General features: G+C 36.9%; 4 protein-coding genes and 1 pseudogene across 4 annotated transcripts; 3 read left to right on the plus strand and 2 right to left on the minus strand.

Annotated features, from left to right (window-relative positions):
- Positions 1-37,154: 37,154 nt before the first annotated feature.
- On the plus strand, positions 37,155-41,090 carry LOC113296696 (protein YIPF1 homolog). Its single transcript, XM_026545012.1, has 6 exons — positions 37,155-37,349; positions 37,450-37,489; positions 37,580-37,660; positions 38,143-38,338; positions 40,212-40,479; positions 40,637-41,090. Exons 1-6 carry the CDS (start codon positions 37,281-37,283, stop codon positions 40,841-40,843), a joined length of 861 nt encoding a protein of 286 aa, XP_026400797.1. The 5' UTR covers positions 37,155-37,280; the 3' UTR covers positions 40,844-41,090.
- Positions 41,091-41,604: 514 nt separating this feature from the next.
- LOC113300591 (putative ER lumen protein-retaining receptor C28H8.4) lies at positions 41,605-45,198 on the plus strand. The gene is made up of 6 exons (XM_026549794.1): positions 41,605-41,947; positions 42,913-43,112; positions 43,617-43,757; positions 43,899-43,979; positions 44,719-44,843; positions 44,942-45,198. The coding sequence occupies exons 1-6, from the start codon at positions 41,722-41,724 to the stop codon at positions 44,985-44,987; spliced, it is 819 nt and encodes a 272-aa protein (XP_026405579.1). The 5' UTR covers positions 41,605-41,721; the 3' UTR covers positions 44,988-45,198.
- A 3,796-nt stretch (positions 45,199-48,994) lies between these two features.
- On the plus strand, positions 48,995-50,760 carry LOC113296698 (AFP homolog 2-like). The gene is made up of 2 exons (XM_026545013.1): positions 48,995-49,776; positions 49,870-50,760. The coding sequence occupies exons 1-2, from the start codon at positions 49,068-49,070 to the stop codon at positions 50,619-50,621; spliced, it is 1,461 nt and encodes a 486-aa protein (XP_026400798.1). The 5' UTR covers positions 48,995-49,067; the 3' UTR covers positions 50,622-50,760.
- Positions 50,761-51,164: 404 nt separating this feature from the next.
- On the minus strand, positions 51,165-54,853 carry LOC113294345 (annotated as a pseudogene).
- Positions 54,854-55,270: 417 nt separating this feature from the next.
- On the minus strand, positions 55,271-60,130 carry LOC113296699 (triacylglycerol lipase SDP1-like). Its single transcript, XM_026545014.1, has 3 exons — positions 58,141-60,130; positions 56,825-56,968; positions 55,271-56,570 (listed from the first exon to the last, which is right to left on the minus strand). The coding sequence occupies exons 1-3, from the start codon at positions 59,557-59,559 to the stop codon at positions 55,593-55,595; spliced, it is 2,541 nt and encodes an 846-aa protein (XP_026400799.1). The 5' UTR covers positions 59,560-60,130; the 3' UTR covers positions 55,271-55,592.
- Positions 60,131-72,089: the final 11,959 nt, after the last annotated feature.

Genomic DNA, 72,089 nt, shown 5'->3' on the forward strand with positions numbered 1-72,089 from the left:
ATTTGAAAACTATACAAAGGAGACATCTAGCAATTGGAAAAACTAATCCCCACACCTCCTGTGTGATACTAGTTGGTTTTACTAGAGTCGATTCTCCTTTAACCTTAGGTTTCTTCTCGAGACCCTGTAGGTTAACGACTGAAAGACTTCATTGGGATTGTGAAGCCAGACGAAACTACTTTCTTATAGTTGAGCGATCTGATCTTGCCATTTTCTATCATACGAGTTCAATTGAATAATTGACTTGAGATTATATCTCCGATAGGGCAAGATAAAAAGAAATCACAAACATCATCGTCTCATCGTTTTTGATTCCACAATATCTAGTTTCGCTACCACACAATTTAGATTATTGTGAGGTGATTGATGATACTAGGCTGTTTTTACGGAATATAAGTTCGGGTTATCAATTAGTTCCTGTTCACCTTGATTTATCAAAAGACAAAACAAAACTCATAGGTTTATCTATGGGAGACAGATTTATCTATCACCGTAGACTTTTCTGTGTGATACAGATTTTTTTATTGAAGTCTTCGACTTTGGGTCGTAGCAACTCTTAGTTGTGGGTAAGATCATCTAAGGGAATCAAGTGCATAGTATCCTGCTGGGATCCGAGACGTAAGGAGCGCAACTGTACCTTGAATCAGTGTGAGATTGATTAGGGTTCAACTACAGTCCAGACCAAAGTTAGTTTGTAGTAAGCTAGTGTCTGTAGCGGCTTAATACAGTGTGGTGTTCAATCTTGACTAGGTCCTGGGGTTTTCTGCATTTGCGGTTTCCTCGTTAACAAAACTTCTGGTGTCTGTGTTATTTCTATTCCGCATTATATTTTGTTATATAATTGAAATATCACAGGTTGTGCGTTAAGATCAATCAATTAGAATATCTAACCTTTGGTTGTTGATTTACATTGATTGACACTTGGATATTGGTCTTTGGTACCATCCAAGTTTATCTCTCTAGTATTTGATAAAGACTCGCAGATTTCCATTTGCTTGAGTAAATATCAAATCGAGAGATAGAGATATTAACTCCTTGATATACTTTTTATTAAGATTGAGTCTGACTGTCTAGTTGATTCTCTTAAAAGTATATTAGAGTTAGTCCATACAGGTTTCTAATCAAAATATTGGGTGAGGTTGTTGTACCCCCGCTTTTTCACAAAGATATTAAAGCAAAAACCTTCAAACAGAAACGAAGGTTACCTCATGAGAAGCAGCATGGTTTAAAACCCAAGGCTGATATCTATCATACTTATCAGGCAAAGAAAGAGCCGTACGAGGGACGTTGGGATCAGCGGTAGTAAAACCGTAGGCCCAAGGACCCACCACACGAAGAGGAGTACGAGCCCAGCGATTATCATGATCAAGACGGATGCGATTAGACTTCGACAAAGATAGCCTAGCAGAATAAGGAATGACAGTTAAACCAGTCTTATCGATCTCCTCCAACAGACGAAGGCTGTTACCTTCCCTGATTTGCTTAGCGGTGACATGGATACGACGAGGGCCAACACTCCAAGAAAGAAGATTACTTTTCTAAATAGCATCAACGTACATAACATTGAAGTTGGCAGGGGTATAATCCTCCTGCTTAGACCTTCCATCAACAAAGGGGTCATAAGACTTCAAAGTGGTCTTTCCCTTACTACGGTACCAGCTCTCACGAAGGGCACGCCAGTAGTTACTAGTATACTGCATAACTCCTCGGACCTGAGTCTTGTTCACTGGGTCATCCCTGGTAGACAAAACGTCATAGTAGAAGAGATCCTTTCTACTAAACAAAGGGAGGAGCATACCTGCGGCCAACTGACCAACACTAATCAAGAGGTTATTCTCATCATAAGAAAACTCCGGATCAGGGATTCGGTGAGCACATCGAGGCCATTGACAAAGGAGATATCGAACTTATGGAGGCGAAAAGACTTGGTGATCTCAGCCAAGGATAGATGAGCGTAGCTATCTTTATCACGAAGTGTCAGCCTTTAAAGTTCATAATGAGGAGGAGGAGGTGGAAGATCCTCAACAAAAACTTCTTCTACCTATGGATCCGCAGCAGCCTCATGGACAACAACCATCTCAGTACCAGCAGGTACCTCAGTATCCTCAGGGGGTGGAGACGGCTTAGTATCAGGATGATCCATCCGCGGAGGTGGATCAGTAGAAGAAGAGGTTCTTTGCCCCTTACGCGTAGGCTTCTTTGGAAGTCTCATAATTCCCAACACCAACAGGAAGAATGGCTCATCAACAATGGCGGACTGAAAATCACAGTCGACTGAAAAGCAAATTGGGGAAAAAACAAACATACTTTGGGCATGGGTTTTACTAAACCAACCAAAGGAAAACGGTTTAAAATCATCATAAGGAAAAATCGAAGGCCATTCACCACCATGAATAAAGTTGCAGACAAGGAACAACCATGGCAGAGTCATCATCAAAATACGAAATAGGAACAAACCCAAGTTCACATACAACATGAACAAGTAAAAGAGAATTAAGATTCTCACATGCAGGAACAACAGGAACTTCAAACAAATCGAAGAAGGGAAAACAAAATTAAGCACGGAGAAATACGAAAAGCAACAACAAAGAGCAAAGCACCGCTTACGTGTATATGATGATAGGGTATTGAACCAGAAGTCTTCGGAAAATCGAAGGAAAGATTGGAAGTCGATGGTGGAGGAAAATCTTTGTGAAAGAGACAGAGAGCGACAGTTCAAGAGGAAGAAAATGGGTTAATGAAAATTCCTCCTCTTTGTTCTCTTCTTATAGGCGGCTGATGAATCCAAAAATTTGGATGTCCCGGAATTCGAGGGAAAGTTATTGCATGAAAAGACATGTGGGGAATACCCAATCGGTACGTGCAAAAACGGCGGCGTTACGGGAGTTTTCTTCCAATCCTACCAAACAGTAGAATATGAAAGAAAAGGGGCAAACTGTGAATACCAATATTCTGCGGAGAACGTGTCACGATCTCAGTGGTCGCATACAAAATAACTATGTAGCCCTCGCTATACATAGGAATCCGAGTGACAGAGGATACCTTCGTAGATCTACTTTATCTCGTCCCAAGAAAGGATGCCTCGACGACTAAGATGAAAGAAGTAAAAGCCTAGTCTATGGGGAGGCAGATGGCGAAGGGACAAAGGTAGATGACATATCTAATCAGCATTAAATGCACAAATCTCTTATCTACACGCATAATCAAGGCACGTGGAGAGAGATGATATCGATGTGGCGGAACCCGATTGGCAAAGGCTGCCGGTGAACGAAGGTACAATCTGTACTAAGGCTGGGAAGTTCCCGAGGGAACGTGGGTCAGCTGAGGTGGCAGAGTTCGACTGGAGAAAGCACGCGGCGAACGAAGGTACCATATGTACTAAAGGTATATCAGGAAACAATGGACCCAGAGGCAGCGAAGATATACTTGGAGCAGAAGGGGCTATAAATACCAAGACTCACCAACAAACTAAATGCATTCAATACCTAGGAGAAAAGATCTAGTCTTAAGCTTATACCTCTTTAATGTTTAGAACTTAAGTATTTACTTCAACTTGAGTTCTATTACTGTGGGAAGCATTTAAGATCTTTGTAACCACCATGACTTAATACAAAACAATCACTCATTACCCCGTGGACGTAGACGAAAGTCGAACCACGTAATCTCTTGTGTCTCATCATAACTTAGCGGCATTTGCATTATCTTTGTATTCTTAGTTATTGTTGTGATCTTGAGCATCTTTTACTACTTAGCAATATCGGTTCAACAGAGGCATCAATACTACTTAATATCTGATTTTCTGAGATGTATACATTACGTAGACTACGGGAAAACGAGTAGTCACGCTTAATTTGGTTTCTTCTGAATTAATATATTTTGATCAGGTAATCAGTGTCCGGAAATTACCACAATAGAACTTCGATAAATTAATTACTTCGCTAAAATAATAAAATTTTCTGGTCCCAATTAGACTTGTATAAGCTAAATTTTAATTCGGTAAATAAATTAATAACTTCGCTAAAATAATAAATTTTTTTGCTCCCAACGTTATCAATTTATCAAAGTTTTACTGTACTGTACTTATAGGATACTCATTGGTTTTTCTCCTTAGTCAAGGCTACGCCACATATAGAACTCCTGACATAGCCCTGGCTATCCCTTTTCCTCCACAGGCCAAAGGTCCAAATCTAAAGTTTGTAACATCTTACTAAGGGATGTATTACGAAGCAAAAATCCAAGGGCTTTACACAAACGAAAGAAAATCCTTTGGGAGAAAGAGGGATCTATCCCGCGACCGTGTATACTGCACCTACTCAAAAACTCCAGGGGTAGCTCTCAACGAGAGGCCAACCTGCTCTAATTGCCGCTCCAAACTATTGGGTCCAAACTATTTTGGTCCCATCTCTGCATTATGGCTTTATGACGTCTTTTGGACTCCAACTTTATAGAGTTTGGACTTTGAAGTCCACAAAGCTTAGTGTTTAGTATGAACTTTGCAAAGGAAATTAAGAATACGCGGAGTGGCCGAGCACATTTATTTAGGGGAAATTAGGGGGAGATCCAAAAAAAAATAATATTCTCATTGTCAAGCCCACAATTAATTTTTAGTTCTATGACACCCATAATTATATGAAATTATTAAAAATGTCTACATGACGGATTATGCATCCGCATGACAGGTTATGCATCAGGGGTATAATTGACAACGCAACTTGGATATAACATATCTAAAAATCCGTGCCTTGGAATTTTACAAATGTTATATCGTTGGAAATCTTTTTAAGAGAGCTACGCAACGAGTACAAACACGAATATCAAACTTTTGTTTTTCACGAAAAAATCGGAGGTGATCATTATTTTAGTCAAAATTTTCGAAAACTTGATACATAACCATTATGCAGCCATCAAAAAAGATGCATAACACATTCTGCAGACGCATAACGAATTATGCAACCATTTTCTCCACTGCATAACACATTATGCATTTGGATAACAAAGTTATGCATCTATAACAAGTTATGTAACCATTGTTTTGGTTGATTTTAGTGCATTCATAAAAAAAATGATGCATAATGCAGTATGCATCCAAATTTACGGATGCATATCAGGTTATGCATCTATTTTCTCGATGCATAAAAGATTGTGCAACAATTTTCTCGATGCATAATGCATTATGCAGTCATATTTTCGGATATGCATCCATTTTCTCGACTGCATAACATGTTATGCAGATATTATTATAGGTGCATAACGTGTTATGCAGCTTTTTTTTGTTGGTTTCAATACTAACAAAAAGTAGCTGCATAACGTGTTATGTAACCATTCTCTGTACTGCATAACAAGTTATGCAAAAAAAAAAAAGGCTGCATAACTTGTCATCCACCTACAATAATAGCTGCATAACATGTTATGCAACCATTTTCGGGACTGCATAACAAATTATGCAACAATTTTTTTTAGATGCATAACACCCGCATCACAACCAACTTACACCAAGCTCAGCATCTCATATTCAAGCTTCAGAAATCCTTGGCAGTGACATCAGTTCCCTGTAGTGGGCGTCCTCGGGTGCCGATAGGGTGTTGGTAATCTCCAAAAGAAAATAACTGGGCCAGCTGTTGAGATGTGGATATTAACATGTAGATATAGATTGGCAAACAAATGGTGCGCCAGGTGTTGAGAGTATAAGTGGAACGTGTCCATCTTCCCACCAAGTCTTATTTCTCTTTGCTATACAAAAGAAAATTTCTTAATTTTCACTTCATCATTTTCGGGTGTTCATGTACAGGACACGGCTTCGGGTAACAAATTTGTGAGAAATATGGGCGATTGAAGAACACAGATGAAGACCTTCTCCAACAGCAACAAGAGATTGGAGATTTGGGTTTTCTAGTTGTTTCCATGGGTTTTGAGAGCCTTGTGAAAAATGGTGCTGGATCGATGGTTGTCGATGCAAAAAATTGGGTCATACGTCGCCGGAATTGTGTGCCGAAATATTAAACGAAGACCAGATTTTGATGTCGTTCAAACAAGTGATGTATGTAAATATTTAATTGAAGTCTTGGTGGTGATTTGTGTTGTGTATGGAAATAGTAGAGCTAACAATGGAGACTACGGATAAAAATTGGATGTGTTCTTTATGATGTCTTCTTATAGACTTCGGCAACTGATGTATAAGGTAGTAGTCTCTTCGGATGACGATGGGATTTGGTGGTGGGTTCAGATTAACTCGATGGTTGTTTGGAAACTCGATGGGGTTTTCAGAATTGATTAATTCTGTGGTGGTTGAAAACTCACTGGAAATCACCATCATCATGATCTTTCTCCACCAATTTTTAGATCTGTTATTTAGTTCGCCATGAGAGAAAACATCTTTTCTGATTTTCTTCTGATTAGTTTCTTATTCCTTCCTTGCTTTGGATCTCGAGAGACACAGAGAGATACAGAGAACAGGATATTGAACTGTTAAAAAAACGGAAACAAAATTCTAAAAATTCTGGGTTTAGGAATAAGTTTTACCGAAGAAATGGGTACGCGTCTGAACTTTTTTGTCGGTAGGTTTCACAGTGTCCAAAATCTAAAAAATGAGTGTGGCTGTAATTTTCACATTTATTTACTTGTAGGGTATCTTCAAGTCTCTCTGCGTGGATGGTACTCCACAACAACATTGTGTTCTTGATCATTATTGCATAATAATCCTTTAGAGTCTAAATGTCTCATCAGACTCTCAACCTCAATAGACAAACCTTTGTTCCTGCGACCAAAACTATCTTTCAGGCAATTTCCGAACACCTTCCTAATTGCAGTCCACTTTCAGGTCTTTTACATCCATCTTGTGAGAATTCATTTACAATCCCTGCTTTTTATGTGTCAAACAAGTGATATAAAAACATTCAGCTAGGTCGTATTTAAAAATATTTTACAAAACCGAGTGAAAAAATAAAATAAATCAAATCAGTTGTTTTTCTATGCACAAGAATCACCGTCTGCAACTATGGTTTCCATTGTTCATCATGGTTTCAACTTCAGTCTAATGTTTCTTCAACTTAAAGTCAGCTGCCAAGAAAAGCTTCTTCAACTTAAAGCCAAACTATTTTACAATAAGGATGCACCTAAAACAATTATTATAAGCGATGCATGCAGCGAGACTCGACGGAATACACTGTTTGGCAGGGTATACGATTCTGAGCGTGAGATAAAGAAAGTAGATCTAGATGTCGATAATGAAGCAGGGCTGGTGACTTTTTTTTCGTTCGCCTATGGACCATTTTACCGTTCACGAGAGCAACATTGCTGGAAAGAATTAAAGCGACATGCATGGGAGCATGTGCAATGGCATAGTAACGAATTTATTGGAACTGAAATCAAGATAGAGGCAGACGCAGCTGTAACTCGTCTGTACATTGAAGCGGTGAAGAAAGCAGCTGGGGATGGTGGTAGAAGTTTCTAGAAGCAGGAAATCCATGCCCACACGGACTCATTAGATGAGATATCTACAGATGAATTTATATGGATGATGGTTATTGATGGCTGTTTCCTCCTGCAAATAGCCTTGATATTGCTTGGTAGCTCTGATGGTGGTAGATCCCATCGATTGGAATCCAGCGATGGCTCTTTTTTTGGCCAACCTGCCGTGAACAGAGTATCGATTCTGAAAGCTGCCGCGTCTTCCATGTTTGTGGTAGGGAACCAGATTCCACTTGTGGTACTTAAGGCTCTAATGGGACAAAAATTCTTTAACAAGGCGATCCACAGTGAGATATGGGAACAGCCATTGGACTTGGAAAGATTAGCCTTATTTGAACTTATATTGGTTCCGGCGGCTATGAATTTGAATGCTAGTGATGTGAAGTTACCATCTAATGAGGAAAGACAATATCGACTTCCTATAAGAATTCCAACTGCCTTGTTTCTTGATAACCAGCACGTGGTCTGCGAAATAACGGATCGTCCATCAGTATCTGCCGAACAGGTTGCAAGCAAGCAGTTCACGAACAACCAGTTCGCAAGCAAGCAGTTCAAAAGGAAGTATAAGAGAAATTTGGGTAATTGTGAAAGCACTTTGTGTAACCGCAATTTCAACTTGCATCAAAGATACAAATCCTCCCATAGTGGTGAACGACCTCCTTAATGGTCTTCGATTTTTATTGGTAGGGCACATGAGACCAGATATTCGTTGGAGACATATAAGATCCGAAGGTAACATTCAGAATAAAAGTTCAGTACTTCTCCCAGCTATACCAAGTGCGACCCAGCTTAAAGAAATGGGTATAGTTTTTCAGTATAGTGAAAGCACAAGGGTCGATGAGATAAGTCTGAAGAAGGTTATGTTCAATGCATCCCTTCATCTACCGAGGATCGTGATAGATTTTGATAACAACATCGAAACACTGCTGAAAAACTTGATCCGGTACGAGGTCATGCACTTAGATGAAAGCGCATGGACCGTGTGTGAGTATCTGACATTTATGCGTGAACTCATCAGATCACCTGAAGATGTTGCAGTTCTCACCAGCAGTGGAGTCATTGTTGCGGACCCTTATCAAGAGAGTCGAGTGCCAATTCTCTTCAGAGATTTAGGCATCCCTAGAATGAAGCACTATCGCCTAAGAAAAGTTAGAGATAAGTTGATCAACTATACTCGTCCTAGTCCATATAAGAAGGTACGAGATGTGCTTACCATTGTTTTGTTGCTCGGACTCATCCAGACTGTCTTCTCAGTTCTTGCTTACTTCCAGCAGAAGGCATAGATAATGACACACATGTACGTAGTGGTGCAGGATAAGGAATGTTGCAGTGCAGGTTAAGTTCTTTTGAACTGTTATTTCCCTCTCACGTGTGCTAGCTGTCTCACGTGTATTTGTCGGTCAGGTGTACGCTAGTCTGTAATAAATACTCGCACTTAATGTGTTGTGTCTGTAATGTGTGTTTTATCTTTTCTGTAAGAAACAAAGAATTGTTCCTGTGATTGATACAATGTTGTTATGGTATCAGACATGATAGGTTAGGGTTTTCTCCTCTCCTTTTTTCGATCTTGCTTCTCAACATTCTTGATATGTTCTTCAAACTTGTTACAGATCCTTTTACAGTATCAATCCGAGAAGATTTGAAGTGTTATTAATCTTGTTCTTCAGTCAAGATTTTCAAGATCTTCTGTTTTTTTCTTTGTTTTCTTGTTTTACATTCATCATAATCTCAATACCTTTTATTTGAATTTGTGTTTTGTTTTCTTCATCATCTTCATTGGAAAATCCAACTTCAAACTCTTTTTCTTCGATTCCTCTCAATCAATTGAAATTTTTTGTTCATCTAAAATTGAAGGATGATAATTTCATCACCTGGCGCAACCTGATGAATCATGTTATTGTTAAGTATAAACTCATGAGATTTCTTGATGGATCTCATGAATGTCCACCTCAATTCACAAATCTGCGCAATCAGCAAAACGGTATTGAGAATCCTCTTTACACTGACTGGATGGATGAAGATTCCACAATCATTATGTGGATTAACTCAACAATTTTAGACTTTGTCATTGCCTACTTCTCAAGATCTACTTCCTCTCATCAACTATGGACGAGTATTAAAGCTCGATTTGCAAGAGCTTCATCAACTCACTCTATCCAGCTTCGCACCAAACTACTCTCCCTAACTCAAGGTGATCGATCTATTTCATCTCTCATAAATGAAATTAAGTCTTTATTAGATCAATTAGCAGCAAAATGAGAGATTATCTTAGACAAGAACTTGTTGTTATAACACTAAAATCACTTAATTCAGACTATATTCCATTTGCTACATCTATGAGACACAGGAATCCACCTATTACAAGCATTGAATTACATAATAATTTGCTAAGTGAAGAAGCCGTAGTTAGTGAAAGACTCAAAATTTCTAAAGAAACAACTGAAACAAAGGCTTTTGTGGCTAATAGAGGTTCTTATAGAGGAGGTTACTATCACAATAATAGAGGCAATTACAGAGGTAGAGGTTACTCTAGTACAAATGGTGGCAGATATCCTAATCCTGCTATATTCAGTAGCAATCATATAGGCAGAGGTTATAATACTGCAGCTAAACCACCTACATGTCAGATTTGTTTCTCTACTGAACATCTAGATCCTAACTTCAATCAAAGGCTTAACTTCTCATATCAACGCAGAAGTCCACCAGCAAATCTAAGTGCTATGCTAGCAGCTGCTGAGATTTTTGATACCTCAGAAGAATGGATTGCAGATAGTGGTTCCAATAATCACATTTCTTTTATCAAAGATAATTTCAGGAAGTTACACCTTATAATGGCTCTGAATTCATCCAAAATGCTAGTGGAGAAGGTATGTGCATTACTCACAAAGCTAACTCTAGTAGAATTGCTAATGATAATTCATTCCAACTTAATGATGTTCTTATTGTCCCTCAATCATCGCTCAATCTTTTGTCCATACATAAATTCACTACAAACAATAATTGCTCATTAATTCTTTATTTCAATGGATTTTGTGTGAAGGATCTCAACTCTGGGAAGCTTCTTTTCCAAGGTCCACATAAAAATGGCCTTTATCCTATTTCATTCAGCTCAACTCATCATGCACTCACCTCCACCCTCCATGATCCAGCTTTACTTCACAGAAGATTTGGACATCCGTTATTTCAGACTCTACAAAAATTATGTAATAAACTGAAATTGTCCAATATCTCTAATAAACCCTTCTTTTGTACTAAATGCAAATTATGCAGATGTCAGAAGTTACCATTTCAACTTTCTAGTTCTGTAGCTAGTAAACCTTTAGAGCTATTACATATAGACCTTTGGGGTCCTTGTCATGTAGCTTCTACTTCAGGTACTTTGTATTATGCCAATGTAGTGGATGAATTTACAAAATATTGTTGGCTTTTACATCTTCTCACCAAAGAAGATTTTAAACATGCTTTAACTTCTTTTGTCACTAGAATAACAAAGTTATTATCTCATTTTGTTGTAACAATAAGAATTGACAATGGTGGTGAGTTCCTTAATATATAAGTTTCTTCTCACTTTTTGTGAATCTCAAGGCATCAGCCATCAACTTTGTTGTCCTCACACACCAGAACAAAATGGTGTTGCTGAAGTCAAACATAAACACCGTCTAGGAATCACAAGAACTCTACTTTATCAAGCTGGTCTACCAAATTATTTTTGGGTAGAAGCACTTCAGACTGCAAACTATCTCATCAACAGACTTCCTACTAGAGCTATTTCTTTTCAATCACCTTTTGAAATCTTATTTCATAAACAACCTGATTACAATTTTCTAAAATCTTTTGGCTGTGCTTGTTTTCCCTGGCTCAAACCATACACCACAAACAAACTTGAACATAGAAGTAAACATTGCATATTTCTTGGTTATAGTCTAAATCAAAAAGGATACGGGTGTTTTAATCCCATCCCAGGTAACATTTGTATCTCCAGACATGTTTCTTTCAATGAATATTCATTTCCCTATAAAAATCTTTCCTCTGAGAGTCCAATATGTCTCATGCTTCACTACCAGCTATTAAGACTATTGTGTTTTCTTCAGTGCCTCTTGCTCCATTCAGTAATGTTCAGCCTGTTGTATCTTCCTCTTCTAGTTCACCTCCAGCTCATAATCTTACTATGAATGATCACAACATGACTATTAGGGGTAAAAGAGGGATTTACAAGCCAAAATCTTATTTTGCTACTAAGCACCCGTTGCTTGTTGTTTTTTTTATCTTCAATTCCTACTTGTATCACTGATGCTAACAAAGTGGAAATTTGGAGAGTGGCATCTGTAAATGAGTACATTGCTCTCAGAAATGCTGGTACTTGGTCATTGGTACCACCAGAAGCTAATCAAAATATCATTGGCTGCAAGTGGGTTTTTAGAATTAAATATAATCCTGACGGAAGCATTGACAGACATAAAGCAAGGCTAGTTGCAAAAGGCTATCATCAGCAGCAAGGTCTTGATTTTGAAGACACATTCAGTCCAGTAGCTAAACCTACAACTATCAGTATTATTTTATCTATGGAGTGCAATACAATTGGCCGATTCATCAACTGGACGTAAGCAATGCTTTTCTCCATGGTGATTTGAAGGAGACAATTTATATGGACCAACCACCTGGTTTTGTGGATCCTGACAAGCCCAATCATGTGTGTCTATTGCATAAAGCCATTTATGGCCTCAAGAAGACACCTAGAGCATGGTTTGAAAAACTCAGCAATGCTCTGCTCTCTTTGAAGTTTGTCAATTCAGTTGTGAAGGATGGCTCTCAGATTACCGTTGCACTTGTTTATGTTGATGACATCATGCTCACTGGTTCATCTTCAGCTTTTCTACTTTAAGTCATTGCTCAGTTGCAACTGAAGTTTCCCATCAAGGATTTGGGTCCTCTGCATTATTTTTTAGGTCTTGAAGTTCATAGGAATTCAGATTCTTTGTTCTTATCTCAAACTAAGTATGCAGTGGATCTTCTTACTAAATTTAATATGTATGGCTCTAAGTTTTGTAAGAATCTTATTGCTGCTTCAGAGAAGTTATCTAAAGATGATGGTATTCTTCTAGAAAATCCAACAGAATTATTCTTCTTGAAAATCCAACAGAATTTAGATCTTTGGTAGGGGCTCTTCATTATCTTACTTGGAGCAGGCCTGAAATTTCTTTTGCAGTTAACTTGGTCTGCCAGCATATGCAACACCCTAGAACTTCACATTTGGTGGCTTCTAAGAGGATATTAAGATATATTAAAGGCACTCTTGGCTATGGCATTCATTTTACTAGAGGCAGTTCTTTTCAGTTGGGCTTTTCTGATGCTGACTGGGCGGGCTGTGTTGATGACAGGAGATCAACAGGAGGGTACTGTGTTTTTCTGGTTCCTAACATCATTTCCTGGTCCTCAAAGAAGCAAACCACAGTGGCACGCTCCAGCACTGAAGCAGAATACAAAATTCTGGCTCATAGTGCTGCTGAAATTGTATGGATTTGCTTTGTTCTCAAAGAACTTCATTTACTGTTACCAGGTGTGCCTTAACTAGCTTGTGATCTCATCTCTCTCTCCTTAGCTTCAAATCCTGTGCTGCACTCCCACATGAAGCATGTCCATTTGGATTATCATTTCATTAGGGAACTGGTGCAATCCAAGGCCCTAGATGTGTTTTATGTCAGCATTATTGATCAGATTGCCGATATATTCACAAAAGGTCTTCATGCTCCACGAGTCACTATGCTCAGGGCCAAGATCAATGTCAGTCCACTTCCCTTGCACTTGAGGGGGGATAATGACACACATGTAGTGGTGCAGGATAAGGAATGTTGCAGTGTAGGTTAAGTTCTTTAGAATTGTTATTTCCCTCTCACGTGTGCTAGCTGTCTCACGTGTATTTGTCGGTCAGGTGTACGTTAGTCTATAATAAATATTCACACTTAATGTGTTGTGTCTGTAATGTGTGTTTTATCTTTTTTTTTTTTGTAAGAAACAAAGAATTGTTCATGTGATTGATACAATGTTGTTAATAGATAGTCATTATCGACATAACTTGATCGGTAGATATTTGAACTTTTTTTTTCCCGATAAATAAGGAACCTTTTCATTAATAGGATTTCAAGCTTACAATAATTTTAAAATCGAAAATAAGAGAATACAAAGTAACAAGAACATTCCGTAAGAGTACAATACCAAGAAATCCGACAAGATAAAGAGAAGGATTACCGGAGTAAGACATATACAATTATAAATAAGATCCGATTAAATCAAAAGAAGGATGGTTTTTCTCAGAATCAGATTCCAACCAATTAGTTTGTTTTTCTTCTTTAGAAAAAAGTGCTCCCATAATAGGAGTGATTCACTCCCAAAGTATGAGTGATTTTCTCGGAATCTCTTTATTTTTCTTTCTATTATAGCATGGGAAGCCAGTGTGATTTTCAGAATGCTTATTTGTATTATTAAGTACCGCAGTATTAAATTTTCATCTATGTTGCTTAATATGCATGCAAACCATAAACTCTACGCTACTTCTTTGAATAACTCCTTCAGTTCCTTCCATTAGAACCATCTGTGTTTAATTTCTAAAATAATTTGAAGGAGCATCAATGGAACCATGGTTGTAGTAGCAAATATTTGGAAGATGCAGGTGCACATCATCTCAAGCTATGATGTACCTGAAGATAGATAGAAGAGATGCACATGATCGGACCCATAGCCTCTGGCACGGTAAAAGAGATATCTACCACATCTGAGAAGAAGGTGGATACGTATAAAGCATGAACAAGATTGACGCCTTAGTTCAAATCGGGAGATAAGGCATTAAATTCCACTGACAGAGCGCGCGTAAGAGCAGAGAAGTCAAGCCATGGTGGGCCGAATGATATAAGCCTAATGGGATAGAAATTTCAGATCGGCCGAGCTATTGGTAACGAATGAGAATATATCGGGACACATAGTCCCCAGGTGGCCAGGAGGTTAAGCGATACACATCGGGAAGAATTATATGTAGCCACCCGAAAGGGTCATCAAAGTCGATAGCATAAGATTAACACTGTAGTCTTGTTGTATGTACACCTCTGCCTATAAATACCCATCAAAGTGTTGAGGCAAAGATGGGTTCTGTTAGGTAGAAAGTAAGAAAAGATATTGAGTGAAGCTTTCCTTGTGTATTTACTTATTATTACCATCGTTGTATCATTATAAGCAAGCAATAAGATCAATCTTTCACCCCCGTGGACGCAGGTAATCATGTCGAACCACGTATATTTTTGTGTTCTTGTGACTTTCTTAACTTCTTTACCTTGCAAGAATCTCATTGAATGTTAGATTTTCTACAACTACATTTTGACACCGACTAAAGAGACGAGTAACATCTTTTAGATACCTTGAGAGAACTTCCAAGAGTAAGAGATCTTAAGGCTCCTAACCATCTATGATGTTAGTTGATGCTAGAGAAGATCTCTCTTAGCTAGTGATGGAAGCATGTTAGTTATTTGCATTCTTATTGAGAATCATCATTTTACTTTGTGTTATCGGTTGGTTTATAGATTTACTTTGGAGTTTTGGTAAAAAGATTTGAAAATCATTAAAACAATGATGTTTTCATAGGAAAAGTAATGTTTCATGAATAAATAGTGTTTGAAAGAGACTGTGGAATTGTGGGAAAGAATTTCAAATCTCCTAAACATCCATGATGATTAGTAGAAGTTATAAGGAATTTCGGAAAAAAGAACCATGTCTTATTTAAGAGCTCAACGTTTCTTAATTTTGTTTTTCGGCTCCTCAAATGGTGGAAAAGAGTCTTAAAGCTCCTAGACACCTGTGGCGTCAGTTGAATCTAGAAAAGATCTCTCAGTATGCGCTGAGACCGTAAATCTAAGGCTTTTTATACAGGGGTATTGATTAAGTGAAACGACGAGGCTGAGCAGTCATTAGCATCGCATCGGCCATTCTGTTGAACTGATTTCTCAATAATTTGAGTTCATAGGAATGTGCTGTGAAGTTCAACGAAGATCCGTGAAGTTAAAACTCTATGATAATTTGAAAATATAGCGTAAACTCGTAGTTGAAACTCAGTAGATCAAGAATTCTCAAAGTAATATGATCTTTGAAAAACAATAATAGACGGTTATTAAAGGGCATAATCGTGTCAAGCCAATAATTTGATATGTGAACCTTCATGAGAATCTATCTCAAGGAAGGACAAAACGCGGCAATTTCAAAAAAGTTTTTTTTTTTTTTTTTTTTTTGTTAAAGTTGCTTTTTCGGTCACCTGTTCATGTATGGAAAAGCTGAGTCACCTGACAAAATGGAATGTCAGGACAAACGATGATTAATCTCGAGTGAAATTACATTACCTAATCATTTGTCTTTTATGAAAAAAGTTTTAGAAATCGTACAAACGAATTTGCTGATTTCAGCATGACAAAATAAGGAACATCGTACTTTAAAAAGAAGTAACGACAGAACCAGGGGCGGAGCCAGATTTTCAGAATTGGGTGTGCAAGTTATAAATTGGATAATTAATCAAAACTAGTGACAAACCCCTAGGTGAACAAACTAGTGATAAGAAAAAACCGGTCATTTTATTTTTAACAATAAAAAACCGTTTCAAACAAAACTGGGACAAAAACCCCAATTCAAATAAAAATTTTAAAATTCAGTTTTTATTTGATTTCTAAATTCCAAAATTAACCTTCCGCATATAAAAACACTTTCAAAGGAAAGTTTGGCGGAAACAAGAAAGAAAAAAATTTCCTCTCTGAACCGAACATATCAGATGAAAGTGTGATTCTTCTTTCCTAGTTTTCTTCGTTTTTTTCGTTTCAATTCAAAGATTCGTCATCATCTTCTCCCAATTTCAATTCAAAAATTGAGAGAGCAATTTTAGGTTTGTTTGATTGAAGAACCGGAGAGAAGCTACAAGTTTTGAGATCTGTTTATTCGAGATACGTAGAAGAATCCAATTCAGTTGTTCGAAGAAGAGAAGATAAACGTAGTTGTTCGAAGAAGAGAAGAATCCAATTCGTTATTCGAGATCTGGTTGCAATTCAGTTTAGCTGAAATCATATTTCCGCTTTTCAAGTTGAAATTGAATCTCGAATTGAAGAATCCAGCTGAACAATCAATCAACTTCGTGTTGATCATCTTCGTCTTCATATCTTCGTCTTCAAGAATCAATCAACTTTTCAGGTATTCAATTCTCTTTTTGTGTTGATTTTTGATTTTGTTTGTGTGAATTTGCTAGTCACTCTTGTCGAATAAACTGAATTGATGTTAGCATATGTTTTTTATGTTTGTGTTGATGTTCTTATGAAGGATTCCATCTCTTTGGAACTGTTTTTCAAAAAAAAAAATTGTTGTTGATATTCACATCTGGTGAAACTGTTTTTGGTTTCATCATTTTGTTCTGTAGATTATGGATTCTGTTCTCGCACTTGTATGTCACAAAGAAGATTGTTTAACTCTTCGTATTGGCCTCCAAGAGTCTTTTGCTAATTTGAAGACTAGTATATGCTCAAGTTGGTGTGAATTCTCTCCTCCTTCTATGGAAATTTTTCACATGGTTGATGATCAGCAAAAGGTCATTCATTCTGATTTTGATCTTCAATGTTTGGCTCTATTTAGTATGTATAATAAAGAAGGGATTATGGAGTTACTCGTAGTCATAAAACTGAGATTTCTGGTTCAATAAGTTCAGGAATTATAGCTTTTGATGACCAGCCACAAAGTTCTGGAATTATACCTTTTGAGAAGCCACGGATTGATTATGATGTTCCAGATAAAATTAAGGAACCGTTGAAGTCTGCTCACTGGTTACATCTCTTTCAAGGAGTTGAACAGTTGTTTCCGGGAGGTGTTGAACAAGTTCGTTGTGATTTACAGAAGTATCACGCAGCAGCTGGTTATGAATACATGGTATATAGGAATGAGAAGTTGAGGATTGGTGCACGTTGTGCTAATAAGAACAAAGAGGAGAAATGTGACTGGCATTTATATGCTGTGTCTGTTGATGGTGTTGTAGGAAGTCCTTTTATTATCAAGGAACTAAATAATCAGCATACTTGTGTTGGTGGATTTGTTAACATGCCACGGATATCGAAGAAACTAGTTAGTAGCTTGATTATTGATGAAATTAAACAGGATCCTAATAAGAAAACTAAGCATATTATGGAATCTTTTACGAGAGACTTCGGCTTTGACATTAGTCGTTATTATGCATACGCAGGTAAGAAGCATGCACTGAATACTTCATGGGGAGAGAACGAGAAATCTTTTATGTTCTTGAACTGGTATAAAAACAAGTTGATTGAAACCAATCCTGGTTCTCACGTGGTTTTGGAAGTTGAAGAAGGGACCCATAAATTTCAGAGGATGTTTATCTGTTTTGAAGCTTGTAGTCGTGGATTCAATTTCTGTCGTCCTGTATTATTCGTTGATGCGGCTCACTTGAAAAGCAAGTACCTTGGTCATATGATGGCAGCAACAGGTCTAACCGGAAATGATGGTAAGGTTTTTATCATTTTTTTATGTTGGTTTCATCATTTTTTTATGTTGGTTTCATCATTTTTTATGTTTGGTTTTCATCCCATCTTATGCTTGTGTTATGCTTTCTGTTCATGTTACAGAAATCTTCCCTCTTGCTTATGGTGTGGTTTCATCGGAGAATGAAGCGAACTGGAAATGGTTTTTGGATAATTTGAAGAAAGTCCTTTCTCCTTTGCGACCAAAGCTTACTTTTGTGAGTGATCGAGGTATTGGATTGGTAACACAAATTCCTATTGTTTTTCCTGAGGCTTTTCATGGTTGGTGCTACTGGCATATGGAATGCAATATCAATACATGCTTACCAAAGAGTTGCAAAGTTTATAACAAATATGTATTGGGACTGTTTAAGAAATGTGCGTATGCTTCTACTCATAAAGAATTTTCAGAGAATTGGGATAAGTTGAGGAAGGTTCAAAATCAGAAGTTACAAGACTATCTAAGTAGAGCTCCTCTTGATAAATGGGCAAGTTTTTTCTTCAAGGGTCGACGATATGGTAGGTTGTGTTCAAATATTGCTGAGAGTTTCAATGGTTCGGTCGTTGAAGAGAGAGAGAAGCCTATAGCCATCATGGTTGATGAGATCAGGGTGAAGCTAATGGACCAAATGTGTAAACGTCGTGAGGACTCTGCTAACTTAATGAAATGGCGTCAAACTCTATGTCCAGAATATGAAGCTCTACTCCACGACAACAAGATGCATGGATGTAACTACCAAGTCACCAAGTCGTCGGAATATGTGTTTGAAGTTCATGCTTCATTAACACAGACTGTCGATTTGAAAAGAAGAACATGTTCTTGCAACCGTTGGCGTATTGACGGTTTCCCGTGTGCCCATGCTGTCCGTTGCATCATGGTGAATGGAGAAGATCCTTACAATTATGTTGAGCACTTTTACAGTAAAGTTCTACCGAGAATCGTATAAACATGCAATCAATCCTGTTCCCACAGTCGAAAAGCCCGTGACAGTGTCGCCGAAATCGATGGTTTTTGGTCCGAATAATGGACCACAACCAGGACGTCCATCGAAGAAGAAGAGGATTCCTAATACAGGTTCAGTTGCCAATAAGAAGATGAGAACCTGTGGTTCCTGCAAGGTTTTGACCACCCATAATAAACGGACATGCCCTTCTCGTCAGATTTCATGAGAACTTGGGGTCATTTCGACTAGACTACAATATGTGGTTCCTGCAAGTCATCGAATTTTACTCTTAGTTTCGTTTGCTAGACTACAATATGTGTTTCATTTACTATTTCATATTTTTGTTTTAGAAGTTAATATGCTGCAGGTGTTTTCATTTTATATTTTGACTAAGAATAATAATTTTGATTAAGTTTAAGTTTTTCAGAATTTTTACAGGCCTTTATAGTTTGGTGTAACCGAATCAGGTTTCATCATTTTTTGATGAAACCACAAAGGGTTTCATCATTTTTTTGATGAAACCAGAAAGGGTTTTATCTTATTTTGGTGGAACCATTGTTTTACTGTCACTTTTTCTTCTATTTTTTGACAACACAGTAGATGATGTTTTGTCTACTGTTTATTGGTGCCGCAAATATATGACACATCATTTATGGATAGTTTTTATAAAAATGAGACATCATATTTTTGTAGACATAAGCTTTTAAGGAAATACAACTGAAATAGCACGAAATCGTTTTTTATATAAACTGTAACCATTTCACAAGTACATTAAACTTCAACTAAAACTTGAATCTGCAAGGAGAACTGTATGTCAAGGAGTATCATCATTACAATAACCATTTCAAAAGTAATTTAAAATTCAACTAAAACTGAATGTTCAATAGGACTGGCACGACATGCGAGTATTATTCTATATTGTCAAGGAGTATCTTCAACGCCAACTTTGGTCTCATATTATGCACCTTTTCTCGTATATCATCTGTAGACATGTTTCCTTTCAAGAGGCTCTTCATGTAATAGCAAACATGCAGGCCACAATCGTTCCTGAAAAACCAAAACAATGTCTCAATTGTTACAAAGTGACTAGCTGAGAGTGTTCTGATATTAGTATCTATATGTAAAGCATTCGGTTACAAGTGATGTAATGATTTCAAGCATATGCATATGTGAAATATAAACTTCCAAACATAACTTACCCTATTTGTTCACAACATGTAGGGTTGTGCAAAGAGTATGTTGTTGGCTGACTTGCCTGCTGATCACAGGGGAGCTTTGCGTCGTGCTGTGCAAATGCTGATACTATACGTTGTTTCATGCTTTCAGCACTTTTTCTGCATTCCTCTCCCGTGGAAGCCAAGGAGTTGTAGTGATAAAATTCCCCGGTTTCAAAATCAAAAGTAAGCAATGTCCAATGGTTTACATCTCCAAGTGATGTCAGCAACGGAACGAACAAAAACCGCACGCTATAATCCATTTTGTCGATGAAGCCTTCTATTACAGCACCACATTTCTTTCCTAATGAGTGACATGTCTGAAACAAAATACCAGATAAAAGCTCCTTAATTAGTTACAGACATGCAAGTTTGATGAAACCAAACTTTGTTCCATCAAAATTAACCATATAAACAACATCATTTTTTGTTTTCCACAACTATTTTTTATGCCAAAAAATTTACATTAAACAATTTCGGAGTAAACTTACATAGGCAAATGTGCTTATAAACACAGCTCTCTGGTACTTTGGAGAACCATCTTGTTTCAACTTATTTTTTTTGATGTTGTTTTGCAGCTTCAAAATGTAGAACTCTATAATGTCTCCTGCGACGTCACCCTCTCTCATCAAATTATCCATCATCTTCCCCGATATATGTAATTGAAGATTTAAATGCTCCCACGCCGTTGACCTGTTAATTTTATTTTTTAAAAAGCTAGTCAATGATGGATAAAAAAAGGAGAAACAATGCATAACTTGGAACAAAATTTTGATGAAACCAGTCTTGGTTACATCAGTTATTTCCCAATTACCTTTCATTATTCTTTCTGAAAAAAGTGGTCACGAGGGGTTTCTCATTTCTGTTGAGTACTTTCAAGATCTTCAAGTTATCAACTGGTTTCAACTTCACCCCCTGTACTTCCTGCACCTTCTTGTTCTCCTTGCACTTACGAGCTGTAACCTTTCTTCTTTTTTCACACTGGTGTTGTAATCCTGCATTCTGATAGGTGGAACCAAATTCCTTCTGTCTTCCCTCATTCTTGTAACCATGTTACTCATCCTTTGCGCAGCACTGAGTTCTCCATGTCCTTTCTCTTGACTGTCACACTGCGACAGTCCTAAATCAAATCCAGGTTGTTCATTCTCTAACTCAAGTAAATCATTCGCCATCTTTACAGCTGAGTAGTAGTATACGCTTCCAACATTTGGCTTTGACGACGAACAACCTTTCTTATTGTATTCATATTCCATTTTCCTGATAACATCTTCATCAATTACAAATTGAGTTTCGTTTTCTTCTTGTTCAATAATTTGCTTCATTTCAGATTCTACCCGCTCTGCCACCTTGATATCCTCAACGGTATTTGGAGTCAACTCAGTACCCTCTCCTTCTTGTTCATCATTGGTGACTGGCATCGACGAAGCTTTGCTCATTTCAGATTCCACCCGCTCTGCCACCTTGATATCCTCAATGGTATTTGGAGTCAACTCAGTACCCTCTCCTTCTTGTTCATCATTGGTGACTGGCATCGATGAAGTAGCTTTCTCCATTTCAGATTCAACCCGCTCTGCCACCTTGATATCCTCAACGGTATTTGGAGTCAACTCAGTACCCTCTCCTTCTTGTTCATCATTGGTGACTGGCATCGATGAAGTAGCTTTCTCCATTTCAGATTCAACCCGCTCTGCCACCTTGATATCCTCGATATTATTTGGAGTCAACTCAGTACCATCTCCTTCTTGTTCATCATCGGTGACTGTCTTCGACGAAGAAGATATGACCTGCTCTTGTTCAGATTCTTGTTGATTTATCATGTTAACATCCCTTGTTATCACCTGCAATATTAAGATACCTAAGTTATTTTAATTTTCATCTTCCTGTGTCAAAACTTAATGCTGTAAAAATCAAAAACTTCTGAAAGAATAAAAAGAACTGACCAATTCATCAAACAAACATTAACTTGAAATGATGAAACCAAATCTGGTTTCATCAAAAGAATGATGGAACCAAATATGGTTTCATCAAAAAAATGATGAAATGTATAAGAAAATTGTAATATATGCGAGTAATTCAATTGTTACTAAGAAAAATCAAATCTATCTTTGTACCAGTTGTTGTTCCCTGTCCTCGGCATCATATTTTTCTAGCAGTGATTCTTCTTCTTCAGAAAGAACATATGTAGCATTGGTCCTAAGATTTTCAATCAATGATCGCGCAAATTGGTATTTGGCTTTGAAGGAGTTAGCTTCACTGCTAGCACCAACATTTTCTTCATCTTGCACTTTGACCGGCACTTCATTTTCTTCATCTGGCACAACAATTTCCACTTCATCTACGGGATCAGCCAAGCGCATTTCTGATTCGTCATACTGAAGCAAGAATGATCCCTTTCGGTGACCAATATTCTCCTGCAGTACACAAGAAAAATTGGTTTCAGCTAAAAAATTTGATGAATCCAAAACTGGTTTCATCAAAAAAGTAAATCTGAACAAGAAAATATTTACCAAAATTCGTTTAAAATAAAACAGACGACATACCAAGCATAGCATTTTTAATGGTAACAAGTAATGGTAACAACTCATAGCAATAATCTAATAAAACCCTCGAAGATTTAGAATATTGTCTAACAAAAATATCAAATAAAACCCTCGAAGTTATCTAAGAAACAAAAATTCAGCTAGAATTTTTGATGAAACCAAAATTGGTTCCATCAGAAAAGTAAATCTTCTAAGTAAATATTTACCTTGGACCAAAGTTCTGTTTTTTCTTCAAGATTCTCAAAGTTAGACAATACTTGTTGACAGATGTTGCTAAGGTTCCATCTAGCAAACCTCGGATACTTGTCTAGCCCATGCTTTCTTTGTGCGATCTTTGTCATCTCTGCCAACCAATACTGCAAAAAAAAACAAACAACCAATATTCAAATTAATCATCAAAAACAAGTCGCTTAATATTCAACAACCATTATTGAAAAAAAATACTGAACTTATGAAAAAAAAGAACAAATCTTAACTTACCAGAGGGTATATTACACAACCAACAACATTTTATACGTCTGTTCTGTTTGTCATTATCGAATCTAGTACATAGTCATGGAAGACTTCCGGCCAGCACACCTTGTTCATATCAAACACCATATACAAGTACTTTACTGCGAGAGTCTGCCCACATTTGTTAGGGACAAATACTGAAACCAACAGAAACATTACGAAAAACTTGACAAAGTCATCCGCTCTGGTTTCATCATTTCGTTTAAAATAAAACAGACGACATACCAAGCATAGCATTTTTAATGGTAACAAGTAATGGTAACAACTCATAGCAATAATATAATAAAACCCTCGAAGATTTCGAATATTGTCTAACAAAAATATCAAATAAAACCCTCGAAGTTATCTAAGAAACAAAAATTCAGCTAGAATTTTTGATGAAACCAAAATTGGTTCCATCAGAAAAGTAAATCTTCTAAGTAAGTATTTACCTTGGACCAAAGTTCTGTTTTTTCTTCAAGATTCTCAAAGTTAGACAATACTTGTTGACAGATGTTGCTAAGGTTCCATCTAGCAAACCTCGGATACTTGTCTAGCCCATGCTTTCTTTGTGCGATCTTTGTCATCTCTGCCAACCAATACTGCAAAAAAAAAACAACCAATATTCAAATTAATCATCAAAAACAAGTCGCTTAATATTCAACAACCATTATTGAAAAAAAATACTGAACTTATGAAAAAAAAGAACAAATCTTAACTTACCAGAGGGTATATTACACAACCAACAACATTTTCTACGTCTGTTCTATTTGTCATTATCGAATCTAGTACATAGTCATGGAAGACTTCCGTCCAGCACACCTTGTTCATATCAAACACCATATACAAGTACTTTGCTGCGAGAGTCTGCCCACATTTGTTAGGGACAAATACTGAAACCAACAGAAACATTACGAAAAACTTGACAAAGTCATCCGCTCTGGTTTCATCATTTGCGGCTTCCAGCATACGCTTTTCAATATCGGTTTTTTTGTCTTTTTATTTCCAGCAAAATAATTAGCCACAAAGACGTTAACCTTTTTAACCATATCTTCATCAATGTCGTCTGCTTCTACATAATTCACCATTTGGAAACCAAAAGTCACAGCAAAATGTTCTGGAATTGTCCGCAAAATCATTTTCCTTGATCTTGCTAATTTGAAACAATACGGGAGCTTACCATCAAGTCTGTTTTCAATTGTACTTAAAAACATTATTACTGCTTTTGTCTTTTTGATGAGCTCATCTTTGCTCATTACGCCATCATAGAACGGCTCAAAGAAACGCCAGAAAGGACATGATTTAAGAGCTTTCAAATGCAGTTGCTTATTTTTTATCAACTCCTTAATTTTCACTGCTAGCTCGCACAAATGATGCAACGAGCACCTGTATGGTTCCTTATCTCCTTTTTTACCTATTGTGAAACCAAAATTAAACCATAAGAGAATAATAAATAATAATGATGAAACCATAAGACATAAACTTGTAATGATGAAACCATAAGCACGAACAAAGTGATGAAACCATAAGCATAATTGAAACTTGTATGAAACCATAAGATTACGTAACATAGCGCCAATCTCCACAGTTTGAATTCAAATCAACAGCCAATAACAACTCTAGAAGTAAACCAATAACTAAAAATGATGAAACCAATTTTGGGTTTCATTAAGAAACAGAAAATGATATCTGGTTTCATCGCAAATCTGTTACATCATTCTTGCAGACCTAAACCTAACAAATGAAAAGTGATGAAACCCAGAATTGTTTCATAAAAAAAAAACAGATTATACTTTGGTTTCATCAAATAAACAACAAATGAAATATGGTTTCATCAAATAGAAAAAAAAATATCTGGTTGCATCAAATATACAAACAATTGAAATCTGTTTTCATTTGGTTACATCAAACAAACTGAAACCTAAACCTAAACCAAAGAAACGATGTAACCAAATGAAAACAGAACCTAACCTAAGAAATGAAACCTAAAAGCAAACAGAAAACCAACCCATAAATCAAATGAAACCTAATAATCTTTTGAATTCAAACTCGAAATCAACTTGAAAGCAAGTTCGATTTCTTACCTTTAGGAGATGGTTTCGCTATTTTCTTTAGCTTTTCATCTTTCTTTTTCGCCTGTTGATTTTGTTTCTTCACCATTTGTGGTTGAAAAATTAGGTCAGATTTTGTAGCAGTGGTTGAAATACGCAACCTTAGAATAAGAGAAGAAGGTAAAATCGAGAAGATGATGACGAATACAGATTGATTTTGAACGATTTTGGCTTAGGGATGAGCAGATTGATTTTGAATGAATACAGGAGCGGATTGATTTTTAAAGAACATAATGATTTTGAACGAACAGGAGCGGAGATTTTAAGAAACTTTTTCCGTTAGTGGGTCGTTTTCTTTCTCAGTTTCTTTTGGGTTGAATTAGGGGAGGGTAGTTTAGACAGTTTATGATATTTGGGGTTTTTGTATCACTTTTATTTGGATGGGTTTTTTGTAGATGACTCGGTCTACAATATTTGACTTTATGTTAAGATTGGGTGGATTTCATAATAAGATTTCGCTATGGATTTTTTTTTGGAAAATACACGAAGAAAAGATATACCTGTTTTCCTTTTTTTTTCTTGTTGTGCGTTCTTCTTCAGAAGTTTGTCGTTCCATTTTGGGTTCTTAATAGATTAGCACCAAATGTATAGACGTATTTGTGTGATACTATGTATGGGACAGTAGCACTGCCAACCTTCTCTCATCTTTCTTTCTCCGTTGAGAACATTACTTCCCTCGTCCTCCTCTCTCTGATGTTCTATCATATATTAGTGTTGTCATTTAAATTCTACAAAACTACAAAACTTGACTACTGTCGATAAACTAATATATAGGGTTCTATTCACATCAAACTACTCCATGGATTGGATACGTTCATGATAATGTCGACTATGTACACACACTTACCTGATCACCATTATGCAGTCTCGACTATGTACACTACAAAAAACTTGAGCATTGGCAACCAAGCTAGTTTGGTTGCCGAATATGAGTTTTTAGTTGCCAAACACATTGGCAACTAATGGTAGTTGCGGAGCCTAAGTTACCGTATGGGGTGTTTCCAAATGTAAAGGCAATTACTAAAAATACATAGTTGTCATGGTTTCATTTGGCAACTTATGTTACAGGAGCCAAATACGTTACTTAGTTAAATGCAATTAATTAAAACCATAAAATTTTGCAGTTGTTCTAGAGTTGCCAAACATATTAACAACATAATCAGGGTCGAGATCGTCTGTGCCACTGCTTGTGTGTGCCCTATGTGCCATACCAATAGAAACACGCCACATCATTCCTCTCATTAACCATGACTAACTAAATAGATTTTCTATTTATACAACACTAATCGATTAGGAAAGATAATTAATTAGTTAAAGAAGATATTACAAATCCAAGAGAAAATACCGTGTTTCTATTGGTGTGGCACATAGGGCACACCCAAGCAGTGGCACAGACGATCTGGACCCACATAATCATCGTAGTTGTCAGTAACTTTCCACATAATATGGCAACTAAATTAAAATCCTGTTGTGGATTTATTTAGCAATTAATTTGGTGGTAGCAAAATACTATGATTTCATAATTTCAATAGGTATAGACAATTAAGTTGAAGTTGATTGATAGTTATCGAATCGTTAAACAATTAAATTTACTAGTTGGCATATGGTTCCCAAATCATTCCGCAACTGTGATATTGTAATTATCATTCCGCAACTGTGATATTGTAATTATTTTGGTTGTATGCATGGATGATATTGTAATTAATATTGTAATTAATATCACAATTAATTATTATATTTATATGGTAATTAATATCTTCATTTATCTTGTAATTAATATCGTAATTAAACTCAAATAATTATCATAATTAATATGGTAATGAAAATATCGTAATTAACCTCATAATTAGTTAATTACTATTTTTGATCATATCCTAATTAATAATTTTTTTGTATAATGTATGCATTGACAAAACAAATTAATAAAATATGTATTTCATTTCCAGAACCAAGAGTAAAAAGTCATAACACCTTGGATGCTTCAAAAAGCCATACTACACGTTATCATCCTCCCTACCCTAATATCCTAATACCAGAAAAAAACAAGAAAGAAAAAGAACACAAAACAAAACAAAATAAAATAGAAATTCATTCATCACTGGATGGCCCACTCCGAATTGGAATCCTCCACGTCAGTCTTTCAAATAAAGAAAATCATTCATCATCCATGGCACCTTCCACATTTCGATCCTCCATATCAGGATAGTCACGGATGTAGTTTTCATCCTCTAGGTCATCATAGTCATCCTCATCATTTTGACCTTCCACATCAAGATCCTCATCTCGCCCACTGACCTCTGCATCATCCTCCATTTCATCATCTGATACATCTGGTACAACCATGGAAGGATAATGTTTAGAAAAAAAACTATTAATTAGATCAGTAAGCCGACGTGTTTCTCTTCTCTGTAGCATGTTTTCTGTCTGTAGAGACTCAATTCTTCCATTCAACAATTGTATTTCTTTTTCCCTTAAATCAGCCAAACTCTTGTGAGTGTGAGAAGCTTCGCGACCACGTTTGTTAAGACTCCCACGTTGTTCATTATAGACAGTTTCATATATGTCAGATGGAGTTTTACTAGATTCTCCTCGCAGTGTTGCTTCTTTCATGTCCTCCATTGTTTTCTACATAAATTATAGATAGCTATACATGATCATATACTGTTGCAGAGATATATTTAGACACAAAATTCTAAGTATATTTGTAGTATGTCTTACTTTCATCTCCTGACATTTCGGTGGCAATTTTTTAGAACCATGGGTTTCTGAAAACAAAATCACTGCATCACAAGGCTTGTTCTCCGCAATCTTTGAAGCAGCAAGCAGTTGAAAACAAACCAAGTAAGTTAACACTACACGGTATATAAAACACGGATTCGAACCAACATCAATAGACAAAGAATGAGATACAATTAATGCATACCAAATCATATTCTACGCTGGAAAAACTTCTGTTGCCCGCACTATGATTAATTTCCTTTGCTTTAGCAGCCGCAGTCCCTCTGTCTGATTTTTTCTGTCATTTAAAATCCACCATCTGTTAGGTTAAGCAACTCTGCAGTGTATTCATAACATATATAGCTTGATATTTTAAACATTCTACACATACTACATGAGGCTCTTTCATGGAAAGTCAAAACTTCATTTTATTTGCGACAGTCTAAAACTAGGTATGCTACGCATATTTGAAAATAGAAGAACAGATAGGAAGTTCAAATGCATACCCTTGCGGAAAAGAACACACTCCTAACTAGAAACAATAAGTTTTCAAAGAAGCAATGAAATTGTATAAGGGGTGTATCACTAGGTGACATAAAATTGCATATGCTATCTAATTTTATGGTTATAATGTATCCACAAGTAAATTCAGAATCTAACACATAAGCAATGATAGTTTGATGAAAAGATCACATGTAACTGAATGTATATACCTTGAAATCTGGCGTGTCGAAAGTCTTGCACATATATATCCAATCCTCTTTGTTAATCTCCAGTTCAGAGGGTGGTTCGGAGGCCAAAGCTACCTCGTGACTACTAAGGTTTTGAATCTTTAGGTATGCTTTATGAATTTTGTGCCTATGCCTGTTATATGCATTCCTCATTATTTTCTTGATTGCTTCCTCTTGGTCTTCTCCAGTGCTAGACTTGATTGTAAAGTAGTCCTGGTTGAGAAAAAACTGATTAGCTGGGAGTTATAATTGACATTAAAACATTCGAATTATTGCTTTCACAAAAAATATTATTAAATTTGGAATAACACAGTGACTTCTAATACATACATAGAGATTTTTGATCACCCGCTGAATTTTTTCAGGAGGAATATCATCAAATGCATCGTAATTTTTTCAGGAGGAATACACCTCTGATGATGAGGATGAGTATGAATTTGATGATAATAACAACCGCGATGATATGGAATTTTAATAGTGGTGAGCATTATTTATCGAGATAATTTTCCTTTATGCTAATCATATAATTAGGCAGGACAAGCGTGTAAGCTATTTAATCATGTTCAATCTAGTTAAACATATGTTAAAAAAAGAAAACTAGGTTCTTTGAGTGTATTAGTGCGTGACCATTGTTCATTATTTCCAATAAAGTATTTAAGAATCACGTCAAATTTACATAAATTTGTTACTTATGGTCACGTCAAAAATTACAAGTCTTCGGTAACTTTGTAAAATTGGCCAAGAATTGGAATTTCAGATCACTCAAGATGATCATTTGAGAATTCACACACAAGATATTAACCAGAATCCTTATTCGTCCAATAGAAATCATAGCCTATGTATCACATGGATCGCCATCTCTGTACGTTCATTCTCACACGGATTGCCATCTCGTCCGTTCAATATAATCTTGGCACTACAATTTCCTTTGGCGCCCAAAAGTTCGGGTGATTGGAATATGGCGGCAACTTTCGCGGGCGAATTCTATTTTCGCGCCTTAAATTTGTGTCCCGCCCAAACAATTTGGGGAACAAACAAATAACGATACCAATACCCAAAATTGAAACCTGAAGTCTCTGAACACCCTTTATTTTTTTGGTATAGTCTAGATCGCTCTCTCTGTACGAAACTTTTACTTCACTTATGCGAACGACTTCAAATCTCTCTTCCTGCAGGAGAAACTTAAGAAAATTACAGTTGATGATATGTTGAGAAAAAGATGTAGGATTTCCACTTGATGGGGGAAGAAACGAAACACGAGAAAGTTTGATGGGAAAGTTATCAGAGAATTTGCCTTCTCTACTGACAGTTGCGTTTGACCTCAAGTTAAGTTTCTTACATTTCAAATGCTACTTACATATGTTTATGTGCTGTTTGAAAAAATTACTCTAAGAATTTTCTCTCAGATTTGGTTAAGCTAATTTTTGATGAACTCGATCTGTGCTGCAGATGGAGGTTAGATTTTTAATGAGATTGTTTGAAATAGGGATAACTTCAGAAAACAAAAGGTTAGAAACGAGATTGATTGCTTTTTCTCATAATTTATAAATAACCATCTCAAAACTGAAATTATAACTGAGATCTAGCTGATTTGGGGGTTTTCAATTGATTGGGTGTTTTCAACTGATTTGAGATTTTTAATTGATTGGGTGTAGTTTGTCTAATTTATTTAGCATGGTTTGCTTTCCTGTTGAAACTTAACTGGTGATGAGAGGCAACAACTGGTGTTCTTTCTTTAAATCTATTTTCTGAGCATATTGAGTAATTATTTACACAATACCTCTGCTTAATATGGTTTATGTTCTATTAATAATTAGAAGTCGTTGATCGGAGATTTTGCTTTCCTGTTCAAAATGCTTATATCCTATTGCACCGAGTACATTGACTCTGTACAACAGATTTTGGAGAAGAGAAAGCTGAATCAAACGTTACTATCAAACCACAGTACATTGCTTGACTTGCTTAAAACCCCTCATCTTGTAGACACATAAGTGTTCTTTTTTTCTTTTCATTTTGATTGAAATTTGCGTCATTCAGTAACTAGTGGAGACTGTATTGGACCAATTTTCAAGGACTCAAAGCTTCTTCTTGCTGTAGATGTGTCAGGAATTGAAATTACGACGAGGCCTGGATTTGGAAAATGAAGATGGTGTCTGAAGATATACTACTGCAGACCTTGTCAAAGAAAGTCATAGGTAACCTAAAAGAAAGAAAATTTCCTGGGTAGAGTAATGTGAAAATTTTGGACCTACCAGCTTCAAATGCCGCTGGTGCTTCTGTTCATGGGTTCGAGGACCAAATCTCTGAGGTAATTCTATTAGTATTTGCAGTTTGCTTAATTTGAGCGTAAACCCATGATAACACAATATGCTTTGTTCTCTGGCTTGAACTCAGCTTTCTCACACACTGCACTGTTCTTATTGCTATGGTTGAAGGTGAGGAGGTCAGCCGTTAATTCCTTGGGGAAGCTTATAGCTTTCGCTGTCCAATTTGCTAATGTTGCCTTCAGTTTGTTAATGGACATGTTGAATGACCATTCTATGGTTGTTCGGCTGCAAGCATTGGAGACAATGTATCATATGGCGACCTGTGATCGTCTGAAGGTGCAAGAGGCACACATGCATATGGTATTCCTCCTGTCCTTATATCTGTATAATACATTAAACCAAGGAGTGGATTAAACATAATACATGTATTTTCATTTCTGGATCACATCGTTGGAGCCACACATGTAACAAGAGAAGTTTTTTATTTTCAATAAGTTAGACCTATCAATTATCTCATATCTTAGACTTCGCCTATTTCACAGTTTCTTGGTACCCTGGTGGATACAAGTACCTTGATTAGGCGTGCAGCCAGAAAAGTCCTCCGCTTACTGAAACTGCCATTCATGAAGATTGTTAAATCCTCCATGAATGGCCTTCTTATTAACTTGGAGACTTATTCTGAGGTGTGTACAAAATTTTCTTGTAGTTTTATTCTGGTTGACACTTCATGGGCTCAAACAAATTTTAGTTGAAATTTCTTAAATGACAATAACACACATCGGTGCATGCCTTGGAAATTTTCCTGACAGTAGCTAATGTTTCGTGCAGGTCTTGATGATCTTCGAGATTGAACGAACAATGTCCAACCCAGCATACTGGAAATTTTCTCTTGTTGTGTTAATTTTTAAGAGCATAAATCCTATCACAGCTCCCTTTAGAGCATAGACATTTGGTTCCCTGTAATTGATTACCTCTCCCATAGCTCTTGCCTTGGTTGTCGATTAGATATACCACCTGTTAGGACTTTGTCTCGCCGTGAAAGTTGAGCTAAGAAACTATTCTGAAATTGGATACACACTTGGCACTCGGGAAGATATGATGATTCATTTTTTTAATCTTTGTACCTTTAAGAGTCTTTCAGGGCGCTCATTCCATGAACGATAATTTAACCCGAGCGCTAGAACAATCTGAATTACATATTTCATTGTTAAAACTTTTATTTTACGTCAATACCTTGATAGTGACTGCCATCTTAATTTCCTTCTCTACTGTCTGGTTAAGGAATCTCGAAAGGGATGATGAGTAGTAGTCATAATTCCTCTACTTAAAATCAACATTTTCTTGTTTTTAGAAAGACTGATCGATGCTGATTGCAAATCAAAGTGTTAAATATCTTTATTCAAATTCTTATTCAATTGATGGAAACTCAATGAAATTTTCAGAGGATACTCTTACATAGGTGGTGTTATTTAATGCTCAAACCTTTGACAATCGCAGTTGCGGGCTTTAGTTTCCGAAAATTTAAGCAACTAGTAAACTGGTTAATTGTCGAAGCTTAATTGCTGAAAGAGCGGTTTAGACAACTTATATATCCTTAGTTGGTGTTTTAAGTTGCTTAGATGTCTGAGGCCACTAGTGTATTTTATGTAGTTGCCATTTGTTTGTTGCTGAAGTGTTTGGAAACTAGTCCAAACCATAGTTGCGATTAACCTGTTGCCGACGTATACAAAAACTAGCAGTTGCCTTTGCTTAGTTTCGGAAACATTAGGCTACTAAAGCATTTCATATTGTTGGCATATGTTAGTTTCCAAAATGTTCAGAAACTAACAAAACTAATAGTTGTCATTAAATTATTGGCAAAGCATATAGGAACTACTAGTTGTCATTGACTAGTTCCAAAAACATTTGGCAACTAGCAGTTGCGAGATTTTAGTGGCCTTTGCTAGGATTTTTTGTAGTGGTACTTGTTAATGAATTGCAAAATGGTCACCATTATGTACAATTCAATCTCCTAAAAGTTTCCAACAGTAGCCACTGTATAGATATAAGAAACATTGATATATATATTTGCTCTCGTATACGATAGCTTACTCCATTTTAGTACTTCACCTATGTAAGTATTTGGGTGTTAGCAAGGGTTTGTTAATTAAAAAATTAGGGTTAAACGGGATGCGCATTGGAATGGTGACATAGGAAATTCTATCAAAGTTTATTTTAAATCCACCCAATATTGACAGGCAGTCAAATAGCCAAGACTAAGGTCAGCTTTCCCTTTAGTAAAAGTGGCTTCCCGTAACAATTATCATAAATTAGTGTACATTTAAGGGGGTGCAAAATGAATAAAAATGGATAAATTGGGTTAAAATATGAAAAATTGGGTTTGGAAACTAGATGGGCTAGATGGGCAATTGCACAACCACCCTTCCACGTGGCTCCGCCCCTGGACATAACTTATATGACAGACGGTAAAACAACTTCTTTTTATTTGGACCATCTTCAAATATCCGAAAACAGATGAAAGTAAGGTGTTGTTCGTTTCTGGATGTAGGTAAATTCGTCGGGAGAAAAGCGTCAGCACGATCCGATGGTAAACACGTCGGATCAGGTCATGATTTTGCGTAATTGGACAATAGCAGGAACAAGTATGCAGGAAGGAGTGGCCACGTCGCGACAGGAGAACAGTATAACGACATGACCCGACACTATTAAAGTGCCAAGGGCGAACATGCTACCAGTCGAGGAGGAGATCATCTTGGGACAAGACCATGATGACGCAGTACTAGGACATGTCATGCCTAGTCAGAGGAGATCAGAGAACTTGGTGGAAGGATGATCAATGACAGACACAGATGAGAACGAGACACTACACCTAGCGCGAGAGGAAAGACGACAGGCAAGGGAAAATAATGATCACCAATCTGCAATAGACCGTGAGGAAGAAGGTTTCGCCAGATCAGACAGGGAAAACACAGCTTATACGTGAAGGCCATCCAAATGACCCGTCAAGTCACGAGTGTACCGACACAACATTGGCTATAATCCTGGTCAGTGGATAGGCTAGGATACGGTTAAAAAACTGGCGGGTAGGAGTAGGGTATGTGCACTTCTAGGTAGGGTGGGTAGGATATGGCCTATACCCGCCACCCTACCCGTTTACTGGCGGTTAAGAAAATCTTTACCAGCCACCCTACCCGCCAAATAGTGGATAGAATAGGATACGGTTAAAAAACTGGCGGGTAGGGTAGGGTTAACGGGTATGGGTAGGGTATGTGCACCCCTATTCCTGACCAATCAGAGAAGATACGGAGAAATATTGAGGGCACTACAATAGAGGAATCTAACATTGGAGTAAGAGAACACCCGACTTCAGTACGAAAGAAGAATGACGCAATTACTAATGAACCGAAGAGAAATTAATGATGACACTCTGTCCCGAGCCGGGTACACTCCCGACCCACCTCGGAGATAAAGGATCGCACCCGATCAAAGGCATAACCCGACAGTAAGATATAGCCGAACTGAAGACACGACATCAGAAGAAGACTCAGACCAGAGAGGAGTGCATCCCGACACCGCAACAGAACAAAAGCTCAGACAATTAGAGATGATAGGGAAACTGTCAGGAGATGAGGAGGACGATAAGCTAGCCCAAGTAATGACTGAAGCAGAGAAGACTCCTTTTACTGAAGAACTGAAACGCGCAGATTTCCCACCAAAATGTACGCTCCCTGCATTCCCTTCCAGATTCGATGGAACAGGCGATGCAGTCTAGCATGTGAATATGTATAGAATGACGCTTCTGCAGTGGGTAGCAAATGACGTCGTTATTTGCAAGTTTTTCCCTCCAAACTTAGAAGGGGAAGCTAAGAATTAGTTTTACAAACTCCCGGAACATTTAATAGGAAGTTATGCAGCGCTGATAGAAATTTTCCTCGATACCTACATGCATAATAGTATAGCAAGAACCCAAATCAACAAACTATTTAGTCTCGCGAGACGATTTGAGGAACCATTAAGATTTTTGACCGTGAGGTGGAGAAAATTGTGCCGAGATCGGGAAGGTCCCAGTAGATCAACAAATGTTTGTATTCGAAAACTCTCTCGAGAAAAATGACTCGATCTCGATAGCAATGTACACGGAAAAACCCAATAAACAGGGCATCCTTTCCATACCCAATGCATACAATCAAGACTACCTAACATTCCTGGGAATCCCCTTTCCTCATTCTCCCTCAATATTTGTCTAACATTTTTCTCGGTTGGTTTTCGTAAATATGTTGGACCAAAATGATTAATCATTACTTCACAAAACAATGAAAGGTAGGTGAATGAAATTGTTTTACCCATACGAATGTACTCATCATTCACATCTGTTGGTTTCCCATAACCTAGAATCATTAAAGTCGGAGTAACTTTTTGTTCAGGACTATGATTAAATTGAGATTCTACTCGACAAAGCTCTTCAATAATCTTTTTCACCAGATGTCGAGGCATGCAAAATCGGCCTTGAAAATTTTGATCAGAGTACATACAATTGGGAAGAAAATATTCGTGCATAAGCTTCTGGTGGTAACATTCCCTCCCTCGATACGTATATCTTCTTGAGAATAATTCTTTTGGCTCTGGAACTCTAGGTATTTGGCCCAATATACGAGCATCAAAGTGCCGATTAGTTTATTATCTTCAGCTTCCTCATCGTCAATTTCTTGCTACCTCCTCTGATGCGTTTGTTGCTGTAATCTAAACCGATTCATACTAACATTCCTCGCTTCATTGGATCTCGCCATTGATGATTATGAAATTTAAAATTGCGGATACAAATACAGAAATTGGTGTATAAGTAGGTGTGAGTGATTTGAAGAAGTGTGTGAGCGTATATATAGGGGAAAATGGGGGAAAATAACCGTTATAAAATAGTTGTTGTGCGATATAGTGTCAAACGAGCGATATAATGAATAACGAACGATGGAACTTATGACGCCATCGATATTCACATTATCGCCAGCGCTTTAATGAATTTCATTAGTTAGAAACTCTGTCGCTCAGTGATTTTCTCATAGTGGCGCAACTCGTTTGCTATGCCACCTAATATGTCAAACAAGTTTCTTAATCATGTGCATCGGAATAGGTCTTGGCCACTTCCAAATATAATGGACAAATACCTCGGTCCAAGGGGTAAGCAAAAAGTCCGGAACCGTGGATTTCACCCGTATCCGTCCGCAAAATTACGGATGAAACCCAATTCGCAAGATCTATGGCCGGACACGGGTGAGATTCTCAAATCCGCATTTTTAGCGGTTGGAATTTGAAATCCACGGATTCACCCGCACCGTACGGGAAAATAAAGTGATACATTTCACACAAGTGCAGGCTGGATGTTCGAGCAGTATAGAATTCCAAACAGTGGAGTAGTACTCTCTTGCTTAGGCTGTTTCCTTGCATCTGGAACCCCACGTGTGTTTGGATATGGAGTGAGCAAAATGACTTTCTTTGCTCAATTCAAGGGCGGGCCTTGTTCTCCTTCAGTTTCCAAGCAGAAAAGAATCTTGCTGAATGTGAACAGAACTGAATCTTTGGAAGTGCGGATAGGCCTATGAAAATGTTGCTGCTTGACATCGCGTCGATATGGTATTTTGTCATCTGTTATGCGGATTATTGCTTTTTGCAATGTATTCAAGTGGCTGAAATTACATTATCAGTTTTTCCTAACCCCTAATATTTTAGTTCTACAAAAGTTCATCTTCTCTTTGGTCTATCAGCAGGCTGTAATTGCATCTTCTCTGCAACATTCAGTAGCGGTTTCAACTCTTTTTTTTCTCTTTTTTTTTTCCGATTAAATCCGTGATTAATCCGTATCCGGTCCGTATCACCCGTTGATCCGCGAATGTGAAATCCCCGGGTGATTGGGCCGGACACGGTTTGATTTTACAAAGCGCAACTTTGACGGATTGGACACGAGTGACCCCTAAGCCTCATTGGTCCGACCGTTGCACACCCGTAGGTCCAAGCATTCCTTTTCCCACAAAGGCCCAAAAGGGCCAAAACTAAAAGTTAGTAAACGCTCATTTGCATAAGGGATGTATTACGAAGCTTCGTAAAAATCCAAGGGCTTAATTAAAAGTTACACAAACGAGAGAAAGAAAGAGGGATCCCATCCCATTCAGCAAAACAGCAGAACAACAACGCAGAGGAGAGAAATTAAGGAAGAAAGAAAAGCATTAGATTTCCCGCGAATTTCTGTTTAGGGGAAAGATGATGTCGAGTGGTTACACCAGTATTGATAACCAGAAAGTTTCTGGTGGTGGTGGTGGATCTGTTCCTGTAAATCTCCTTCTCTCTAATTCTCACAGACACAAGAGTTTCTTCTTGCTCTAATCTTTGAGATCTCACTGACTATTTTATTTTATTTTAATTTTTGTAGGCAGTTCCAGATCCAGGGCATGTAACTGTAAAATTTGCAGGTTCGGATTTACTTTATTTATTTTTGGATTTGATTATGAATTTATGAGTTCAATTTTGTTGAATATAATTCGGGATTTTTTTGTGTGTAGAGTCGAGTCTTCAGTCATTTCCACCATCTGAAACTCAAGGGAAAATTTCTGGTGGTTACCGTCCTCCTCGTGATGCTGATGGTATTACTTTATCTCCTTTGTTGAATTTGAGAAATGCTCTTAGGTTAATGGTACAATTATTATGAATTTAAACTGAATTAGGGTTTTGAGGCTACTACTATCTGAGATCTATAGTTTAATGTTAGCCATTAAGCAATTTGTAAGTGATTACAAGTTGATTTCTCATTGATTTTTGACACGGTTACCATACTCAAACGTTTAGATCTTGTTTTTGGAGCTACGAAGTCATGTCATGTTTCTGTCACTGTAGATTTTTAGATTTGGTTTACTAATCTTAATAGTACTGCAACAGCTAAACACTTCATCATGTTGAAGAAAACTCTAAACAATGACGTTTCATATTCATGGTCTTGAATGGTGCTTTCTGTATAGGAATCAACCTAACGTAGTTGCATTCATCTTTAGTCGCTGAAGTAGAGCTTTTCTTCTTCTTGTGGTTTACATTTCTGTTGATATTTCTAACATGATTTTAACCAATGCAGATTCATTTTCGAAACCAGCTTCTGGTAGTAATAGTTCTGAAGAACAACAGCCAAGTGGTTGGCTACGAACATTCACGGTTGCTGCATACAAGCCATACTTTGATGTGGACACGTCTGATGTTTTAGAGAGGATCAAGGATTCACTATTTCCATTTAAAGGAAGCTTTAACGAAAAGACCAGCAGCAACCCAGACTTGTGAGTTGTTTTCTGTTTCTATCTTGCCTGACTTGAAGTCTAGCATAGTTGCATGCGACACTGTAAGGATAACTCTAGTGCTAGGATCCAATTCCATTAAAAAAAAATTTTTAGTAGTGGTAGATGCCGAGTTTAGTGTTCGCTAAGATTCAGTGTTTCCTGTCATGGGGAACATACATTCAAATTCTCTTGAAATATAAACCAAACTTGTTTTCTTCTGCAAGTTGATATATCTCCGTATCTTCTAATTGAGAAGCTTTAGATCAACTTAGTGACAGCTTTCATTTTGGTAAAGAAAGGGTTGCAAGCGGTTTAACATTGTAACTAGGGGTCACAGTTGCAAAGCCGAAAACAATGTTGCTGTTAAAGCAAAGCAGAAAATAATGTTGTTGTTAAAGATGGTTTTGTTAATAACTTAGAGGTTAATTTTTTTCTTTTGTGTGTGATTAAATTCGGAACAAAGGGGTTTGACCCTGTACGTTGTGAATTAGTCAAAAGAGGTTACAATGATCAAAATGTAATGCTAGTATTAATTTTCAGGCTCTCTTCTAAGAGAACTATTCTCAGGTTACATTTTCTACCTAGCTAGTTTGAGACTTATTATTAAAAGACAGAATAAGATATGTTGTAGTAATTTTAAAAACCTTTTATCCATATATTTTTATAATGGCCCGCTAATTAATTAGCGGGTCATTTAACGGGTAAATTAGAAAGATTAATTGATGCCAAGTAATTAATCATGTGTAGATAAACCATTACAAAAATATGTGGATAAGGGGTTTTTTAAATTATTTAAGAATACCAAATTTTGTCTTTTAGTGATAGGCCTCAAACTAGTTGGGATAATTTAGAAGGTCCAAGTTCTCGCTATGGCTGATCCAGTTCTCGCTATAGCTGATCAAAATGTACTTTTGGGTTGTTTTGTTGTTATTCAACTAGCAATTAGCAAACCCGCTTCAATAAACAGTTAAGCAGTAATTACTTTTAACCCTTTTTATAACAGTATAACCTACGTTTTAGAATCTAGCACCTTTTATGTAAGCTTCTCTTTAGAACTCCATTTCATTTATCTCATTGACTGGACCTTGTCCTCATCTTCTTGTCGTTGGATTTAAACTGCTTTTTATCTTGGAAGTAAATATAAAACAGTATCTCCATCTTCTCCATCTTCTAAACCCGTTAGTAGTAGAAGCAAGTGAACCTCCTCTGGAAGTAGGTCTATTAGAAAGGATGTTAAACCCTCTGACTCGCTTGTATGCCTGAGACAGCACTTAGTGGAATAGGGTTCTTTGATAGAGTTTTTCAGAGTATTATGAACATTGGCTCTCGTAGTGTTTCACTTATCCAAATTTTTTGTAAAGAAAAATAAATAAATGAATAGTTGATGATGCTGCCATGGTGGTGTTGATATTAATGATGTTGGCTTGGGACAGTCGTGATAATAATGACACCATTTGTCGTTATAGAGTTAGTGGTGTAGCAAAGGTTACCAAGGGCCAAGGGGGGGTTACAAAAGAAAAAGATTGAATATATAAGGTTGACCAAAGGCTTAACCAAATTGGTTACTATCTATCGAAAAAAACTTTTTAACAGTTAAATTTGTAAGAATTTGACTGAGGCTAAACTAACTACGAAATATATGGGTACAGGTAAGCAATTGGCAAATCAAAAACATAAGTAAAAGTAAAATTTCGGATTTCTTTTTTTTCCTATGTTTTTGTTTTTGGCCGTCTTGTCTCATTGAGCAGTGATAGTTACTTGTCATAAATACTGTATGCTCCAAGTTGTTAAAATCATTCTCCTTTTTTTTTATTTCTTTGTAAGTATGCTTTTATACAATCATACCAAACTTATCACTTGAAACTCTGAGCAGGTACGGGCCTTTCTGGATATGCACCACTTTAATATTTGTGGCAGCAGCCATTGGGACATTCGTTACGTATGTGGCACACAAGGTCCAGAAGAAAGAGTGGGATTACGATATAAACATGGTTACATGGTCAGCTGGCTTGTTTTATGGGTACTCCATGGTTGTTCCTCTTGGATTGTACATCATCCTTAAATACTTCTCCGCACCATCTGGCCTGGTTCAGCTTTGGTGTTTATATGGATACTCCCTTTTTGTTTTCATTCCTGCCTCGGTAAGCCCCCTTTCATATCTTTAATTTATCCGTATAATTAGTTCAGGATTTGTCTTCCTTGTAAACAAATCCTGTAGTTTCAGAACTGATAATTTATTCCATCTCAATTTTGTCTCAACTCCACATACTAACTTACTCCATTCTTAATACATTTCAGTGTCTGTCAATCATTCCCTATGAAATAGTTAGATGGGCAGTTGTAGGTGTTGCAGGATTCATGTCAGCAACTTTCGTTGCACTTAATCTTCGTGCTCATATCACTTCAGCTGGTGAGAGGTGGTTCTTGATTGTCGCTGGAATCTTTCTATTGCAGCTAGGCCTGGCTGTGGTATTAAAGATGTACTTGTTCACCGTTACAGTATAACAGATAACAGATTCGGACTTGTTCCACCGTCAGTATAACAGACACAGTTTCCGATCCTTCGGAAAGCCACCAAAAGTAAAATGAGAGCTTTCTACGTTCTGTCTCATAATTGATTTTTGACTGTTCAAGGTATTATAATAGAAAATGTAATTTCAACCTCTTATATTCAATTTTTGATAAATATTATTAGCTTCCATGACTCTGTGATGAACCCATTGTGGAAATATAGTGTACTGTTGTCTTTGAAGCCTAACATCTGAAAAAGATTTCCAGATGGAGAGCTTGAGCATCCCCATTGATTTGTCAACCTTGAACCACTGCACAACCTGCACCACCGGTTCTAGGTGCTGCCATTGCCACTGCCACAGCATCAGATTTTCGATGATAACTGTAGCTCCTCCATTAACATGTACGTCCAAAACCACCAAACCTTGCTCCACTTTTTGTCAGGCAGCAGAGAAACAGTATACAACCGTCAATCTCTTTGGACCCACAGGAAAGTCTCACATCATCTACTCAAATTTGTTGACCTAACGAAAATAAGAAGTTGACCTAAAAAAGGAATTATCTCATTATCTTTTACCTTCCGGTAACGAAATCAATTTATGGTATTAATTCTAAAGTACGGTACCCCACTAAATCAATATACGCATACGTGTCGTATACTCATTGGCTAATACACTTGGGAAAACTTAAATAAATTTTTCATATTTCGCCTTAAATAAACAAAATTTCTTCATTTATTCAATTGCATGCCTTATTCGTGTCTGCAGTAGAAACAGAGTATCTCTACAGAAAGCTAAAATAGAGAAACGTTTCTCTCTGCAAAATCTTATTCTGGGTCTTCTTTCTTCGTTTTTTTGTTTTTTTTGGTGAGTATGGGGAGAAGAAGGAATTCACCAGTGAATGAATTGTTTGGATGGATAAGAAAACAATCAATGAAAGTGAAGATATTCTTAGGAGTGATTACTGCAATATTGTCATTAGTTGGTTTGAAATACTCGGTGAAAGATCATAACCATTTCTTTGTTGCTTCTGAAGCTGTTCATGCTGCTGGGATTTTTGTTTTGGTTTATAAACTCATCACTAAAAAGACTTGTTCAGGTATATTTCTCAATTTTGTTTAATTTTAATTCAGCTTATTTGGGTTTGATTTTTATTTATTTTTTTTTTGCTGAATTTATTATTAGATTAATTTTGATAGAGATTTCAGTTTCTGCTTATGCAATATTTTGGTGGTTTAAACTTCTCTTCTCAAGCATTTATTGTATGTGATTCAGTTTTTTTTTTTTTTTTTTTTTTCTCTTTTTTTTGTTGTTGTTGTTTCTTTGTTCTGACCGGTGGTGTACATAAATCCTGCATGTATGATTTTTGTTTTCAAAGATTTTACTCAACCTTGTCGTATGCATGATCCTTGTAGCAATTTTAAGATTGGATGGGTGTCCATAAAAGTAGCTAGGGTCACTATAAGTAGCTAATTAATCAAGTTTATAATGATCTTAGGTCACCCGAGTCATGTTCTGGACGGGATACTCACTAATTTAACATAGTGCTAGTTCATCTGTGGTGATACCCAACAGAGGATAATCCAAGCACCAGGGGGATTTCAGATATTAATCCCACATGAAGAAAAGAAATCTAGTCTATGGTGATCCTAGTCCACTTGATGGCTAATTGTCAATTAAGAGTTGGATGCTCACGATCACAGGCTTAACTTGTTGGGGTTGCATACTGTGTAGTCTCTGTGGGTCTAAACTTTTGGCATAAAGCGAATTTCGTGGCACTCTTGATCTTAAGACTTGAGCTTTGCTCAACTATGCACAACATTGTTGTGCATCCTTTGCGGTGCATGACTGGTCTGGTCTGTGTGATGTTTTCTTTACTGCTTTACACTACAGTTAATGTTCGTACTGACTTTTATTAGACACCACACATTTGAACCGCATTATACTTTGACTTCTTCTTGTTTTTTTTTTCTTCATGGTAGATTTTATTGGTATATTTAAATTATCAACTACTTTCAAGTGATGAGCTGTATTTTAAATTTCTAACTGTTTGATGTTTCTTAGGTCTGTCATTGAAGTCTCAAGAGCTCACGGCTCTGTTCCTTGCTGTAAGATTTTACTGCAGTTTTGTCATGGAGGGAGATATTCATACGGTGCTTGATTTCCTGACACTCGTTGCCACAGTTTGGGTCATATACATGATTAGATTCAAATTGAACTCTACCTACATCGAGGAACTTGACAACTTTCCAATGTACTATTTGGTAAAGAATTATCTACCATCAATCTTCCCTTAGTTTAGTTTTTGTGTCATCATACTTAAACTAAACACTCGAACAAAAAGAAAAAATGGGTTGATCTTACTCACCGTATTTCCAAACTCGAGACGGAGAGACGGGTCAATTGACTGATTTCAATCAATCTGAATGTGTGCTAGCGCACTCAATTCTGTTGTTGAATTACCTGATATGCAGTCAATTGGTTACTTACATTGTCGGATGGGTAATTTACCGCAGATTGGTTTAAGTTCCTGGATTGAGTATCAAATTAAAAAGAATGGAACTGATTTTTTAATATCCAAAATTTTATTGTTCTTAAATCTTAAATTGCTATGTGGATCAACAAATTTGGTTCCTTACCTCAATGGTGCCAATGAGGTCAAAATGAAAGACGTTCTAATGAACAATCTTTACACGAAAGATGCATGTAGCCTGCTGTAGTACACAGCTTTTGGTTTCTCTTTATATAAAAACTTTTTGTTTCTGCAGGTGATTCCCTGTGCTATCCTTTCCATATTCATTCATCCAAGTACTCATCATAATGCCATCAATAGAATGTGTTGGGCATTCAGCGTCTTCTTGGAATCTGTTTCTGTTCTGCCTCAGCTTCGTCTGATGCAAAATGCAAAGGTACAAATTTTATTCTATTACTTTTGCTATGTCATTAGCTTTGATCGCAATATTTCTGTTGGTGTGCTGTATTTCGTACATTATTCCTTCATAAAAAGGAGAAACAAATACAAATCTTGATTGCTTAACTGTGCTTTTCAGATGGTTGAGCCATTTACTGCACACTACGTTTTTGCTTTGGGTATTGCAAGGTTTTTGGGTTGTGCTCATTGGATCATCCAGGTGAGATATAAATACTTTACTTAGAGTGTGGTTAATTTGCATGATATACATTAGTTCTGTAGCTATTTTAATTGGGAATTTTGAGAAAAGGCTTCAGTTTCCTTTCCTATTCTTGCCACCCAAGTATTATAGTCGTTAGATAAGAAAAATGATGTTCATCCCCACCTGACAGCGCCCGTGAATAACACCATTGAGACAAACAAAACATCCTATCTACACACTTTTGAGGCCTACTGCAGCAGTGCTTGAAATTATTTCACCGTAAATGGCTGTGGGGCACTATGCTGGTCGAAACACTGGGTGAATAGCAGGGTTCTTTTATATGCTCATCGCTACTTAGTTTAAATTGGTTGGCTCACCAGTATTTGCAAACTTTGGTGAAACTGTGTTGACGAACTGAGATTGGTAAACCGAAGCTATCATTGTTCTTAGTTTTTCCTCAACTCCAAATGCAAGTTCACCTCAAACAGATGCTATATAACAAAAAATAAAGTGAATTCTTAGACAAAGTAGTTAGTTTGATACTTTCTATTTAAGAATATACGTCCAATCCATGTGGTTTACATCGCGTTAATGTTTCTATTGGTTACAACTTAGACATGTCAAAACGTCTAACCTCAAGTCATAACAAGACCTGTCATATTAGAGTAGCTTAATTATGTTTGAAAGATGCTTTTGAATTTACACCTAAAATTATTTATTTCTGTTTGGCTTATGTTGGATCACATTATATGCTCAGGTTATTGAGACTAGAGGGGCATACTTATTCGTCCGTACTGGAGTTCTTTGGATACCAGTAGTTCTGGTTTCAGAAATCGTTCAGACTTTTATCTTGGCCGACTTTTGTTACTACTATGTCAAGAGGTAGAGATACATTCCTTCCCAAATCTGTCATTCTGATTCACTTTCTGATTAACCCCAACTTCATTTTTATTCCGAACTTGTGTCTATCTTTTTTGCAGTGTTATGGAAGGTCAACTACTGGTCAGACTTCCTTGTCCTGTCTAGAGGAAGTTCAATCATGTCAAATGTAGACATATTGAGTAATTTTAGTTTTAACTAACACTAGCTTTGAAGCTTAATTTAATTGCTTAGTTCAATGAAACGCAACTTATAATCCCAGTTTTATAGTTCAAATTCTGAACATAATGTTGTGTTTTCTCTTTGCGGCTCTGCTTGTGTTCTATTTGAGAGATTTTTAAATGGTGATTATGTGTAACAATCTTGTTTTATGCACCCTTCAAATTCTAATATTGTGTCAGAGCCAAAGTCTATGTTCGCAATAGGTTGTTTTCTGTATGTTTTTACTTTGAACATATGAATCTAGATAAAATATGACAAATATGATTATTTTTTTTTGCACTGCACCATATTAGAATTAGCAATACAGCGTAATTTTATCTGTTTTCTAGTGTTTTTTGCATCCAACAAGATAATGAGTTTGCTTGCACGCTTTAAAATTTTGCACTAGTGTCTGTTTCTGTATTTTGAAAAGGATTCCAGAGTTGATTATGTATGCAAGGGTAACATCTGCTGTATTAGTCTTTTTTTTATCTTTGCGTAAATTTATATACTTCTTCTTTTACTGGACTTTAGTGCAAGATCGGTTAACTCCTTCGACCAATGAATCAATCTGTCTCCAGTAGCTAACCTCCCTATTTGGTGGTTATGCGTTCCCTTTTAGCAAAAGACATTTCCAGTTTTACTTTGTACCATAGTTCCCTTTTGGCCTTAACAAAACCTGTTAGGGAACTTGCAATAATATTAACAAACACTTGCAATGGCAAGCTATCCATGTAAACTATTTTGCTTCATAAAAGTTGACTTTTCTGCTTCTAAAAGTCGTTCTGTAATAATATTAACAAACTGCTATTAAAAACCGTTCTGAAACCGAACTGATTTCTGACTTTTCGGTTTCCGGAAATTGAAAAGTAACTTCTAAATTGAAATCCTAGTATACTAGATAGCGTGTTTGGATATCAGAAGTCACAAGCAAAACTATTTTGCTTCATATAAAATTAACTTTTAAAGAAAATCGTTTCGAAATTCTCCGTCCAAACAGACTTCTTGACTTTATACATCAAGAAGTAAAAAAAAAAACTACTTCAAAACGGCCATCCAAAGTCAAGGTTCCAACTTCCAAGCAACAAACAATTATAATTGGATCAACTAGTACTGAGCCCAGCCTTTTCAAATTTGATTGTTGTTCTTCTTCGAGCTCCTTTTCATTTTGCAATCGTGATACGCGCCATCCCACGCGCCCAGGTGTAAGCACTAAAATGAAGGTTATTATTGGGACGTCACATTCCATTAGAGGAACGTTACCTAATAGGACAAAAACGGGTTACCCATAAGTAATATCAAAAATTTCTTATCTCAAATAATTTTGTAATGACTAAACAACTCTTATTTAGTTAATTTTAATTTAATTTAATTAGATAAAAATTAAATTAACGAATTTTGTTGTATACTTGGTGAATTCTAGGACAAAGTTTTTGTGTGAAGAAAAACTGACCGTAAAATAAACTTCTACGGTTGGAAATAATTCAAACCTGGATGTAAAAACACTTCTACGGTTGGAAATAATCCAAACCTATACGTAAAATCAGATTCTACGGTTGGAATTAAAAGGAACCTGGACGTAAAATGAGCTTCTACGGTTGGAACTAATTCAAACCTGGACGTAAAACTACATGCAAATAAAATTCTACGGTTGGAATTAATCCAAACATGGACGTAAAATCACTTCTACCATTGGAACTTAAAGAAAACTGGACGTAAAATCGGATTCTACGGTTGGAATTAAAAGAAACCTGGACGTAAAATGAGCTTCTACGGTTGGAACTAATCCAAACCTGGACGTAAAATTACATGCAAATAAAATTCTACGGTTGGAATTAAAAGAAACCTGGACGTAAAATCACTCTTAGTTAAAAGTAGGGCTGCACAACGGGTAGGGTGGGTAGGATATGGCCTATACCCGCCACCCTACCCGTTTACTGGCGGTTAAGAAAATCTTTACCCGCAACCCTACCCGCCAAATAATGGATAGGGTAAGATACGGTTAAAAAACTGGCGGGTAGGGTAGGGTTGGCGGGTATGGGTAGGGTATGTGCACCCCTAGGTAGGGTGGGTAGGATATGGCCTATACCCGCCACCCTACCCGTTTACTGGCGGTTAAGAAAATCTTTACCCGCCACCCTACCCGCCAAATAGTGGATAGGGTAGGATACGGTTAAAAAACTGGCGGGTAGGGTAGGGTTGGCGGGTATGGATAGGGTATGTGCACCCCTAGTTAAAAGATAATCTAGACATTTTGTATATGTGTTAGGATATCCCATAATCACTTTTTTGGATACTAAGAATCCAAATGAAATCCCTTTATTGAAGTGTGACGCCCCAATAATAGCCTTCTTTTATAATGCAGATTGGGAAAAGAGTGAAGATTATGGTCGTGTTTGGCCCCTTGGAAATGCCTATCCTAGGTTGGGTTATTAAGAAAATACATTTAAATTATGTTTGTCTTGTTCTAATTCTAGTGTAGGATATGAACAACTAAATCTTCCTTGATTTTAGGAAGCTAAAAAAGCAAGGTTATGCTATTCTCCAAAATAGCCAGGATACCAATATCCTTGCCTGGGTTAGACGGTTATAGAGGTAGTTATTTTAATTAATCAAAATATTTTCAATTTTTTTAACTTTATTGTTATGTTTTTATTTTTTTCTCCGACAATTTTATCCATAATACATAATTATTTTATAAAAATACATATTTAAAATATGGAGAGACAAACATAATACATGATAAACCCGTGATGGATATAACGGAAAAACAAACATCATCTTTATTAATACATCTTGAGATAATCCTGCTCAAGTTAGAGAAAAAAATTCCCTAGCTAAGCTTTATGTAGTCAAAGATCCCAAACACGGCCTATATGAACAAGATTTCAGCACATCCACCGCAGCGAATAACCAGCGATTATATCCGGTGCTTGCCATCATTTTGGTAGGTACACCGTACAAGTATTATTGGTAGGCTGTTGTGGTTGGATTGAACGTTCATGTCGGAATTGGAGATAGGTGCGTGCGTACACATACAGTGCATCGCCAAAAGCAATTTGGTGCCATAGAATTAGAAGCAGATCTGGAACAACCAGTAAGCCACCAACACGTGCGTACCTTCTAATCAAACATCGGCTAAAGCAACCAACAGACAAACCTTTATGATTACCCTAACCACAAATTAGCTGCTAAATTAAATGTGAGAGTACTTTCTTCACTTTCCGCGTGTCCTATGAAATGTCGGTTTCACCGAATCTTGGACCTACCGTATCTGGTTTCAGTGTTCGCCACGTATGAAACACTGTTCTGTTTAATTCTGAGTCTAAGCTAGTGCATCAGATTTCGACACGTGGAGATGCGTTTCTGCTAGAAACAAGGAGATGTCAGTCGTACTCTCTCCTAACAGCCAGCAACGTGTCTTATTCTGCGCTTTCTTCTGACGACGTCGAGTCAAGCAGGTCAAGCCGAGATAAGAGAGCAGCTTGGATACACAATTGGTTCATCAAAACATCGCTAAACTGGCTACCAATTTTCCTAGACCAGATTGCTTCGCCACTTGTCACTACAGGAGGTACTAATATCGAATATTTGATAATCTATAACGGTATTCTTGTTTTGCTAAACGAATAAACAAAAGCACTCCCGCTTTATGAATTTGTACGTTGGAAATGAATGACATCTCGCAACACCTAGGAGTCGAGTTTTATGAAACAGCAAAAACTAGCCACGTCTTAAAAGGAACAGCTTTTTAAATCCACGTCGACACAGAATCGGTCGGAGGATAAGATTCCCCAACTCCAACCATCTCCGCTGAATCCGTCTTACTATTTACGTGTCGCTTAGTCATCTCCCGCAACCTCGTCTCTCGACACGTGTTAGGTTTCCCGCGTTTGAGATTGTTTATTATTTGAAGTTTCCTTTTAGCTAACAAAAAGATTTTGCAGTCTGAAAAACAAAAACACTCAATTATTATCCTTTTATTCGGTTTTTGAATTTTGATTATCAGATCTTGAAGGAGTTATAATGGAGATTATAGAGGGAAATGATGAAGAGATTGAGTTAAGTTTAGGGTTATCAATTGGTGGTGGGAGGAGTTTTAAGAAATTTGAGAAACCAAATCAAGAGAAAGCATCATTAGCGTTTGATATGAAATTTCTTGAAAATGATAATAATGGGTTAGATCTTGAGAAAAGGAAGAGGGAGATTCATAAAATGAGAAGGCAGGAAGCTAGGAAGAAGAGAGAAATTAAAAAGAATGGTGGTAGAGAGAAATTGATGAACAGAGCAGAACAAGATGAAGAAGATGATGATGAACAGACCAGCAGCTTCAAGAAATTGAAACCTGAAAATGAAGAAATTGACAAGGAAAAGTGTGATATTGGTGGTTTATATCCTGTGATGATGCCATCAATGATGCAATATGGTTATCATCATCATCAACCCCCTTTTAGTAATGGGTTTGGTGCTTTTCCTGCTGCTTATCAAATGATGCCATTTTGGGTTCCTCCTCCTCCACCACCACCTACTTCCACTTCTTCTTCTTCTCCTGAAACTGCTGTTGTTGTTGATGATAAAAATGTGGTTCAACCAATTGTTTGTAAACCTTTCATCAGAGCTTTTCAGTTTTCAGATTCTCCAATTGATAAAGTTTCTGATGATGGAGCTAAAACTAGAGATTCTGATTCTTGTGGATCTGCTGTTATTTCTGATCATCAAATATCATCTCAAATTGGTAAGCTTATCATGATTATCATCTTTTTAAGTTGCTTCAAATCTGTTTGGATTTGTATTGATGATTAATAATGGGTCATGATTTTATTTCCAGATAAAGATACAAGTTCGAAATCAGCACAATCTACTCCATTAAATCGACCTCATCTTCATGAATCAAACAATGTACAGCAGGTTCAATCTGAAAACATTACTACTACTTCTCATCCACCACAGATAGTAACCTTAGATATCAAGCAGAACACACCAAAGATCATAGCATCATCTAATAGTACTCAATCTAACCTTAGCTGCAGCAAATCAGGGGAAGAACCAATAGCAATACCTAACTCTGTTCCCATAATTATTAACACATCTAAGACAGAATTCCCACCTCAAATCTTACCACCTCTTCAACAATTGAAGTGTGCTAATGGGGATAATCACAAGCCACCGATACCGAGGGTTCCTCATCAAGCAAAGGGATCTAATGATGATTGTAACAAGAAGCCTCCATTGCCAGTCTCACCCAAGAAGGTGGTGGTCACTGATCATGTAGAAACTAACCAGTTGAAAAAGGTTACTACTACTAATGAAGAAGAAACTAACAAATCTCCTAAAGCAGCAGCACAAGTTCCGCAAATCAAATCGTTACCGAAAATGCCGTGCGTTTCGACTGTTGGAGATGGACCTAATGGGAAAACCATTACAGGGTTCTTGTACAGGTATACCAATGCAGAAGTTAGCATAGTGTGTGTTTGCCATGGAAGCTCATTTTCTCCAGCTGAATTTGTGAAACATGCCGGAAGAACTGATGTTTCTCAACCCTTGAAACACATTACTGTGCTTCCATCCCCATTCGGCTGATAAACATATATTACTGTAACTTGTTGTCTTCTTTTAGGTTTTTTGACATCTAATTTTGTTTCTCCCTTTTGTTATGGATTTGGGTCTCGTTCAAATGTATTTATCTTATGCATTATAAAAGGGAAGAATTAGTTTTTGCTCTGTTCTCCATTGTTACTGCATACTAGTAGATTTTGTTTTGGGGTGTGAAACCCTCAAAGATCTACTGTTGCTTGTTTTTTCTTTCAAACATCTACCCTACCATAGAGAAAACCTGGCTCTAAGTGCAATGACAGACTATAACAAGGGACAATAACCCAGAACTCTTCCATTTTGGCCTTGCTAATTCTCATCTCAAGTACAAATGGCAATGTGCTATGTAAAACTGTATCATCCTCAGCAAAAAAACAAACAAAAACTGAGCAAGTCTACTCCACCATTCATGTATACTGTAGAAAAACCATATTTTACAAACAGAATATGCGCAAATTTACTGACTTGCAAAGAAGAACTCCCATCTCCAGGCAAACCATGTATGTGCGTAATTGTTGCAAAATGAGATAAAAATGCATGTGCCTACAATTCTGAGAATAGGACTATGTCCAGTGAGACTTCTATTATATCATTAAGTAAATAAGAGAACTAGATTATTGGCAGGTTTTTTGCAAGACAAAACTTCAGAAACAATGTTATTTTAATTTACAGTGCCAACGCTTTTACATTTCCCCCGAAATAGCAGTGTCTCAACTTAACGGTGTCCAGATGTAAAACCACTGAAATTGACATACAAATTACAAAAATGTGAAACAAGATTTTTTTTTTTTCTCCAGCCTTAAAGCTAATTGTCGTTATATTTCTGCAAAAATGTCTTACCTGAATTTAATTGAGATCCGCTTCATTTCTGTGGCTGCTTTCAGGAATTACTATTTCATCTTTGGATTCAGATGTTGAACCTGCATCCATTGCTTTACATAGAGGCTCGAGCTGAACACACTCAGTGGCAGGACTGGAAGATGAACTGTGGTAAGTATCGAACTCATGCCCTGAGTGAGATATTGCTAAACCCTCCTCCTTAACAATAATTTCATTATTGATCCTTTCAGGTTGAAGAAGATCTCTTTCAGTAATCGTAATGCTAGAAGTACCAGATAAAGTTCTGATGCCATTGGTATCCCCTCGCTGTTCCCAGTCAACAATCTCAGAGTTTCGATCTGATATGGTTACTCTGAACTACTGTGATAATAAGAATCCATACTAACCATTTGAATTATGATATTTGGTGGCATCGTCACCCCTTTGACCTCATCCCCCATCTAAATGCTCTCTGAATCACTATCACTCCCATCATGGATGTTTCGGTGAACACGGAAACTCTTACCTGTGGACCCACCCCCCTCTCTATGCATCTGAGATACAACTTCAATGACATCTTCTTCGAGGGACCCAGTTGAGTTTTCACGAGCAATGCAGTTCCATGAGGGTAACCTTTTGGAGACCTTATACCTAACGGTGGCGGCTAATCCGTGTCCATGTGAAGCAGCGGCTCTCCCGGCACTCCTCTTGAGCCTCTGCATGTGGTAGAGGAGGTCACGTGGGCAACACATTCGTGCAATGCAAGCTCAATACTACAATTGCTTTTAATTGCAGAAAGCTTCTCCTATGTGCATCTCTTGCCTTGGTTGGCAGCTTTTTGAAGCTCGGCGTGAGATGGGTTCTGTATCATGTTCTAGTACAGAAAAGGCAAAAAACAGAAAAAGCAAGAGGGTTAATCCATCATGACAAAGGGTCAAACCAGGGGTTGCAGTTAACAAATATGGAACACTAGAACTTATTATGAAAGACGCATGGTTTTTTAAAAAACATCAGTACGGATAAGTCTGATACAATAAGGGTTCTCGAGAAATCCCAAAATCAGTACACTGAAACTTAATACTTCATTTAGAAGCTGTGTTAAATATTTGTCTTTACCTAAGCAAGTGTGGCAGGAATAACAACAGTGACATCACCCTCCCAATCTTTTGGGAAAGGTTTAGCCAAGCCACCCAAAGGAAATCCAAGTTCCAAATAGCTGATGACATCTATGCTTAACCTCCATCTCAGCTAGATGAGCAAGCTACAGCAATAAAGATGCAAATTGTCTTTAATGTTCATTTCAATAGATTACAGAAGTAAAAGATAATAAAATAGATTACAGAACTAAAAGATAATAAACAATGCAAATTGTCTTTAATGAACACGCACAGCAACAAGTCCACATACGGGCCAATGTGAAGATATAAGTATGCATGGGAAAAGATCTCGTAACAGGGAGACTTGCATGCACTCAGTGAGAGTATTGTTGATGACACCTTCATAATCTAATAGTTTGATTGAGAATAGCCAACAAATGTGAAAAGTGAAACTAATCTTCTGATCAGGACGGGTATTTGAGATGCTACCCTCCTTTTTCTAGGAAGGTATGGAAAAAATCCCAGATTTGAGCTGTTGGAAAAAGTGAACATAAGGAGTAATAAGAAGTGAAAAGGACAGAGAGACTTCCCAACTCTCATGTCATCTAACTTTAAGACGAGACTATAATCTTCTGATATAGTGAAAAATTTGAGACATTGGCACCTGTATTCAAATGTCTTCTACTTTCTAATATATTGAAACTCGTTGGAGGTTGCATACACTTTCACTATGGACATTAAGCCGTCCTCAAAATACATTGACATCTTTCCTTCATACCAAAGACCTTTCTAATATACAAGCTGGAGAGGAGTTTTAATACTAAAAAACTAAAATTCACAAGAAGAAAGAAATACAAAACACCATACTTTGGTAACAACCACAATCTGTACTGCCTAGTTTAGAGATTCAAATGAATTTACATCGTGTATGGCGTTCAAACAACAATTTTGCCTTCAGCACTATCACTTTATCTAAAAGGGATCAAAATCAAGTTATTGTAGCTCCGCATGAATCCTTTCATTCAAATAATGTACATATTAAATAGAGAAGAAAAAAAAAAGAATCGTATCCATTTCATATTCTGACCAAGTTATAAAGGAAAATGTGAAGTAATAATGGAAACATTGTATCAATATCAATAGTGATGAGTTTTTAAAACACAACTCTGAATATTTACCTTGGCAGCGAAATTTCCTCCATAAGCTCTCACAATCTCTATCAGCCTCAAAAATGGTGCAGTATGAGAGTTGGCCTGACTACGAAATGATTGACATCAAACAATTCCTTGAGCTGTATCATGGGTAAGCTCTCCAAACTACCATCCCTCCACCTTCTAACAGGAAGGCTCGAAGCCTCATCGTGTCCTAGGTGAAATGGAGGGTGGTAAGGAACAATATTCACCACTTCTATCTTTTGCCATCAATTCTTGAGCCTCGAACAAACCAGGAAATGCGCAAGAAGCAGTCACGGCATTCCATATAAAACATTGGGAGATGTTAAGTAGTTAAGACATCTGGAAGGCTCATGTTTCCTTGGAGAGCAAACTGTAACACCTAAGACTCTACCCGTCATATCATATGGTAAGCCTCTTGAAACATTAAATTACTGGTTAAACTCCTTACCTGCAACTTCCGGATACCATGAACAGCTCCCTGTGTCATTACCCTCTTAACAACAGTAAAATAACATTGGTTAGAATGCAAGCAAGGACTTGGATTGTTGTTACTGGTGGGCATCAGTTTGAGGACCATTTGATATCTCCAAGGTGATATACACCACCTGCACCAGAGCCACCACAACCTACACAAGACATACACCAGAATTTCGTCAAACTGCTGCTACTGAAATCTAACACTCTTCATCATCATCAAAAACTATGGTTAAGAAACTACGAAACCTTATTAGTAACATTTTAGGGCAATTCAATACAGTTTGGAGAAATGGAAAGAAAATTAAAGAAACCCTAGCAATTAGAGGAAATTAGGAAAATGGTAAGAAACCAGAATTCTAAATCAGACGAAAAAATTCCATAAAAAACAATAAATGCTAACTTGTTTTTCACCTTACATGTATTCCATTAGATTCTCCTTGTAAATCAACAACAGCTGAATACTAATCTTCCATTGAAGCTCTCGCTTCTCTTTTCCATCACTCTCGGAATACACATCATCACTCTTTGATGTAAACACAGAGTTGAGTCTGTAGTTGTTCAATCACAATACTATCAGTAGAGTTACGTAGAAAAGAAATCACCACTCCAATCAAACATTTCCGTTCTTCCAAATCTGAGTGAGAGAAATCATACAAAACCATTCCTAATTTAAAATTTTCACTTGTCTAAAGTTTCAAACTTCAGTGTGTTTTATTTAGTTTACAAATGTTTAGTCCCACATGGTGTGGATTTAGAAACTGTCTTTGTTTTATATGCGTACAGGATCTGTAGTTAGACCTCGTTGACGTTACCAGCCGTGCTGCAAGCTTGGCCGGCTTGCTTGCCCCTTGGGTTGGAGGTCGGGTGCCTCAACTTTTATGTTTTTCATTGCCTCTTTTCCTAAGCTAGTCCAAGTTTTTTTTGTCGATTTGCCAACGCTTGAAACCCTTTAAAGTGTACTCATTCTGCTTCTGAGGTGATGGTGAAGGAAAATTTGCCTTCTTACTTGAACATTTCAATTTGTGAGGTATAGAACATGATCATACCAGGTCTTTTTGCAAGACAAAACTTCAGAAACAATGTTATTTAGATTTACAGTGCTAACGCTTTTACATTTTCCAGCAGTTTTTGTTTGTCTGTATCATTTTACATCGGGGATATTGCCTGTATCCAACAACTACATTACATGTATATATATATCTAACAGGGGAGCCTGGTATCCTGCTTATTCTTTCCCCGAAATAGCAGCATCTTAATCTAACTGTGTGGAGATGTAAAACCACTTTAAATTGACATACAAAGTACAAAAAAATGAAACAAATGAAGAAGAAAAACTCCTTCAGCCGTAGAAATAATTGTCGGCGTATTTCTGCAAAGGTCTTTACCTGAATTTAATTGAGATCAGTTTCATCACTTTGGCCGTTTTCAGGTACCACTTTTTCATCTTCAGTTTCAGATGTTGAACCTGAATCCATATCTTTACCTAGAGGCTCGAGCTGAACACACTCAGCCGCAGGGCTGGGAGATGAACTGTGGTAAGTATCGGACTCATGACCTGAGTGAGATACTGCTAGATCTTCCTTCTTCACAACATTAAAGATAATTCCGTTATGGATCCTTTCAGGTTGAAGAAGATCTCCTTCAGTAATCGTAATGCTAGAAGTACCGGATGAAGTTCTGTTGACACTGCTATCCACACGCTGATCCCAGTCAACAATCTCAGGGTTTCGGTCTGGCGTGGTTACTCTGGAACTACTCTGATAATAAGAATCCCTACTAACCATTTGAATGATGATATTTGGTGGCACTGTCACTCCTTTGACCTCATCCTCCCCCCTAATCCAAGACGATTTGTTTAATTCTGGATCAGCATCTAAATTTTGGACATAGTCCACAAACTTGTTTGCAGATGCTGTCCTCATCAAGGGCCCACCAGATCTTGTCCATGAATTAAGGTCAATGCTCTCTGAATCACTATCACTCCCATCATGGATGTTCCGGTGAACACGGAAATTCCTACTTGTCGACCCACCACCTGCTCTTTGCATCTGAGATACAACTTCGGAAATGACGTCTTCTTCGAGGGACCCAGCTGAGTTTTCACGAGCGATGCAGTTCCATGAGGGTATCCTCTTGGAGGCATTAAACCTAACGGTGGAGGCTAGTCCGTGTCCATGTGAAGCAGCGGCTCTCTCGGCACTCCTCTTGAGCCTTCGCATGTGGTTGAGGAGGGCAACACATTCGTCCAATGCAAGCTCAATGCCACAATTGCTTTTAATTGCAGAAAGCTTCTCCCATGTGCACCTCCTGCCTTGGTTGGCAGCCTTTTGAAGCTCCACATGAGATGGGTTCTGTATAATTTTTGAGTACTGAAAAGACAAAGACATAAAGAATCAAAAAAAAAAGAAAAAAGGAAGAGGGTTAATTCATCGTGACAAAGATTTTAGGTCAAACCAAGGGTTGCAGTCAACAAATATAGAACACGAGAATTCAATATGAAAGGCAAGGAATTGCTCGGTTTTAGTCTGATACACATACGGGTTAATGACAAATCCCAATATTAATAATTAGTACACCAAAACTTAATAATTCACTTGAAAGCTGTGTTAAATATCTGCCTTACCTGAGCAAGTGTGGCAGGCATAACAACAGTGACATCACCCTCCCAATCTTGAGCGAAAAGTTTAGCCAATCCACCCAAAGGAAAGCCAAGTTCCAATAGCTGATGACATCTATGCTTTACCTCCATCTCAGCTAGATGAGCAAGCTACAGCAATAAAGATGCAAATTATCTTTAATGTTCACTTCAATAAACCAAAGAACTAAAAGATACTACCTCCGTCCCTAATTAGATGACCTAGTTAAAATTTACTGGTAAATTTAGAAATGATTTATCTCTCAAACTATACAACGGATTTTCGTAAACTTTGTATCATCCGAAAGCATTTTAAAACACCTATAATGAATATAAATATGGCTATCAAATTTTACATATTTCTTATAATAATACTAATCTATCACTCCACTTATTTATGGTATAGGTCATCTAATTAGGGACGGAGGGAGTAATAAACAACGCTATCATACTTGTGCTAGAACATGTACATCGATAAGTCCACATACTGGCTAATGTACAGATAAATTCATGCATGGGAAAAAATCTCGCAACAGGGACACATGCATGCACTCAATCAGAGTATTGTTAATGCCATCTGCATAATCTAACAGGTCAACTGAGAATTTCGAACATAGGTGAAAAATGGACTAGTCTTACGATCAGGACAGATATTTGAGATGCTACTCTCGTGTCATTTACTTTCCTATAATTTTCTGATATAATGAAAAGTTTGAGATGAGGCCACCTGCACTCTCATGTCATTTACTTTTTACTATATAGAAACCCACGAGAGGCTCCATACACTCTCACTATGGATATTAAGCCCTACCCAATTTACATAGATACCTCTCCTTCAAACCAAACATTTTTTCAATACACAAACTGTGGAGGAGTTCTATACTAAAAAAGTAATATTGATATGAAGAAACGCCAAAAGACCACAATTTTGTAACAACCACAATACTCTATTGTCTACTTTTGAGATTCAAGTTAGTCATATTTAGCATCACATGTACATAAGCAGCCAGATTAGTCAGATAATATATGAATTCTCCACTAAATTCTCCATGTATGGCAATAGAACAGCAATTTTCCCTTCACCACTATCAGTCGATCTAAAAGGGATCAATATCAAGTTCTTGACATGGATCCTTTCATTCAAGTATTACATTTATAAATACAGAAAAGAAATGAGCGTCATATATTCACAGTCCATTTCATATTCTGACCAACTTATAAAGGAAAATGTGAAGTAATAAATGAATACGTTGTATGGATATCAATAATGAGTTAGAACTTTTAAAATAATTCTGAACATTTACCTTGGCAGCGAAATTTCCTCCATAAGCTCTCACAATCTCTTTCAGCCTCAAAAATGGTGCAATGTGAGGGTTGGCCTGACTAACAATGAAATGATTGACATTAAACAATTCCTTGAGCTGTATCATGGGTAAATCGCTCTCCAAACTACCGTCCCTCCACCTTCTAACAGGAAGGCTGGAAGCCTCATCGGGTCCTAGGTGAAATGGAGGGTGATAAGGAACAATTTCACCACTTCTATCTTTTGCCATCAATTCTTGAGCCTCGAACAAACCAGGAAATGCGCAAGAAGCAGTCACAGCACTCCATATAACAACATGAGGAGATGTTAAGTAGTTAAGACATCTGGGAGGCTCATGTTTCCTTGGAGAGCAAACTGTAACACCTAAGACCCTGCCCGTCATATCATAAGCCTCTTGAAACGTTAGATTACTGGTCAAATTCCTTAACAACACCTGCAACTTCCGAATATCATGAACAGCTCCTTGTGTCATTACCCTCTTAACAACAGTAAAAATCCCACCCATTTGATCGAAAAACTGCAAAGAATGCCATGAATCTTCGAAAAAGCTCTGCAACTCTGGCCACGACTTGGTAGCAACAATTGAACACATAATTGATCCAACACTAGAACCTGCTATAATTCGAGGTAAAAGTTTATGTTCAACTAGTGTTTTCACTACACCGACATGAAAAGCACCCAGAGATGCACCGCCACTCAACAACAAGGCTGTTCTTCCAAAAGCATGTCTAGTCTCATGCATGAAAGCAAGCTTTTCTTCTAAAAGAAGCTCCTCAGAATCGGAATCACAAACCATCCTCAACTGAGTGGAAACTTCATCAATATACTCTTTAATCAATTTGGGCACTTGAAGCCTTCCTTTATGAAGCTCTGGATTACACATATTCCCCAAATTCCTAATCAAATCAGCTCTCATACAGAAAATAATATCCCTTAAAGACCCTTCCTGCCTTCGATGTTTCAACTCTTCAAGCTTATTCCTCACTAATTCTTCATCGTAAAGATCAGATTCATTCATTTTGGGAGTCTCTTTATCTAACATTTTAGCTCCATGAGCCCATTCTTCATACGTCAATGCTGTTCTCATCATGTTCCTCCAGAATTTCCTTCTATAAGCTAAATCAGCTCTTTGTTTTAAATTTGTATATCTTTTCAATAAGAAAGCTACTAATGTTACCATGACTAAAATCCCTTGAGGGTTTCGAGGATGAAACCATGATATCACAGGAAACACAGTTTTCTTAAATCTACTCAACCAAATCAATAAAATTCGATAAATTCTTTGCTTTAATTGTGAAATTGAGCTAAACAGTAAAATCCTAAAAGCAATTGTTCGACCTAGAATTGATGATGGTCCAATTGAAAATGGATCAACGCTAGCTTCATTACTAATATCCATAGAAAAAAGATTCAAAACTTAACCCAAAAGAGAAAAAAAAATACCTTTATGATTTTTTTTTTCTGTATCTCCCCCTTTTCTCCTCCCTTGAAGAAACCCTAACTTCAATCCAAAAAAATTGTAACAATTGAATAAAAGGGTTTAATCCAGCATCTTCAAATTGCGTTTCTGTTCAAAAAAGAACAAATTTTTGGAAGCGTATAGGGATATCCCAGAATCAATCAATCAAAATCAAATTAATTCGGTAATTTCAAAAATAAGACACCAACAAAAATATAAAGTAGAGACGAAACGTGCAAATCTCAACATTGAAAATACCCTCAAGAAAGGTCAAACAAAGGGTTATATATATATGTTTGTGAAGCTGGTTAAAAACAGAGAAGAAGTAATGAGAATGGAGGAGAGAAGAGAACAAGATAGAAGGTTTGAATGGTGATGAAGATTTATTTGATTGATTCAGTGTGTGTCAGACAAGGACTTTGGGATTCTAAATAACGATAAAATTGAATGAAAGAGATGGAGAAGATAAAATTTGAAGGTTGAAGCCATGTTTCGGTGACGTGGGGTATGAATCATCAGTAGAAAACAGAGACAGAAGAGTAGATATGGATCAGATATTTGGTCCCACTAACACGAGTTTGCTTAAATTATTAAGCTTAATCTGGATTAGATGATTATAAATTTATAATCGTTTTGATTTAGTAAGTCACTCGTGGCATCAACGTCTTTTTTTCCTTCCAAGAGCATCTCTGACCGTAGGTCAAAAAAATCCTACGTGGGATGTCATTGATAGACCCCATTTATTTAGATTTTATTCCTGAATCTTAATAAGACCCTTTATACTAAAATTCATATCCAGTAGTTTAATGTTATACAATGTATTTTAGATTTAGATATATATTAAAAAAATAATATTTAGTTTAATTCTATATTAAAAATTATTTTTTTAAAATAAAATTGATGACATGGAATTAGTTAAGGGTCATCCCGAAGGTGTAGTTAAGACTTTCTTTAACACCTTCATATTTAGTATTTGATCCCTCCTAGTTTGTAGGACCTAACCATTGGAGATGCTTTTTTACTAAATGGGGGTCTAAAATCCCATGTCATTCAAAAAAAAAAATTCACCCTCTGTTGGAGATGCTCTAAAAAGAGCTAACTAGGGGAGTTAACAACCCTAAGGCTAACCCCTATGGGTTAGATTGAACTGTTAGATTAGCCAAAAAGTGTTGCAAATCAAGAAAAAAGTGTGGGAAAAAAGTTAACACTACTTCTGGTTACTTCTCTCTCCTAACATTTGCTCGCAGTTCAACTAGCAGCGAGATTGAAACGCTGAATGATTCAGCGCTCAAAAAGTGGTCCAAACGCTGAACGGCGAATATTCCAGGGTATAAACGCTGAACAATTCAGCGCTCGTCGGGACGTTGTTCCATTCAGCGTTAGCTGTCGACGCTGCACCATTCAGCGCTTGACTCTTTTTTCCCTCCAACGGCTATTTTTCCCAGAATTTCATTTTCTATATGTTTGCCAATTTTCAAATCCAATGATTGTTTGTTTCAAATTTTAGAATTTACCAAAGTAAAGGGAAATTTTTAATTGCATTGCAAAACAAAGTTACAATATTTTTTGAAGAAATTAAAAAAATACATTAAAATTAAAATAACTTAAAACATAAAAAAAGTACATTGAAATTGAAATCCTACTTCTAAATAACTTAAAACATAAAAAAGGTACATTGAAATTGAAATCCTACTTCTAAATAACTTAAATTATTACTAATATATTACTTTAATTTATGGGAGAAGTGGCAATCCATGACGGGCCAAAATATCGTTCTTCCATATTTTGTAGACGGGTTTCTCCCATTCCTGTAATTCATCCAAGGGTTGTCGTAGGATCTTCGTGTATGATTCTCTTTGCTGCGTTTGTGCCAAGATTGAAGAGTTTTCCATGTTCTTCTTCAAATACTCCTCCTCTGTTTCATACTTGGCCACTCTTTATGCTTGTGCGTTTTCAAGAAGTTCGATGATTTTATCCATTTTTTCATCTGATTTCTTCGATGCTTTAGCCTCACGAGCCCTTTTCAAGCATACCAGGAAATCTCCGAGCTTCATTTTCTGCTAAAATCCTTTCTGTATCTTGAGCGGTAGGTTGACGCATGTATCGACCATTATAAATCCAAATAATTGCATCCATAAACTTCATAGCATAATAGTAGATAGTGGTCGCTCCCATTTATGTGTAATCATCTAAGGAATCCGGTGCAATGCCTTTGGCAAAATGTTTCATGACGACAACCATTTTCATATATGGAGAATGACCAGGAATACCGCAAGCATCCGTCTTTCGGCGAAAATCATGGTCAAAATCACAAACTTGCTCTAAAATTCTCAGAAAAAGTGGACGAGGCAAAGCAAACCGACCTTTGAACTTCTTTGGCCCATACATACAATTGAAGTTGAAGTACTGATGCATCATACGAGCATCCGCATCTACACGTTTTCTGTGCACCGTCTGACGGGTCTTGACTTCATTCGGGACGGGTTGACGTATTCCCTGCATCCTCTGCGTCTCCAAAAGTGTAGCCACTGCTACAACATTCGTCTCAATATCATCTTCATCATCCGGAAGTCCGAACAAAATTCTTCTCAAAGCTCCCTGCATAATGTACCTAACACAACAAAAACATAAAGCTTTATAACACCCCATAAAAAAACTTAAAAATAAAAAAACACTCCATAAAAATAAAAAAACTAAACACTCCATAAAAATAAATACTATTTAAAAGTATAACACTCCATAAACAACAAATAAATAAATTATAACACTCCATAAAAATAAATCATAACACTCCATAAAAATAAAAAAAAACTAAACACTCCATGAAAATAAATACTACTTAAAAGTATAACACTTCATAAACAACAAATAAAAATAACTTAAAACACTCCATAAAAATAAATAGTACTTAGAGTTTAATTCAGGTCAAAGAAATTATGGGGTTGTTGATTGAACTGAGTATCATAAACAATGTTAGGCTCGCTTTCCCCCAGCAACGCATCGGTAAATTTATTTTCTCCTTGTTGATACTTTGCATTTCCTTGTTGTTGGTATTGTGATGTAGTAGCTCCATCTTCGACCATAGGAGTGTAAAATTGTTGCCATGTAGCCCATTCATATGAACCACCTAATGTGAGGTCTTCTGATGTATTAGCTTCATTTAGATTGTTTGGAGGATGTGATTGGATAGATGGTACTGAAGAAGATGTAGATCTGCCAGATGAGGAACATGAAGTTGTAGCCAATTTGTATGACTCGTCCCATGCGACTTGACGAGCTCCAATCTGGAATGAACATTGTTTTTCCATAAACCTAATGCAATCATCCTACAAGTATATAAATTAGAGAATTTAGTCAAATATTCAAGAAACTTAAAATGAGAATGAGTACCAAATGTAAATGTACTTACCATTGTAAAATTCATCTCCCGAAAGTTATACGGACAAGAAGCCCTTGGAACTGGTATTTGACGTTCTATGCCGGCTTCATTGGAACTGAAATCTATCTCCGGCAGTTGTGATGGGGGCTCATTTTGTGTGTAATAGGTATATGTCTGCGACATCATGTCAGAAGGAGGGTGACTAGGTAACAAACGGCGAGGAACGACTGAGCTACCCACTGCTATCTCATCGACGTTCTGTGCATGTTATAAATCAGTAACATAAGCTCCAACACTCTTCTTCGTCCACCAATTGTTATATTGATCCTCAGTGACTGTATAATAGTCGGTGAACTCTACTACAATATCTCTGTCAACAATTGCTTCCAAAGTTGGAGGATTTACCGGGACTACAATCTCACCTGTAATCTGCCTCTGGAATCTCTCCGCCAAGTAACAACTAACTCTTGTGCGCTTTTCAAAGTGAAAAAACAGAACTCTCTTTTTGGATACATCTAGTGCATACTCATATTGGTCTCCCACAACATACTTACTATCTGCCCATGGTTGCCAAATACATGATTCCCTTGTTCTAGTGTCAATCTGTATTCTTGCGCTTTTGACTGGGTGTTTCATAGTATCCTTTTGGCCTTATCGATGTCCTCTCTTCCTTGATGCAATCCTAATCTTCTTGAAGAGACAAATCTTTTGGAAAACATCAAAATGTCCTTCAGGTGACTGACAAAGCAAGGGTTGCATGTTGCGGAAGTAGTAATAGTACCAATACTCAAGTACCATAACCATGCCAACTAAATTCGTACCCCTGGTTGACCAGTCGTCGAGATATTTATAGGTATTACCTAATGAATCTAGACCCCAATCATACTCTCCAACCCTATCTAAGTCAGCAAACAACAGAACCCAACGTTTATATACTTTTCCAGTAGACTGCGTTAGAAGAAAGTGACCCAAACACCACATAAAGAATGCTCGTGTCAATGTCACTGCACATTCAATATTATTCTGGTCTTTTCTACTTTCAATGTAGCTTTTCAAGATACCTAAGGAAAATGTATTAGTCTTAGAGTCCCATGGACCATGATTTTTGATATCCGAAAAATACAAATCATCCAAAGCAGGATATGTTAGATCATTACCCAACTGCGGCATAACTATTGGACGTTTACTAGGGTCACCGGTGGGAATTCCCGTTAACATGTACCAATCTAAAGGAAGGAGGACAATTTCAAACTCCCAAAAATGAAAGCTCCTGGTACTTTTCCACCATCTCTCAGCTATGGCTTCAACTAAGGCTCTATCCCCATTGGCAAAATTAAACTCAAAAACAGAGGAAAAGCCACAATTATCACAAAATCGTTGTGCTACCGGATTATCTTGCACTACAATTTTATAATACTCTTCAACATCTTTCAAACTACCTCTAAAGCTTACATTGCGAGAGTATTTCGTAACATCTTGACATACATGTCTATCACAATTCTTTGACGAAACTATATCCAACCGGTCTAGCAATTCATCCATACTCGTACTACAATCAATAACAAAGATGAAAAAAAATATCATTACATCATTCATTTTCATCCATACAAACTAAATTATCATTACTAATTCATCCATACAAACTAAATCATCATTATCATTCATTTTAATCACAAAAATTATCATTATAATTCATTATCATTCATCTTAATCATACAACTAATCAAATAATTATATAAATTTACCTACAAATCACACATAATCAAATTAAATCCCAAAAAAAATCATCACAAATAATCAATTTAAATCATACACATATCATCTACATCATCTAAATACCAAAGATCAATCATCAATTTGAATGAAATCGCATCAAAAATCAAAAATCATAAAACTTTAACCTGAAATTTAAATTTCTTACCTCGGATGATTTCGTGGATGGAATCGCACCAAACCACCTTCAATCGATCACAAATCCAGTGAAGAACAAACCCACGGAAGGAATTTGAAGAAAAAAAATTATACAACTCAAGATCTTGAAGAAGCATTTTCGGGAGAGAAGTGAAAATTTTGTGAAGAAATGAAAATGGGGGAGAAGGTCGATCTTCTGTGGAAGGTATCGATTATTTTGAACGCTGAACCGAGTGGCGTTGTCAACGTAGATGACCAGGTCAAATGCTGGTTGGTTCGACGTTAACTAAACGCTCTATTGTTCGGCGTTCAACGCTGAACTGTGCAGTGTTTCACTGTTAGATTCGCCATCCCATAGGACTTAGGAGGTTTCCCATGCTGACGTGGATGACCAATCTAGCAGCTAGATATCTAGCCCATAGGGGTTAGACCAAGTCTTATGGTGGAATCCAAGCTACTCCAAACTTGGAAAAATGGTGAAATGTCAAGTCTAATGGCTTCTAAATAGGGGGTTTCCACAGTTTTTCCAAGACAAGTTTCATGGTTTCGTGAAACATTGTGTGGAAGCCAAATGAAAACGCTAATCTCATTGGCGCTTAACGCAACTCAAAATAGCGTCAAATCCGTCGCAAAAAGATAAAAAAACGCTAGAAGAAATAGCGCTGAGCGCTGCTCAAAATAGCATTTCTCAAAATAATAATTTCTTCATACGAGGGAAGTGACCCACTTAACTTAAATGGATGGATGCGAATGAATAAAACAAACCTAATACTATACACGTGGACAAGATAAAATATTAGTGGCAGTGACTAATCAAAGCGCCAAACTGATTGGCGTTTTCTTGGAATCCATTATTAGACATAAACTTCCATGTTCTCTTCTATCTGCTGAGGTGGCATACAATTTGGAAGATAGAAGTCTTCCACCATAAGGCTTGCTCTTACAAATGACCGAATAGAGACATCAATCTTAATTCGATAATTCTTTCTTGCATAAATACAATGAATGGATAGCCGGTGATTTGTATTCTATATCAATGGCACTTGCAGCAACTAAGTGTTGGTTCATCTGGAAGGAAAAGTGTCTTAGGATTTTTGAAGATAAATCTAGAACACCTGAACAACTTACATTAAATATCACTAGACACTATGCTTATTAGCATCCAGCAAACTTGATAGTTTGAGTGAACCTCAATGTAGAATCATAAAACCAACACCATATTGGAACTTCCCAGTCATTAACACTTTCAAACTGAATTGTGATGCATCCTGGTTATCTGAAAATACTAATGCAGGGTTTGGTTTTATCCTTCATAATTGGACAGGAACCTTCAAAGGAGCAGAATCAGGCGTCTTCAGAACTTCCACGGCTGAAGTAGCAGAAGTTTTAACTGTTCTGCGGGCAACTAAATGGGCCATCTCAAAGAATTTACAAAATCTGGTCATTGAAGGGGATAATCAGGCAGTAATGAGGCATTTACAAGGAAAAGTTTCAACCATACAATGGCAAAGTCTGGCCATTCTTGAAGAAGTAAAGAAGATAGCAGACAACTTGTTCTTTTTGGGGTTTCACTACGTAGACAGAAAGGCCAACAGAGTAGCTGATCTATTGGCGAAGAAAGGAAGTAAAAGAAACATCACAACCTCTTGAGCAGACCAAGCTCCTAGTTTTTTAATTCCAACAATAACTTATGACACTGTCAAAGCTTATGAAATATGTAACTTAAACAGCTTTCCTGTAACAGTTTATGAGGGGATTAATCTAACAGATTCAGTCATCGGAAATACTACTCATTCTGAGTTGGTAACTGATGAGACTGAATCAATATGACTATTAGCCTCTGCTTTCTATCAATATATATCTATTTAAAAAAAAAGAATCTTAATTCGAAAATAACTCTATTATAGTCTTTTTTTTTGAAGCAACTCTATTATACTCTTAAGTCTTATCCAAACGATGGGACAAAAAGTAATCTTCAAAACTCTTGTCCAAACTAATTTTTGTAATGGCTAATATAATCTTGATTAGTGCTAATATAAATGATTAAATGTATTAATTAAAAATTATTGACTATATTAACATAATGATTCGATTAATATTTTGAAAATTAAGAAAAATATATAAGGAGAGGAGGATTTTTTTCAATAATGCTATATGTCCAAACTCTAAATCTGGCTTCGCAACCCAACTCAGGTAGCGTGCATGTGAACATGAATCTCAACTGATTTTTCTTTTTCTTTTTCCTTTTTTTTTTCGAGAAAAACAAAGAAACAAAATCTCACCGGACTGCAATATCACATTTTCATTAATTAAGTTCGATAAAATCTTTGGATAGAGGGAAAAGATCGTGAAATGAACGATAATCAGTAAAACTCAATTGTTTCTTTTTCTTTTAACATAAAACTGTAGTACGAGTTTTTCTGACGAAGAGATCAGATGATAAGAGTCTAGCATAAAAAATCTTGCTATACTCATTATTACTTTCATGCCGAAATCAGCAAAATGAATGATCTCTTAGTGCAAATCGGAGTGATTCTTTTACTAGTAGTCCTCTTTTTGTCTAATTTGTTTTGTCAAAGAACCATAACCTGATCCTGATCGTAGCTACCTAGATACATCATAATATGTAGATCTTGTTGTTTTATTTTTGACTTGGCTATGTAGGTTGTCATCCTTTTTTCTTGTTTTTCCTCTTTTATACAGATATATTAATGATTTGTAATTTTTTGTAGACATGGAAGAAGCTAAAATTATAGGGAAGAGAGACGACAATGTTAATCATGGGGCGCCGGTGGTTGGTATGACATTCCGCGACACAGAAGAGATGTTCAACTTTTACAAGAATTACATCAAACGATTGGGACTGGGGTAAAGAAAAGATCAAAAAAAAAAAGATGAAGATGGGGTTCTACGATGGACTACATTTACACGTACTAAGACGGGTGAGCATGTGAGTAAAAGAAAAAATGCGTTGAAACCTCAACCTAGTAATAGAATCACAAAATTGGTTAAAAAGACCAAAATCAACAATTCCTGGGTGAAATGGACAGTTAGATTTTGATACTGTTTAAATGGCCAAAAATATAAAAATAGGCAGGATGTAACCAATTTGATCGTGCCTATTTTCAAATATTTTTTCTTATTTTTAATTTAAACAGGATGTATCGAGTTTCATCTTTACTATCTTTTAAATTTAAGCTATGATGAAACCAGTTTCATCCTTACTATTTTTTTTTGGCCATTTCACCCAAATTTTTTTTTACCCGTCCATTTGAACCGTGATTTAAAAGTATTTGGACAAATGACCCATTTTCCGTAATAGAATAGATTGCAAAGCTCAACTATCAACAAGTTTTGATGTGGACGGTCGATGGAGAATTAATATCATAAATCTTGTCCACAATCATGTCATTTTGAGCCCTGGCCAATCTCGTTTTATTTATTGTCACTGGTATATAAGTGTTTCAGCAAAGAGAAGACTTGAAGTAAATGACCAGGCAGGATTCAATGGAACTAAAAGTTATCATTCTTTTTTGGTTAAAGAAGGCGGGCATGAAAATCTTCCATTTTTCAGAAAAAGACGTCTTGATTTATATTCGGAAACACGAAATACTTGGGAAGATGATGCTCTTGCGGTTCAAAAATATTTTACAAAGATGTAAAGTTTGAACTCTGATTTCTTCTACAGTATGGACCTAAATGATGATGGTCGTTTAAGGAATATGTTATGGGAAGATCCAAGGATTAGAGAAGCATACAGAGAATTTGGAGAAGTCGTCACATTTGACACTACTTATCTGAAAAATAGGTACGCTATGGACTTTGCTCCTTTTGTTTGTGTAAACCATCATGGTGAATCTATTTTTCTTGGGCTCGGGCTGATTTCACGTGAAGACACATGTACATTTCTTTGGTTATTTGAAACATGGCTTACATGCATGCATGGGAATGCTCCAAAAGGAATCATAACGGATCAAGACAAAGCTATATAAAACGCTATAGGGATTGTGTTTCCAAGTGCCAAGCACCGTGTCATGTACCTAATTACCAACAACAGTGGGTGCCCTTATTCTATTGAGTCACCTGGTGGCCCTGATCAGTTAGTTAGTGGTAGTTAGTATTTTCCTTTTGATCAGTAGGATATTTACATGTGTCAGGTGGAGAATGGTCCTTATCTTGATAGGTTATCTTCTGCCTTAAATATGTAAGAATCAGTATTGTTGGCGGCCATGTTTAATGAATAAATCTGAGTATTGTTGTTCTTCATTTTTTGGCTAGTTTCTTCATAACTAGAAGGCTCAGACTGTGAGGTTTGAGAGTTTATCAATCAATTTCATGTTAAATTGTAGTAAGGATATAACAATTGGTATCTAGAGTCGTTTCTTTCCTGATTCACCATGGGAGGAAGTGGAAATCCAACCTGCAAGGAATTACAAGATAAGTACGACGCACATCAGCAACAAATCGTAGCGATTCAATCTGATGTACGTTCAATCAAAGAAGCTATGATAACTAAAGAAGATTTAAAAGCTCAGATGGAGTCTTTTGTAGAATTTTTTTTTCTAATCGCCAACACCAAGAAGATTCAGATAGAGCAGAGTCTTCTCACCACAGATTCCACCAAAACGATGATAGATCTGCCTTTGGGATGCAGTCTGGACATAGAGATGTCCAACCTCCACCTCGTATGCCTAAGATTGATTTTCCACTCTTTGATGGTGAAAACCCAAGGGGGTGGATTCAGAAATGCAACCATTACTTTCAGCTCCATAACATCAGGGATGAGACACAGAAAATCAAGATGGCATCTATGCATCTCGAGGGTAAGGCTGAAAAATGGCTCTACAACCTTCAGTCTTTTCGTACTATTATTACTTGGTTTGAACTTACTGAGCAGGCTTGCATCAGATTTGAAAATCCTGCTAATGAGAATATAGTTGGTAATTTTAATAAATTGATGCATAAAACGACTGTTGATCAATTTTTTTGAGGAATTTGAATCTGCTAAGGCTCTACTACTGAGTATACATCCTGACCTGCCTGAGAGCTATTTTATCAAAAGCTTTATTGGTTCCCTTAAGGAAGACATTCAACATTCTATGCTAATGTTTCACCCAACTACCTTAATGAAAGCTTTCTCCCTAGCAAAGATGCAAGAACAAACTGTGCTGGCCCCACAAAAACTTTATAATCCACCCCCAAAGACTTACACCAACAGTTATTCCTCTTCTAAAATTTTCAATTCTACACAACCCCCAAAACAAACCACCAATACACCCTCCCCATTTAAACAATCCCTAGTTCCACCACCCCCTAAATCAAGTACCCCTTCCCTCCCCCCTATTACTAGACTTACTCCTGATCAAGTCAGAAAGAGGAGAGAACAAGGTCTTTGCTATAACTGTGATGCAGTTTATAGGCCAGGACACATTTGTGCCAAGCAGCAGCTATTCATGGTTGATATTGCGCCACAAATAGACCATGATGAGATTCTTGAAGACCATCCTTCTGAAGATATAACTTCTCCAGTGGAATCAGATATGGAAATTTCTATGAATGCTCTCATTGGACAAGTTAATGGGGAAACTATCAGAATTCCAGGCCTTCTAAACAAGCATCATATCTCAGTCCTCATTGATACTAGAAGCACTCACAGTTTCCTTGACTGTGACTTGGCCAAGAAATTGCAATGTGCAGTTGAGCCCACAACTCATATGTTAGTCATTGTGGCAAATAGTGACAAGACCATAAGTTCTGGTGTTTGTTCAAAGCTGAACTGGAGTATGCAGGGCTACAAATTTGGTGCTCCACTGAGACTTTTACCACTTGGTGGCTGTGACATGGTGTTAAGAGCAGACTGGCTCAAACAACTAGGTGATGTTGTGTTCAATTTCTCTAAACTTACAATTTCCTTTAAGCATAATGGGAAGAAAATTACACCACTGGCTCTCATGGTAAATCTTCTTTATCTATGATGAGTGGTAATGCACTAAAATCTTTTTTCACTAAACATTTTCATGGTCTTCTTGGTCACTTATTCTATAATTCCACCTCCTTGTCCCCCACCCCAGTACCTCCTCAGATATCCTCACTTTTGGACAAATTCAAGATATTTTTTCAGAACCCACTAAGCTCCCACCCCAGAGGAGTTTGGATCATACTATTCCTCTTAAACCAAATTCTGAACCACCCAATCTCAGACCTTATAAATGCCCCTATGTTCAGAAAGCTGTAGTGGAGGATTTGATCAAGGAAATGTTGCAGTCTGGAATCATACAACATAGCCACATTCCTTTTGTTGCTCTTGTCCTCCTAGTCAAAAAGAAAGACAATTCTTGGAGATTTTGCGTGGATTATAGAAGACTCAACAACATTACCATTAAAGACAAATTTCCTATTCCTGTTATAGATGAACTTCTAGATGAACTCAAGGGTGTTGTCTGGTTTACAAAAATTGATTTAAGGTCTGGGTACCATCAAATAAGGGTCTACTTTGAAGACATTTACAAGACAACATTCAGAACACATCAGGGCCATTATGAGTTTAAAGTAATGCCTTTTGGACTCACCAATGCACCGACCACTTTCCAAGCTCTTATGAATGACATTTTTAAAGATCACTTGAGACATTTCATCCTTGTGTTCTTTGATGATATACTGGTATTTAGCCCTATATTAGAGGCTCATATCAAACACTTGGAGATAACACTGAGCATTCTGAGGAAACATCAGTTGTTTGCCAACTTCTCCAAAGGCTGTTTTGCTCAATAAGAATTGGAATATCTAGGTCATATTATCTCTTCTGAGGGTCTCAGAGATGACCCTGCAAAAGTTTCAGCAATGACTACATGGCCTACACCTTCAAATATTAAGGAGTTAAGAGGTTTTCTTGGATTGACTGGATACTACAGGAAATTTGTCAAAGACTATGGTATTATCACTAGACCACTGACTGACTTACTCAAGAAAAATACATTTCAATGGACTCAAGCTGCTACCATTGCCTTTCAACATCTCAAGACAGCCATGTCTACTACTCCAGTTTTGGCCCTACCTGATTTCATAAAGGAATTCATTCTTGAAGTTGATGCTTGTGATAATGGTGTTGGTGTTGTTTTACTACAGGAAGGCAGACCCATATCCTTCGTCAGGCAACCTCTGGGTCCCAAGGCTAGTGTTC

Source organism: Papaver somniferum, chromosome 7, assembly GCF_003573695.1.
Source record: "Papaver somniferum cultivar HN1 chromosome 7, ASM357369v1, whole genome shotgun sequence".
NCBI lineage: Eukaryota > Viridiplantae > Streptophyta > Magnoliopsida > Ranunculales > Papaveraceae > Papaver > Papaver somniferum.

Coding starts and splice junctions, on each gene's coding strand:
- LOC113296696 (XM_026545012.1), top strand. CDS start 37,281: ATGATGTCGAGTGGTTACACCAGTATTGATAACCAGAAAGTTTCTGGT. Junction 37,350..37,449: donor GTGGTGGTGGATCTGTTCCT/GTAAATCTCCTT, acceptor TAATTTTTGTAG/GCAGTTCCAGATCCAGGGCA. Junction 37,661..38,142: donor TCCTCCTCGTGATGCTGATG/GTATTACTTTAT, acceptor TAACCAATGCAG/ATTCATTTTCGAAACCAGCT.
- LOC113300591 (XM_026549794.1), top strand. CDS start 41,722: ATGGGGAGAAGAAGGAATTCACCAGTGAATGAATTGTTTGGATGGATA. Junction 43,113..43,616: donor ACTTTCCAATGTACTATTTG/GTAAAGAATTAT, acceptor TTGTTTCTGCAG/GTGATTCCCTGTGCTATCCT. Junction 43,758..43,898: donor GTCTGATGCAAAATGCAAAG/GTACAAATTTTA, acceptor TGTGCTTTTCAG/ATGGTTGAGCCATTTACTGC.
- LOC113296698 (XM_026545013.1), top strand. CDS start 49,068: ATGGAGATTATAGAGGGAAATGATGAAGAGATTGAGTTAAGTTTAGGG. Junction 49,777..49,869: donor TCAAATATCATCTCAAATTG/GTAAGCTTATCA, acceptor TTTTATTTCCAG/ATAAAGATACAAGTTCGAAA.
- LOC113296699 (XM_026545014.1), bottom strand. CDS start 59,559: ATGGATATTAGTAATGAAGCTAGCGTTGATCCATTTTCAATTGGACCA. Junction 56,969..58,140: donor GAGGAAATTTCGCTGCCAAG/GTAAATGTTCAG, acceptor TTATTGCTGTAG/CTTGCTCATCTAGCTGAGAT. Junction 56,571..56,824: donor TGCCTGCCACACTTGCTCAG/GTAAGGCAGATA, acceptor TTGTCTTTTCAG/TACTCAAAAATTATACAGAA.